The 60,948-nt window shown below is 32.0% G+C and overlaps 2 protein-coding genes and 3 long non-coding RNA genes across 5 annotated transcripts; 3 read left to right on the top strand and 2 right to left on the bottom strand.

The window, feature by feature from the left end:
• Positions 1-924: 924 nt before the first annotated feature.
• On the top strand, positions 925-29,122 carry LOC139502082 (uncharacterized). The gene is made up of 4 exons (XR_011658723.1): positions 925-1,105; positions 2,096-2,190; positions 27,770-27,864; positions 28,905-29,122. It is a non-coding gene; the product is annotated as an uncharacterized lncRNA (long non-coding RNA).
• Positions 9,346-15,231, bottom strand: LOC139502084 (uncharacterized). Its single transcript, XR_011658725.1, has 3 exons — positions 15,003-15,231; positions 11,262-11,355; positions 9,346-9,958 (listed from the first exon to the last, which is right to left on the bottom strand). It is a non-coding gene; the product is annotated as an uncharacterized lncRNA (long non-coding RNA).
• Positions 19,266-23,840, top strand: LOC139502083 (uncharacterized). Its single transcript, XR_011658724.1, has 3 exons — positions 19,266-19,368; positions 23,014-23,101; positions 23,728-23,840. It is a non-coding gene; the product is annotated as an uncharacterized lncRNA (long non-coding RNA).
• Positions 29,123-38,223: 9,101 nt separating the features above from the next.
• LOC139500175 (uncharacterized) lies at positions 38,224-60,567 on the bottom strand. Its single transcript, XM_071288914.1, has 4 exons — positions 60,512-60,567; positions 51,827-52,000; positions 50,839-50,958; positions 38,224-40,179 (listed from the first exon to the last, which is right to left on the bottom strand). The coding sequence occupies exons 1-4, from the start codon at positions 60,565-60,567 to the stop codon at positions 39,417-39,419; spliced, it is 1,113 nt and encodes a 370-aa protein (XP_071145015.1). The 3' UTR covers positions 38,224-39,416.
• LOC139501614 (integrase/recombinase xerD homolog) lies at positions 48,199-50,315 on the top strand. Its single transcript, XM_071290733.1, has one exon. The coding sequence runs from the start codon at positions 48,880-48,882 to the stop codon at positions 49,468-49,470; it is 591 nt and encodes a 196-aa protein (XP_071146834.1). The 5' UTR covers positions 48,199-48,879; the 3' UTR covers positions 49,471-50,315.
• Positions 60,568-60,948: the final 381 nt, after the last annotated feature.

Consider the following 60,948-nt stretch of genomic DNA (forward strand, 5'->3'; position numbering starts at 1 on the left):
ATAAAACAACTGAAATGAGAAAACAAATAGACTAATAATTGTACAAAACAAAATAGTTCAACCTTTAAGCAAGCTTAAAAGGAATCAAGACATATCATGCGCTTACAGTGCAGCTATTTATTAACAAACTCCATATTCAAACACTCAAACAACTAATTCACAGAGAGGGGTGGAAGTTGAAGCCCCCCCCTTTTTTTTTTATCAGTCAATGCATTTGAATGAAGACATGTACACATCAACTCAATTTGTTAATACACATTTCCAGTCTAGCTTTCAATACATTTGTAACGACCTTTAACCCCACTGACAATTTGCGTCTGTGTCCATACTTGTTTTGTTTAAATTAATTTTTTTTCAGTGAAATTTAAGTTGTTTTTTACATTTTTTATGTTGATATCGTTTTGAATGTCATACATTTTATAAATCTTCCGCATAAACTGTGATCCAGTATTGTTTGTCTCTCGAAACAGTATTCATATATTAAATTAATAAATGTTAAAATTGAAACATTCATACTTTTTTTGTGCTGTATTACAAATTAATGTCTATTATCTGAATTTGCAAATAACTTGTCTAAAATTAAAAAAAAATCAATGTTCATAACTGATTTCATCGACACAAAGTTGTCTCATGCCAATAAAATATTTTTTATATATTCCCCGGGCGCTTTTTCTTTTCCACGGGCGCTTTTTCTTCACCCGGGCGCATTTTAGTAGGACCCAAATTATCAACTTTAAAGTCCAAGCCTTGGCGAGGACTTTAAAATTTATAATTTATAACTATCGAGATAGGATAAATCCGATAATGCAAGAGTATAACTTAGTCTCGATCACCCAGACGCATTATGAATATAGCGTCTGGATTTTTGTGTCTTTGGATTTCGTTCATAGATGGCGTTTTAAAATTAGGTAATGACCTTGACTACATGTTCCCGGAAGGAAAAACTTCAGGAATATGGACGATAACATGCGGCAGTGATTGACCAGAGTTGATCAGAGTTGTGAGGTTCAGTGTAAAATGAAACGTTTAAACAGCATGGAAACTAGACAATTAACTTATCAAGGTTCATGTTTACGAATGTCTCTTTTAATAGGATAGGGAAAAGGTAGTTTTTTAACACATAACTCAGAAAAGGGGGGGGGGGGGTGCAAACTTATCCTTGGTTGTTACAACCTACTGTTTTTGTACACCTTTATGCAACCAAGGATTAGTTTGCAAAATCATAACAACCAGAGGCGGATTTAGGGGGGGGGGGGGCCCTGGCCTCCCCTTTTTGAGAAAAAAATTGGTTGCTTATATAGGGAATCATTGAAGCGTGACTGGAGCGGGCCCCCTCTTAGGTCAGTCAGTGGGCCCCCACTTTGAAAATTTCTGGATCCGCCACTGACAACTTGTATCATAAAAATAAAATATTTGACAGTTTGTATTAGGTTTGTAGTTTTAAATATTTTACCTCATGCATCGATCAATGAAATCTGAGACAACACAGTAATCTCAGCTGAAATCTCAATATAAAAAAAAACCAAAACTACCAAAACATTTGACTCTTGAGTTATACTGCAAATCACAAGGATATTTAATATGACTAATCTGCAGTAAGCACCAAGAATTGATGCTTAAAGGGAAGTCCCTTCTTGTACTTTATGCAGATGAGTCAAACCAAGGATTTGTATACACTATACAAATCCTTGGTCAAACTCCTAAATTATTTAAAATATATTTTAAAAACATATTTTTAAGATTATAGATTCTGTGTCCAACCAGCAAAGATCATCAAGGGACGGTGCAAGAGAATATGAAATTCTTCTTACAATAAGACAATTTATCCTCATGCTATATATATGGATTATGCCATTTAGAATTTAGAATGCACTTAATGAAACTAACAATTAAACAAATACAGATTTACCGTTGTAACAATTGTTAATTGCCATAACAGGCTGATTAGTATTGAGAATGAAATAAATAATATGACCAACAGAATACAGTATATTATAACTATCTATAATCTATGTACATTGTAATCTATGCATAAAGTATCTGCATTGAGTTGCATCTGAAATAGTAAAATACTGACATATAATATCTTTTCCAGGTCAGTTATCTGTATTGAATGGCTGGAGAATACAAACCTAGTACAAATGTATATAGGGGAACGAAGAGGCCTCGCATATAACTGACTGTCATTGTGTAATTTTATTATTAATAAAAAATTGAGAATGGAAATGGGGAATGTGTCAAAGAGACAACAACCTGACCAAAGAGCAGAAAACAGCCAAAGACCACCAATGGATCTACAAAACACTGAGAAAATCACGCACACAGAGGCATGCTTCAGCTGCCACCTTAACAAAAATGTGTACTACTCCTGGTAACATGGGGTCAAGGTGATAATGAATGTTATACTAGACTCCGAAATATATAAATGAACTAAAATTAAATATCATACAAGACTAACAAAGGCCAGAGGCTCCTGACTTGGGACATGCGAAAAAATGTGTAGGGGTTAAACATGTTTTGCAAGATCTCAACCTATCCAGCTAGCCATTATAGAAAAACAAAAACAATAGGCACATTAAATCTCAGTTTAAAGAAGTCATATTTAGTCCTATGTCAGAATAGGAAACAAACCAAACTAAGCAAAATGACGATGAAAAAATTTACAAAGGACTACTAGCAGTTACTGACATGTTCCTCGGATTATATGTGAACTTAACTTTAAATGTCATACACTATATGCATGATATGTTTTATCACTTTTTGACTTTTTTTTTTTTAGCATATGAAATATATCTTGAATATATTGTACCAATGGTTTTTTTAAGAATATTTTTTTGGCACCCTAATACCGGTGTCATATGGTATTTTGAACCCCATGGTAAATTGACCCCGGGGTCAAAATACCGCTATGGTAAATTGAACCCCCCCATGGTAAATTGAACCCCCCCTGTATGGAAAATTGAACCCCCATGGTAAATTGAACCCCTCTGTTTTTTTCATCCTAGATGAATATTAGAACATTTTACATTATTCTAAAGCTTATCATAGATTAAAAAATCATTCATACAAGAAGGGGAGGTACATTTTCCATGCTCAATTAAAAGAAATATCTTTGCTTGGTATAAGTGCTCTGAAGTCTTTACCAACAAAATGTCATTCAAAATACTTATTGACACATTATAACTAGACCATATGTAGCTTGAATGCTTTAATTATTTGTAATTATAACATATGTATATATATATATAAGGGTAGTTTTGATTTTCCATGGTAAAAAAAGGGGGAGGGGGTCAAAATACCATGGCAAAGTAAAATTTAAAAAATATCTTTTCCAGCAAGTTAAATACATAAAAACTACTTATTTGTGTATTCTAACTACATAAAAGAGTTCGAATTGCCAGAATTTCTGAAATTAAAGGCCTAGAGTAGGGGGTTCAATATACCGCAGGAGGGTCAAAATACCATGGCAAAGTAAAATTTTCAAAATATCTTTTCCATCAAAGTTAATACATACAAACTACTTGTGTGTGTATATTAACTACATATAAGAGCTAAAATTGCCAGATTTTTTTGAATTGTCTATAGTAAGGGGTTCAATATATCGCAGGGGGTCAAAATACAATGACAAAGTAAAATTTCAAAATATCTTTTCCAGCAAGTTTAATAAATACATCTACCTATGGGTGTATTCTAACTACATAAAAGAGTTAGAATTGATAGAATTTCTGAAATTAAAGGCCTAGAGTAGGGGGTTCAATATACCGCAGGGGGGTCAAAATACCATGGCAAAGTAAAATTTTTAAAATATCTTTTCCACCAAGTTTAATACATACAAACTACTTATTGGTGTATTCTAACTACATAAAAAAGTTCAAATTGCCAGAATTTCTGAAATTAAAGGCCTAGAGTAGGGGGTTCAATATACCGCAGGGGGGTCCAAATACCATGGCAAAGTAAAATTTCACCCTACTATAGACCTTGAATTTCAAAAATTCAAGCTATTCTAAATCCTTAACAAAGTTATATTACTCCAATAAGTAGTTTGTATGTATTTAATATACTGGAAAAGATATTTTGAAAATTGTACTTAGCCATGGTATTTTGACCCCCCTGCGGTATATTGAACCCCCTACTATAGACCTTCAATTTCAAAAATTCAAGCTATTCTAACTCCTTAACATAGTTATAATATTTTGAAAATTTTACTTAGCCATGGTTTTTTGACCCCCCTGCGGTATATTGATCCCCCTACTATAGACCTTGAATTTCAAAAATTGAAGCTATTCTAACTCCTTAACATAGTTATAATACTCCAATAAGTAGTTTGTATGTATTTAATATACTGGAAAAGATAATTGTAAAATTTTACTTAGCCATGGTATTTTGACCCCCCTGCTGTATATTGAACCCCCTACTATAGACCTTCAATTTCAAAAATTGAAGCTATTCTAACTCCTTAACATAGTTATATTACTCCAATAAGTAGTTTGTATGTATTAAATAAACTGGAAAAGATATTTTGAAAATTTTACTTAGCCATGGTATTTTGACCCCCCTGCGGTATATTGAACCCCCTACTATAGACCTTCAATTTCAAAAATTCAAGCTATTCTAACTCCTTAACATAGTTGTAATACTCCAATAAGTAGTTTGTATGTATTTAATATTCTGGAAAAGATATTTTGAAAATTTTACTTAGCCATGGTATTTTGACCCCCCTGCGGTATATTGAACCCCCTACTATAGACCTTGAATTTCAAAAATTGAAGCTATTCTAACTCCTTAACATAGTTATAATACTCCAATAAGTAGTTTGTATGTATTTAATATACTGGAAAAGATATTTGTAAAATTTTACTTAGCCATGGTATTTTGACCCCCCTGCGGTATATTGAACCCCCTACTATAGACCTTCAATTTCAAAAATTGAAGCTATTCTAAATCCTTAACATAGTTATAATACTCCAATAAGTAGTTTGTATGTATTTAATATACTGGAAAAGATATTTTGAAAATTTTACTTGGCCATGGTATTTTGACCCCCCTGCGGTATATTGAACCCCCTACTATAGACCTTCAATTTCAAAAATTCAAGCTATTCTAACTCCTTAACATAGTTATAATACTTCAATAAGTAGTTTGTATGTATTAAATAAACTGGAAAAGATATTTTGAAAATTTTACTTAGCCATGGTTTTTTGACCCCCCTGCGGTATATTGATCCCCCTACTATAGACCTTGAATTTCAAAAATTGAAGCTATTCTAACTCCTTAACATAGTTATAATACTCCAATAAGTAGTTTGTATGTATTTAATATACTGGAAAAGATAATTGTAAAATTTTACTTAGCCATGGTATTTTGACCCCCCCTGCTGTATATTGAACCCCCTACTATAGACCTTCAATTTCAAAAATTGAAGCTATTCTAACTCCTTAACATAGTTATATTACTCCAATAAGTAGTTTGTATGTATTAAATAAACTGGAAAAGATATTTTGAAAATTTTACTTAGCCATGGTATTTTGACCCCCCTGCGGTATATTGAACCCCCTACTATAGACCTTCAATTTCAAAATTCAAGCTATTCTAACTCCTTAACATAGTTGTAATACTCCAATAAGTAGTTTGTATGTATTTAATATTCTGGAAAAGATATTTTGAAAATTTTACTTAGCCATGGTATTTTGACCCCCCTGCGGTATATTGAACCCCCTACTATACAGTACGGGTAGGGACTTATTTTTATGGATGTCTTAATCCGTCTAGATGTCAGACTGGTCGGACAGTTGTCCCAGTGTAATAAACACCTGCTGTGCAATATCCAAGTGGAAGGTCGTAAATAAATCTGTACCAGCTTGATTAGAATTAAATTTTACCTGTACAGATATATTAGTATTTATGGAGGATAGATAAATGTAAAATAGTGTTTTGTATTCAAAGAGAAAGAATTAAAATTAAAATTAAATGTAAGAAATAAAATTAAAATTAAATATAAGAATTAAAATTAAAATTAAATATAAGAATTAAAATTAAATATCATTTTTTTTTATAATTTGAAAATGAAATAAAGACGATTTTTAACAATATATTGTGTTGTCAATTATTTCAATAGTTTTGTGCCAATAAACTATTTTGTATTTGTATTTGTAAACCGTAAATATTTCATCTAATTCAAAATAATAAGCCTAATAACAACCAAGACTGTTTTCAATAGAAGTTTAAATCAAATTGTTGAGACTTCAATCCCGTAAATTATACGAGTTTTCGTTGATGGTTATATTATTTCCCCCTTTTAACGTTCCTTTATATGTTATTATTAGAAAATCAATTTTAAGTATAAGGCCAACATATCGTATTTATAAAATATGTATAGGCATTGTGAATTAAGTTATTTTCCTTTTGATACAACTTTCCCCGTCGGAGCCTCTACATCTATTCACACCTGTCAATCATTTCTCGCAAGTGAAATATTTTGGTCAGACAGCTCACTCGTGCTTCTTATTTTGACATTTTTCCCTTTAATCTCTTTGAAAGTCAAACAATTGGTTTCTTTTAATACAATATTTATAACGCCGAGATCATATTTCGATTCCTATTTTTTTTTTTTTTAATTTTAAATTGTTGACACTCGAGATAATGCCTTTCTATTTTCATGTCTGAAATTTTTTATGAAAATCGCCGGTGTTATAAATATATTTTACAAATAGTTTAACCTTATATAGTTTATTGAATAAATGCACATTTATACCCCAATTGGGTTGAAGGCTAGTCGTACTAGTCGTGATCAGCTATCTTTACTTTTTCGTCGTATTTCTAGTCATTGTCATTCTAAACTCGCGCAGTCAGTATGATTTTTTAAATCGATGTTGTATTATTTCCGAAGTTTAAAGGAGGTCTCCAAATAGATTATTTAAATGGGCATCCGGGAAATGACTGATAAAAATAAAACAAAAAAAAAGAAGTCTAAATTGTGTTTTGATAATACATATATGTAAATCGATTAAATTTCTATTCTGGTAAATCGATCAAGAGCCTCAAAACTAAAGCACAATACTGTCAATCATTCCACATCAAATTTAATCATGAATGTATTTTCCCACGATTGTTCAGTAAGGTCACCTGTGTTTACTGTTACGACATTTCCCGCCATATAAAAATCTTGTGCAGTGGACAAAATCGATCTTTAATATTTTTTATTAGCATTCAGTATTATTGTGAGTGGAGTCAAGTTAAAAACACTGTGCGGGACAAATTTGCCATTCCGGTATCGGCAAATCTGACTTTGTCGGTTTACAAGATATCCAAAAAAAATTTTGTCCAGTGATAGATTATTGAAAAATTAAAAAAATGCCATATGTCCCAACTTGTCACTGTTGTCACTCTTGTCACTGCAGCTGATTAAAAGTACATTTCCCATGGGAAATTTGATAATTCCCATGGGAATATTAGAATTTCCCATGGGAACATTGAAAGTTCCCATGGGAAAAATTACTTTTCCCATGGGAAGTTTAGAGTTCCCATAGGAACTTTAAAGTTCCCATGGGAACATAAGTAAATTGTTTGTTCCCATGGGAAGTTCTAAATTTCCCAAGGGAACTTTTCTTCCCAAGGGAACTCCTTTTCTTCCCATGGGAAAATACTTTTCCCATGGGAACAATATTTTTTCCCATGGGAACAATATTTTTTCCCATGGGAACAATAATTTTTCCCATGGGAACAATAATTTTTCCCTTGGGAACAATAATTTTTCCCTTGGGAACAATATGTTTTCCCATGGGAACAATAATTGTTCACATGGGAAGTGATATAACTAAAAAGAAAACATAAAAAAAATCCTCTAATTGCATGAGTGAAGCAATTTCACAAAACGGACTAAGTTATTATGGGTACAAGTATTTCTTTGAATCTTAATTGTAGAAATATATAATTGTGTGTTCTACGATTTTTGTCTTGGCATGCTTAATTGAAAGTAAATCACTACGTGTCAAAAATTTAACTACTATAAATTCAGAAATTATTGCTGTTTTTATTATTGTGAAAATAGTGACAGGGTTATAATCACAATAATATACACTTGCATATTGAAATTTTTTATGAACTAAACAGGATTATTCTAAATTTTGCACACAAAAAAATGATGAAATTGAGAAAAATCGCACTTACAATTGCTAGCAATAATTTCTGAATTTTCAGTATATAGTTTTGCATATATAGCTTTCACACCATTGCACACAGTGTCTTATGTTTATCCATTTGAATGTTTTTGTGTTTTTTTCATGCAGACATTTAAATGTTGATAGGTCTTGCTCATTGTTGACGGCTGTTCAGTCACTGGCTGAAAATACCTTTATCTCTGGTTTTTAGTTGTCTCATTGGCAATCACATACCATATCCTTACTTAATTTCAACACTTCTTAATTTAAGTTATATACATTTGAGAATATCATTTTCAAAAAGACAAAACATTACAATTGGTATAACAAATAAGGCACTTGTGTTTTAATATTTCATCTTTCACTGAGATAACACCATCAAGTAAAATGTGTAAAACAAAACAGAAAATTAAACAAACAGCAAAAAAATAACTCAAGCAAGTGTCAATAAACCTGCACAAATAACATGAATAACATATCTAAGGTCATAAGCAAGTGACAATAAAACATACAGCAATAATATATCTAAGGTCATAAGCATAAACATGCAGCAATATAATACATTGTATATCTAAGGTCATAAGCAAAAGACAATCAACATACAGCAATAGTATATCTAAGGTCATAAGCATAAACATGCAGCAATAATATATCTAAGGTCATAAGCAAGTGACAATCAACATACAGCAATAATGTATCTAAGGTCATAAGCATTTAAAAAAAAACATGCAGCAATAATATATCTAAGGTCATAAGCAAGTGACAATCAACATACAGCAATAATGTATCTAAGGTCAAAAGTATAAACATGCAGCAATAATATATCTAATTTCATAAGCATAAACATACAGCAATAATATATCTAAGGTTCTCTGATATTTGTCCTAAAAATGTTTGGCTCTAGCACCACTGTTGAAAAAGTAATGCCCCTTTTTTCAACAATTTCCTCAGAGGAAAAAGAGTTTTCCTCAAGGGAAAAAGATTTCCCTTAGGGAATTTGCTGCATAATTATTTCCTTTGAGGAAATTCTTTTTCTTTTGAGGAAATTTGCTGCTTCAAATTTTCCTTTGAGGAAATTTCCTCTAAGGAAATCATTGTTCTTCAAATTTCCTCTAAGGAAATTTCTGAACATCAAATTTCCCTTAAGGAAATGTTTTTCCTCTATAAAAATTTCATAACAGTACAAACATTGACAAACAGTATAAATATATTTTCTCCTAGACTGAATTATTGATCATGTTGATACAAAAGATTATATAAAATAAACACTTTTCATGTCAAATTAACTTGTCTTCTGTTTCAGCTGCTGTGTATAATTATTCTACCCCCTACATAACAGTTCAGTGCATAAATAATTCCATTCACAAGACATCTTCCTTCAATTGGTTGAATAAATTTTGGCAACTTGTTCTTCAAACATCTTCTCTGTATATTTGATATGATGGAGAGCCATGTACATAATATTATGTACATAAATGGATAACGCATGTGTTTATTTCGACAACAAACATGACAAAGACACTATTTTTTTTCTTAATTTCTCCATAATCCATCAGTGAATATGTGGGTTGTTACATTTTACACCATTGTGTCCTTGTGCATCTTTGATAGTACTCCATTTTGTTTATAGCAATTTTGTAGAATTTTTTCTATTTCTTTTTCCAGAAAAACACACAATTGAGTTCATTTCACATTAATTAATCCAATTAGCACATTATGTAGAAAAGTATTAACAAATAAGTTTCCTCTTCAGTATAGACTTGCAGGACCTGACGATGATCATAAAAACCAAGATATCTGACCTATAAATACACAAAATAAAAATAAAAAGTTATAAACATGATAAATGGAGAAAAAAACAGCAATATAAATAGGCTTATTTTATCATGTTTTAATTAAAGTCATAAGAAACCTCAAATTAAAAAAAATATGTATAATAATTATGTTTTTTTACTTATTTTTAATTGCTTGCTTCCAGGAAGCAATTCGCCGATACATATTTTCCATATACATAGTGACCCGAGCGTAACCCTCCTCGTAAAAATCCGGTGACCACAATATGCAAGGATCTGTCATTGAAATAAACAAATAGCTGATTATACATGTTAAACACGTGCTCAATACCCATGCTTTTTGTGATTTGTTTACTATAAGGTGGCAATCGGTAAAACTCAGCTTCAAAACACGGCATTTAATGAGCAGCATTATTTGTTAAATCATAACAAACAGAGAGAAAAAAAAATTGACGATTTATATGATATACTTGTGAAAATAATGATAAAATCGTGCACAGAGGACTAAGTTTATGATGTATACATGCATTGGTTCAAAAGTTGGACAAACTTTATTTTTCATCACTCACTCGTTTCATATGACTTTAACATTTGAGAAACTTTCATTTGATATTCTTACTTGTCATGCTTTATATGAGTTCTCTTATTTCAGTGCTTTGTGTCCAAGATTTAATATTCGTTGTTTAGTGCCTTGCAGTGATATTTAAAGTTTAGCCACTTGCAAAAGTTGTTATAGAATGTTCATATGCTGTGTTATTTGAACCACTGTCCTATATTATGGTCAGGTAAGAGGTTGAGTGCTCACAGACATGATATTTTTTTATTAATTGTTATTGTTTTTGAACATGTTGAACTAAATTGGATTGTTTAAATCTTTTCAAGTTGGGATCTTTATTGGCTGACCTATAAAGGAAGTGTTGTCTCATTATTGAAGGCCAGCCCATCATTGGCCTTTAATTTCTTGCATCCACTTCTTTGAACTCTGGTGGATAAGTCACTCATTTACCATACCACATCTTCTTATTTTTATAAGAGTCATCATTCAAAGGCAATTACTTTTATCATGTTTATTACTGTAATTCAGAAATTATCCAGAGGTTTTTAGTAATGCGATTAATGTGACTGGGTGAGTATCGCAAAAATAAGAAATCATATTTTGATAACAGAAACATATATATATCATGTATATACATGATATATAATTGATGCAGATTTTTTTTGTAATCACAATAAGTTGTCCATTCCCTGAAAAATCACAATAATAAAGGCAAGCAATAATTTCTGAATTTACAGTATATAGAAGTGGTCTTACCATTTAGGCCTTGTTGTATTCTGTTTATCTTGTTTTGTCGCTCATTTCTATTGAAACTGTTTATATTTTTCATTATTTTTCTATATTTCTTGTCCTATAAAACATAAAAAGGGTAAAAACTATTATTAAACATCAGTATTTTCTTTATATACAATAATATTTAATAAGAATGGAATATTTGTGCTATTTCATTTCACAAACTTTTTGTCAGTCATGACTTTCAAAGACTTTCACCCTGGTCAATAGTTTAAAAAACAAACATTCCCATACTTTTTCTTGGTGTTCGTACTAATTTTTCATTGGACAACAAAAACATGATTCAACTATTCTTCTATGATTTGTTTTGCTTGACTACCTTAAACTCTGAAATATTGTTTACACTGTATAATCTGTATGTGTCTCACTCGTCAAAATTTCAAATTAATATATAAATAACCAATAAGAATGCTATGCATGGCTCAGCTTGATACAAACGTACACTTTAAACCCTGAACAGTTGGAGCAAGTATGGACACAACATTCAATTCAAACTTTTCTCCATTGGTTAGAGGTATAGGGGGAGGTTGAGATCTCACAAACATGTTTAACCCCGCCGCATTTTGCGCCTGGCCCAAGTCAGGAGCCTCTGGCCTTTGTAAGTCTTGTTTTATTTTAATTTTAGTTTCTTGTGTACACTTTGGAAATTAGTATGGCGTTCATTATCACTGAACTAGTATATATTTGTTTAGGGGCCAGCTGAAGGACGCTTCCGGGTGCGGGAATTTCTTGCTACATTGAAGACCTGTTGGTGACCTTCTGCTGTTGTTTTTTTATTTGGTCGGATTGTTGTCTCTTTGACAAATTCCCCATTTCCATTCTCAATTTTATGGATACAACTCTGAATTGTAAATTTGGATTGTGATTCAATAGTTGATGCAGCATAGGTTACTGACATTGAATGAATGTAGTCCAAGTACTTAAAAATTTTAAATTGACAATTAACCTCTAAAATGGTCCAATATTCAAAATCTTAATACATGGTTAGATGCAGCATATCAACATGATCAAAGAACCCAAATAATTCATTATTTGATGAAATCAAATAAAGTTCAATTTTGGACCCTTTAGATCTCAATGTGGACCAATTTGTTAACGGGCCAAAATATCAAAAATCTAAATGAATGGTTAGATTCAGCATATCAAAGAACCCCATATATTCAATTTTTTGGAAATCAAACAAAGTAAAATATTGGACCCCAATTTGGACCAACTTGAAATTTGGGCCCATACTAAAAATCTAAGTAAATATTCAGATTCAGCATATTAACATGATTAAAGAACACCAAGAATTTAAATATTATTAAAATCAAAATAAGTTTAATTTTGGACCCTTTGAACCTTAAGATAGACCAATTTAAACAGGACCAAAAAACTAGGAAGCTTAATACACAGTTAGATTTGGAATATATATATCAAAGAACCCCAATAATTCAATTTTCTATAAAATCAAACAAAGTTTAATATTGGCCCCTTTTGGCCCCTAATTCATGTAATTTCTAAACTCTGGACAAAAACTCTGGTCACAAACCCTGTGTTTGAGTTTCATAGATTTCTGTTAACTTATACTAAAAGTAATTATGCGAAAACCAAGTGTCTTCGGACTACGACGACTACATGATAAAATTAAGAATGGGAATGGGGAATGTGTCAAAGACCCCCCTTTTTTGGACTATCAATGCATTTGAATGGGGACATGTAATTACCCCCCCCCCCCTTTTTTGTCCTGGGTTAGGAAACCCCTTTTTAAAATGACTGGATCCGCCCCTGAAGGGTCTATCATTAAGTTTGACAACTTCAGACATACTACTTTACCAAAAAAATTGACACATTTCATCCAATTTAATTCATTCTTTACTTGCTATTTCATCCATAATATTTTAAAGAAAGAAATTTGGAAGGAGTATGATTTTAATTTGCAAGATATACACTATCCAAACTAGAGACCTAATAGAGTAGATATATACTTGACTAAGGGAGCTACCATTTGATTTTTATGGGGGGGGGGGGGGGGGGGCTAGGGTGAAAAATGTTATCCTGCATTTTTTTTTTAGCTGTAATCTCTGTCCTGCCTTTTTATTTTTCACTCTGTTCGTTCCTGCCTTTCTTTTTTTTTAGTTTATCCTGACTTTTTTTACCTAAATTGTCGTCCTGACTTTTTTGCTAGTGTCTCATCCTGCCTTTTTTTTTCTCAAACAGTCAGGGGACTTACTTAAATGAGTGATTTTCTAAATCACTGATTTAAGTAACATTATTTCCATAAAGGTTGGAAGTTAGAGTTGTCTTTCTTTAATAATCACCTATTTAAGTAGTACAAATTAATCACTAGAAGAAGTGATTTAATTTTATTGTAGCTTTAAATATAGAATACTTATGATCCAGGGACTAATTATGTTTCTAAACTTATCAGAACCAACATCTGTGTTGTCTAGGATGACCAGGTCATTTCAGGTGATGACCTTGTACTGAATCTAGGATAATGACATAAAAATCACTTGTTTAAGTATCAGACCTCAATTTCCTTCCCAAAAATCACTTCTTTAAGTATCATTCTTTTAATTATCCCTACTAATTTCAACACCCCCGAACAGTGAGATTTTTATCGCAACAGTAGAATTTTATTACATAATCTGAAAGATGAAACCTTGAACTTCACAGGAAAAATACTCCCACTGCTGGGAAAAATCTTTGAAGAAAGTATCAGTTCATTATGTAAAGCCATTATTATAGCATTTTTTCAACTAAAATAGAATTTTCAGCTAAATGATAGCATCAAAGGCAGAAACCTTTCTACTTAAAAGAAGCAAAAAGTTTTTTTTTTTTTAATTTTACTAATTAAAAGATATTATTTAAACCAGATGTGTTTAAAATTTGGAAAAAAATACAAAATTTCAATTTGTGACAAAACCACAATTTTGCTACTCGAATAAGTGATTTAAAAATCACCTATTTCAGTAAGTCCCCTGACTGTCAAAACTCCTGTTCTGCCTATTTTTTTCAAATTTCATCCTAGCCCCCCATAAAAATCAAATGGTAGCTCCCTAATTTAAATCAAACTTGGGGTGACTGGCGACAAAGATTTAAGGAAATAGATGACAGTTTACCTACAATGATCTAGCTTCATGGCAATGGCATACATTACAGACTACATCATGTACATGGTCATTCTTAATTGTGTTTAAACTTTGGGAGTTCATTTTTTTAATGTTTAAAGCTAACAATTTCAACTACATACATTTATCAAGATTTGATTCTACATTTATATATAATTAAATTGTGTATGTCACATGTATGTACATGATGTATTTTAATGTAAAGCATCTGAAAACTCATTAGCCGTTTTCATAGCCTATGCCTGAAAACAGAGATTTCTTATTAAGGAGAAAGCCCCGCCCCCCTTTTTGGTGTGAAATATTTTGTTGATTATATAGGGAATCACTGAAGCATGACTGGAGCAAGCATCCCCCTCTGCCCTCCCCCCCCAAAAAAAAATAATAAAAAAAATGGAAATTTCTGGATCTGCCCATGTCAGCCTTTCACTCAGGTCATTGGTGAAGAGTTGTCATACAAAATAAATGATATCAAATGTTCATATGTATATGTTTTAGCTCGTGTAGGTGTAAGGAGGCAACCATTTGATTTGTAGGGCGAAAAGGGTGAATAATCTTGCCTTGTAAAACTTGTGCTATAAATAAAAATTAATACATTTCCATTTAAAAATCCGTCAGCCCAATCTCATCCAGTGAAATAGATTATTATCTGTTTTCGAAATTATATGGAAGTACTTAGTAGTTCAGACGCATTGCAAGGCATTTTTTCTAAGGAGACGTGTAGACTCATTTAATTGGGGGAATGGAACCAATAAATTGATAGGATCCGATATGATCTTCCCAGTAAGGAGCACCTATTTTTTTAGGTAATTATTATTAGTGTCGGTGATCTCACAAGTAAATCAGAGAAAATATTGCATGCAAGTTAATAAGCAGAGAAGAGACAATTATCAACTTGTGTATTATTCATTTTCTCGCAGTTATTTACGGTAAATTAACTATATGTATATATATCCCATAACAGGTGTTCGGTTCTAGTAGTTCAAACTGTTTTTAAAAATCATAAACTCTAACCTAGGTAGAATCATAAATGATGTAAATAGCACATAATTTTAAACTATTGTTCTTAAAACTCACAGTTTTACCTGTATATAAGGTTTTTTAAAACTTAAGCACCACACCTCACTGTAAATATCTGTAAATATTTTAAAACCATATATCCCCAAGTGGGAGTGCTCCGATATATAACGGAGGAATCTACCTGAACAGAACAGAACAGAACTATACAATTTAGTAAAACTGCTATATTTTGGGGCCGAAAAGGGGTCTTACTGAACCTACTCCTTTATAAATCTTAAGTAGGAATGCGTGGGTTCCATTTCATGAGACCTACACGGATTTTTTATAAAATAAATTTAAAAATTATAAATACAGTTTTCAATTCTTTCCCGGCATAGATAAAAAAAAAATATGAAAATAAATAATCTTTTGAAAATAATACGATATGGTTTAATTATTTCACTTCATTATAATGATAAATCCTTTAGATCTGAAATGTTTAATTAAAACGAATTTATCATTTTGATCTACCGATAAACTTTAAATTGAAGTGACATGGTCAGTTAAGTAACCTGATTAGTTGCATGGCTGATTACCATCTTACAGGTGACCCAGTAATTTTCCATATGACACTAGCGTGTACCCTCGGGGTGTGTATAACTTATTTTTTGGGGAACATCCTGTCCACGTGTAATACTTGGGTCCGTAGTAATACCGCAAAGGACCTCCTTAGTGCACTAAGAACAAAAATGTGCACTAAGGACCTGATGGAATGATACAACTGTTACAAAGGACATGGCATATAAAAATAGACTTTGTAAAAATTCATTATTTTAAATTTTACAATTATACCTTTTTTAATTAGAAAGTTATCTAATGTGTTTTCGACACGTGCCTCAAAAAATTGATTGTCACCTTTTTAGTGTAATAGGTAGAAATTCACGTTCGCTCAACCTTGACCCGTTCATAATCTGCTAGTAAACTGTTTAAACATAAAATTGAGAAAGGAAATGGTGAATATGTCAAAGCGACAACCACCCGACCATAGAGCAAACAACAGCCGAAGGCAACCTATTGTATATATGGTATTTCAAATTGTTCTTTATTTTTTTCCCATTTGTTTGTTTCTGCCGTATTTATTCTGTCTGTTATAATTTTTACTTCTAAAGTAATAAAGTATTTTCAACTCTTTTCAGTTTGGGAATTTTTAATCCTTTTAATTTTAAAAAGACAAATAATTGTGAACACTTCACGGAAAAGTGAGGATTTATATTTGGTTGCTTAACGTCCAGTTGCCAATACTTCATTCATTTTTCTGATGTCAGGGACCATGCCTCACAGCAAGGTTTTATAAGGATAGAACATAGGCAAATGCAAATAGATTCTATTGACTATATCTTTGCTGCTTTGGTCTCTGCATGTATAATGATTCATTATGTTTTATGGGATACTTAACTCCTGTTCTACAAATTTTATATTAAAATATATTCTGATTTTTCATTTTTAATGAGATTTTAGTTTCTGTTGATTAGAGGCAGTACAAAAAACATGTTCTAATCATAATTAAGGTGACCCCCCCCCCCTGTCAACATGACACCCAACCACACCGCTTGAAAATCTTAAAATATTTTTTAATGTTATCTTTACTATATATATATATTGAATAGGGTGACACGTTGTCGCTACATAATAACCAGATAAAATGGATCTTGTTTACCAAAAAATCTTTCAAGATTGTGGTTTCTCAAACATATGGGAGTCACAAAATTTTGTTAATAAAGAATGGTTAAAAACTGTCATAAAGCAGAGATTGCTATATCAATATAATCAGAACTGGAATTCCCTCATTCAAAATTCGTCAAAAGGTATAAACTACAAAAATTAAAAAAAAAACAACTTGAAATTGAAGAATATTTTAATATTTTGGACTTCAAAGACGCTTTTGTTTTTTGTCGATTTCAAACGACTAATACTAAGTTGCCGATTGAAACAGGAAGATGGCAAAACGTAATCAGAGAAAACCGCTTTTGCAGTCTATGTAACAATCGACAAATAGGTGACGAATATCATTTTATATTTGACTGCAAATTTTTCAATTTAAAACGAAAAGAGTTTTTAACTGCATATTTTACAAAACGGCAAAATACAGTTAAATTCTCTGAAGTTATGTCAAGTACAAGAAAACCAGTTCTGAAGAAGCTTTTTTTTTTTTTATAGAAAATATAAATACTTGTGTTTGTCGGCCCGTGCTTGTACTCCTGGCTTGTAACTTTTGTAACCTCTCTCGCTTGTTTTGTACATATTGTAAATATTTATTGTTGTATTTGTTATCTCTGTACCAATGTAATGCATTTGCTTTATGAGAATAAAGATATATAAGTAACTTCTTTAAATATACACAAGTCATAATTACATTGGCCAGAGGGTAACTTGATAATTAGAGGATCAAAGGATTTAATTAAGACAATCCAAGACTGCTACCTCTATATTTTATTATACATATCTTTATTAGCCTCATTTAGGGTGATACAGCAATTGCAAAACGGGTAGATACGATCTGTAATCAAATAATTAAACTAATCAAAAGTTTATTTAGAGTAACCATATGCCGCGCGATGAACAAAAAGTTTGCCATTTATTGAAAAACATATGGTTTTATATAACAAGAAAACTTCTCTAGTATTCTAAACATTTATCACGTACCCCCTCCCCCAAACCTCCGCTTCAAGCTCTAGATTCGCGCCTGCACATTGTGAATTATATTTCTTACATCACGATGCTTATTACATTATAAAATAAAATGGTATTCATCTTCAATTGTTGAAATAAAGATGAATTGTTAAAAAAAAAGCATTGACATCAGTTTTAAAGTTATTGTTCATAGGAGACAGTTATGATTTATAGTCTCTTTTTAAAACGTAATATAATTTTACCTCTTGGAGTTTTTCTACATTACTTCTGTAATCGGATTTTGAAGAACCCCACGGACACCACATACTCTCATGCATATGTCACTCATTCAAGGTATAATGATAATATATGTAAACTCTTGTGTTGTTAACAAGGAAACGAAATCTCAAAAGCATTTTTGTCTCAATTTGTATCTCAAAATAGGGTTCTTTAATTTAAAAAAAAGCTTGCATAGCAATTTCCTTAAAAACAAAATATAACAAAGGCAAAGTTTTAAAACACAAAATTCATTTTTTTTTAATTTTTCTTTCATAAACTTGAAAATTTACCACGCTAAACCGTTAAGTTTATTCAACAACAACCATTAATTAATCAATAAGTAACGATAAAAAGACAATTGTGTATTGGATTAGGTTGATTGAACATGATGATTATTGAATTTGCAATAAGCCGTTGGTCACGTGCCGATTAAAAAGTCATTTAACTTCAAAATTACAATATCTATTGATACCTAACTTTACAGATATGAGGTATTTAATCATATCCTCCTATATATCCATATTCTCTGTGATCTTAAAACATCGTTTTAGTGTCCTTAATGCAAAAACTTTCTTCTTAGTCAGCGCCTTTAAGAATTCCTTTGCGGTATTTCTACACACCGAAATATATGGCCTTATTGGTAAAATACCCACGTGAAAATACCACAGTGTTAGTGTCACTAATAGTCAAAATATTGTGCCGTGAAAACTGGAAATGAAGTTTAGCGGGACATAGGAAATTACAAAAATATTAGAATTGTTTACTTACATAGTGTAAAGCGGGATGCGGGAATCTAAAAAAAATAAATAGTAACTATAAAGCGAGATCCGTGAACAGAACCCCCAAATGAGACCCCATTAGTTGTGGCTTATTTTTGGTCTTTTTAGCTAGTTTCCTTCCCCTACATTACTTGTAAGTTGATCGTTTTTGAAAGCAGCACTCGAGGTTTGACAGTATATTACCAAGAAATGCACAAAATATTGAAAAAGAAGGTTTAGAAAATTTAAATAATGGTATGCACACACACTCCCCTGTCAGCACAGACAATTATATTTTTGTAAACGCGCCAAACTCATTTCTTCCACAGTGAGACAAGCTTTACAATGTTGATGGTGGTGAAAATCTAGTCCAAATAATTATTACGTCTTGCAAGGCTATTTTATTTCTGGAACGCTTTCCTCTGACGAAGCCGAAATGTGAAACCAAATCAACAAGAAGTCTAACATCTATAATAGAACTGAATATAAAATCGAAATGTAAATGGGGAATGTATCAAAAGACCAAAGAGCAGATAGCAGTCAAAGGGCACCAATGGGTCTTCAATGCAACGAGAAAATCCCACAACCCGAGGAGGGGTTCCTAACCAAAGACAAATGGGGGGGGGGGGGGGTCCAACTACATGTCCCCATTCAATACAATACAATACAATATGCTTTATTTGAAAAACACTCCGTCACATTGACATGTGAAACAAGAGGTAAATTACAAAATACAATCACATACAATTAAAAAAAAAATAAAACAACTTAGAAATAAAATATATGGAAAATTACTTTATATTATAATATTTTAACATTATAATATTTTAGTTAACTTTGAAATGAATATAGACACATTTTTAAATAATAAGTTAATATTTGTCAATGACAGTTAGTCCTTTCATTTTTGCTTAATTCTGATATTTCACATAGTACTCTGGAATATGCTGATTTCTGATATTTTTTAACTAATAAAGAATTGCATTCAAATAAATAATGGAATTCATTGCCAATTGCAGTTAAACACAGATTGCATGTCCTTTCTTCTTTTGGAATGACTTATACCATCTTCCCAGCTCTACTGGGATTTTACATTGCAGCATCTTAATTTTGAAATATATTTACGTTCGAATGGTGTTAATTTTAAAATTCAAATGCATTGATCGTCCAATAAAGAACAATGTAGAAAGGGGGGTTCCAACATGTCCAACCCTCGGACCCTCCTGGATCCCTGCCTGTGAGGCATGCTTTAGCTTGCCATTATTGTATACTAGTTGAGTGATAATGGACGTCATATTAAACTCTTTGATATTAAAAAAGAAACTAAAATAAAAATCATACAAAGGTCACAAAGGCCATAATCTGGCTCCTGACGTGGGAAAAGTGCAAAATGCAGTGGGGATGAAAGCCTTTACTGTAAATTCCTGAAATTACAATTATATAAATCATCTCACATCTTTGCGCATTTCTTGAAATTGGTCATATTAATAAATGCATGCAATATTTTCAGAAAATTTCAATATATAGGCTTTTTAAAAAAAGTCAATCTTGTGCATGATTTATCAATGATTATACTTGCACAATTAACGCATGTTGTTCTCAAAACTAAGAGGTGTCTATGCTATTTATGACAATTTTCATGGTTCAGTGGTTAAAGTTAAGTTTTTGTGTTTTGGTCTGTTTTTCTCATACTTTATGCAATAGGTCTACTATATTTGTTGTATGAAATGATTGTAAGGTGAACATGTCTAGTGGGATGATGTCATCTGACCTTGGACCTCATTTTCATGGTTCAGTGGTCAAAATTAAGTTTTTGAGTTTTGGTCTTTATCTATTAAATACTATAAGCCATAGGTCAACTGTATTTGGTGTATAGAAATATTTTATGATCTATATGTCAGTGGCACAGGTTTTATTTGACCTTGATCTCATTTTCACGGTTCATTGATCAGTGTTTTTGTGATTTGGTCTATTTTTCTTAAACTATAAGTAATAGGTCAACTATAATTGTTGCATTGAAGCCTTGTTAGCTGTATATGTCTGCCTGGCATGGTTCATCTGACATTGAGGCTTAAATTAAAATATTATTTGTTTGCCCTTTACCGACCGACTCTATAAATTCGTTCCGACTGAAAATCTTTTATTTGTATTTACCAGCAATATTTTGTTTTAATTATTTTTTGTTCCTCCCGAAAATCTTATATTTGTATTTCCTGCTCAAAACTTTTTTACCGGAATCCACAGGTTTTATCTTCCCCGTATAAGGTTAAGTCCATTTGGTATCACGTCAGCGTTTGGCATGAACACTTGCATTTAGAGATTCAAAGCTTTTGATTGAAGTCGATGTTGAAAGTATAACCAACGTTGCCCTTTATACTTGAAGAGCAGGGTTCATTCAAAAAAGTTTGTCCAATACAAAATTATCAACGTGCGTACAAAATATTTTGTTAACGGATGTTGTATCCTATATAACATGTATAAGGATGACGTTTAGTGATTCGTATATCCGGATGATTATGTTATTGCTGCCTATTACCAGCTTTGACATTTTATTTATATCTGAAATGAACCGAAGTCCTGTAAATTGGAGAATAATTCACTTTTTTATTGGCAGTAAAATCGCCAAGTTTTCCTTGCAGACCATTTATAAATGCGATGTAAAATATGTGACATTTGAGTTTCAAGTCTTTTAGCTTTTTTTTTATAACACCCGGACACACTCAGTCTCTAGGGTTGTAAATAAAGTAAGATAAATGCTTAGTTTTAGCTCTTTTAACTGGTTGCATGATGACGATGGTGGGAAATGCACTGCTGGGCAGTGGCTTTATATTCTAGTCAAATATTTTTTTTTTATTTCACAGATATCATCTCTGATAATTTCAGTTCAAATTTTGATAAAATTGGTAGAATGTCGGAATGACACATACTATAGATAGGGGTTGGAGGGTCCGGATCCTGAAATCCCGGGCTTTAAAACATGAAATCCTGAGCTCCCGAATTTAAATAAATTTAAATTCTGCATCCCAAAAATTAAAAAAAAAAACAATTCCTGGAAATCCTGAAATCCTGAGCTTAAAAACACCCAATCCCGAAGTCCCGATAAAGGTCCTACCCCCTAATAGATTGCACATAGTAAAGCTGTTTCACAAACCATGCTAGGGAGATATATATGATATTAATAAATTTTTCGGTCAAGTTAAGCGTACAAGGTACATGTACGTAGTACAGAATATCAGTGCAAGTTAAAACTCTTTAAAAGTTCCAGGCATATAATTGTTCAAAATATGCTCGAGCCCTATATTTTGATATTTAAAAACAAATAGAAGTGCATATAAATTAACTTCACATTATACATGATAATTTTTTTTCATAACTTCCTGGGACTATTCAGAAACTTTAATAAAAGTAAAGATTAGTAAAATCGATCATTCTTAAAACAAGAGCAAATACAGACAAAAATGATATCATTCAGATATTGTATCTATAAAATAAAATATTATACCTACCTGCCTACCCATGACAAAAAATGTACCGAGCCAAGTTATTTTATGGGAAAGAAAAATAAAATATTTTACCTACCTACCTACCTTGTTTCAAAAAATAGGGTCGGAAAAGGGCAAACAAACAATATTTTAATTTAGGCCTGACCTCATTCTCATGGTTCATTAGTCTTTATTTATTTATCTTGGTTAATGTTAAGTTTATGTGACAGTTGTGATAAAGCTTTATACTTAGGACTATCAACATATTATCAATGATTAGTAAAAGAAGGCAAGACATTTCAGCATGTGCACTCTTCTTATTAAACACACATTAATATACATCATGTACATTAAACAGCAAAAAAAAATATTGATGCAAGATGCCATTCAATAATAACTTTTACTCTTTTATGTATAGGACAAGAACTATAGAAGATACAGAGAAATTATAAACAGCAGAAATGATAGGCAATTTAAAATTTGCAGAAGCAAACTAAACCTAAATGGTAAGGCCACTTTTATTTATTTTTTAAAGTTGTTGAACTTGAAAGATGATAATCATGATTACTATAAAAATTAAAAGACTTGGTATATTAAATATGAAAACTATCATGGCTTTAAGAAAGCAATTGTAGGCCTGTGACGACCTTCAATAATGAGAAAATCCATACCCTATAGTCAAAGTAGGCAGCTATAAAAGACCCAAAGATGAAAAATTGAAACAATCCAACATGTCCAAACTGTAAAACTAATTGCCTAGTTTATTACAAAATAAATTACAAAAAATAAATATAACCGGTATGAAACAACAACAACAACCACTAAATTTTAGTGTCAGACTAAACTTACAAAAACTACAGGCTCTGAACTTTGGACAGGCACAATAGGAATATGGCAACCTATGATGTAAATTTCCTGCAAACACAGACTGGACTAATGTAAATCAACTAATTTTTCGCGACTACTTTATTTTGCGTTTTATACTTTCTAGTCTACATCACAGCTAATTATTTTTCGCAAGGTTCAAGTTTACTTAATGAATTTTAATAAAGAAAGATACATATGAAAAACATTTATTGCTGTTTCTCTCTCCATTTATAACATTTTATTTGTTTATTTTGTGTATTTATAGGTGATCAGACATCTTGGTTTTCATGATCAATAGGTCATTACTGAAGAGGAAACTTAAAGTTGAAATTTATTTACAAAGTGCATAATTGGATTAATTTGAACTGGAATGTGTGCTTTCCTGCAAAAAAGAAACAGGAAATTTCATCATTATCACATGATTATGCCAATAAACAAAATGGAGTTCTATCATAGATACACAAAAACACTATTGCATAAAAGCAACAACATATATATTATTCGAAAGAAAGGAGAATGCAGAACAAATACTATTTTGTTGTTGAAAAAAGGAACACCAGTTTTATCCACTCATTTACATCACTCCCTCATATCAAATATACGGAAGAAGATCATTGAAGAACAATTTGCAAAAATGTTTTCTCTTAGAATTGAAGGAAAATGTTAAGTGAATGGAATAATGTATTCACTGAATTCTTACATAGTGGATTGAAAACTGTACACAAGCTGAAACAGAAGAAAATTTTAATTTAAAATAACACGAAAAGTGTATATTTTATTGTTTAATCTGCAAATATATAAACAAATTCTTTAGAACACCACAAATGGTATGACATTCAAATTGGTTGCTTATTAATGTATTGCATTGAAACAATTACAAAGAAAACAGAATCATTTGCTACAAATTTTTTTTATAAATCATAGTTAAATTTTATAAAAAGTATGAACAATACCTAGATCTAAACAGTCAGACTTAATCAATTTTCAATGTCATTAAAATGTTGAGTCAAACATTTATGAAAGTTTTGAATATCATTTGCGTCTTGTAATAATTATATTCATACTGTTTGTATACATGGTATAGCGAAGAAATGTTTAACAAGAACAAATAAGGGAAATTTGATGTTCAGAAATTTCTTTAGAGGAAATTTGAAGAACAATGATTTCATTAGAGGAAATTTGTTGTCTTGAAGGAAATCTTTTTCCCTTGAAAAACAATTTCCCTTGAGGAAAAAACAATTTCCCTTTGAGGAAAAATCTTTTTCCTTTAGGGAAATTTGATTTCCCTTGAGGAAAACAACTATTCCTCTAAGGAAATTGTTGAAAAAAGGGGCATAACTTTTTCAACAGTGGTGCTAGAGCCAAACAATTTTAGGACAAATATCAGGGAACTAATACCAACCAAGTTATCAACTTCATTTTGACTTAACTCCAAAAATTAAGGTGAACAACTTTTGCACTCAGCGGAATTGCAAACTTGTCCCGGAGACAAATCTGCTTTTCTGAGATGTTTTACAAGGTTCCAAAAATGTGTTATGCCCTACAGCTTTCCATCCAGCTAAGGCAGAAGTATATTCTCTTTTATTCTCATATATCCAGTATTTGCAACAAATTGTAATTTTCTGAAGAAAAAAATTAAAATGGAAAATAATGTTTGTATTGTAATCTAGTATGTTCCCATGGGAAGAAAAATTGTTCCTATGTGAAAAAAAATTGTTCCCATGGGAAGAAAAATTGTTCCCATGGGAAGAAGATTTGTTCCCATGGGAAGAAATATTGTTCCCATGGGAAGAAAAATTGTTCCCATGGGAAGAAAATTTGTTCCCATGGGAAGAAAATTTGTTCCCATGGGAAGAATTAATTCCCATGGGAACTTTTTGTATTCATCTTTTCCCATGGGAACTTTAAAGTTCCTATGGGAACTCTAAACTTCCCATGGGAAAAGTAATTTTTCCCATGGGAACTTCCAATGTTCCCATGGGAAATTCTAATATTCCCATGGGAATTATCAAATTTCCCATGGAAAATGTACTTTTAATCAGCTGCAGTGACAAGAGTGACAACAGTGACAAGTTGGGACATATGGCATTTTTTTAATTTTTCAATAATCTATCACTGGGCAAATTTTTTTTTTGATATCTTGTAAACCGACAAAGTCAGATTTGCCGATACCGGAATGGCAAATTTGTCCCGCACAGTGTTTAAAGTTCAACCACGTGCACACGCTGTTGATCACTGATATGTGTATCATGGAATTGTCTTTTCACGGCAATTTTTTCTTTTAGATTGCTATAAAAAATATAACATACAAGTTTAATTCCTTTTTTACATGGATTGTGCGTAAATTAATATTATGCAATTAAGTTCAGGATTTCGGGACTAACCCTTTCGGGATCTGGGAATTCTTTTTTTCGCAATGTCGGGATTTAGATTTATTTAAATTCAGGACCTTGGGACTTCGTGTTTTTAAGCCCGGGATTTCGAGATCCGGACCCCTTTTACCCCCTACCCCCAAATGCAGATCAATTATATTAATTTAGCATAATGAACAAACACGGAAATCTTAAAATAAACTTAAATAACTGTAATTATTTTGATCTCAGAACTGACCCAACACAGACTGAATATTAAATACAAATTAGAGAAATATTTTGCAGCAGCACTTGAGACAGCATTCTGCTAATCAATGGATTTACGTGGAAAATAAATCAGTAAAACAAAAATAACCGTAAGCTTCAAGAAATAGAATACATGTAAAAATATATATGTTTAAAAAATTTATGCAAACAAATAAGAAAAAGATACAAAAAAAAACCAAACGAAAAGGAACATAAAATAAAAATAATTTTTAGGAACAAAGAAAATAAATAGCAGTTGAAATATAAAAACCATAATTAACAAAAATACGCTATTTTTATTAAAACAAAGTTTTCTCCAGTACTTCACCTGTAAAAATATTTTATGTCAAATACGATGTAGAACTAATATAATCAATAAAGTGACTGAGAGGTTAAAATTACAGGTAACCTGATTCTGAAATCAGTGAACCGTAATTCTAGCAACACGGATTAAGATGAAAGGACCATTCACACCTGGATCTGTTGATTAATGACCATACTACCTACCATAAAAATGTCTGATTATTCATATCAGACTAGACGGATTAAGACATCCATAAAAATAAGTCCCTACCCGTACTGTAGACCTTGAATTTCAAAAATTGAAGCTATTCTAACTCCAGTTATAATACTCCAATAAGTAGTTTGTATGTATTTAATATACTGGAAAAGATATTTGTAAAATTTTACTTAGCCATGGTATTTTGACCCCCCTGCGGTATATTGAACCCCCTACTATAGACCTTGAATTTCAAAAATTGAAGCTATTCTAAATCCTTAACATAGTTATAATACTCCAATAAGTAGTTTGTATGTATTTAATATACTGGAAAAGATATTTGTAAAATTTTACTTAGCCATGGTATTTTGACCCCCCTGCGATATATTGAACCCCCTACTAAAGACCTTCAATTTCAAAAATTGAAGCTATTCTAAATCCTTAACATAGTTATAATACTCCAATAAGTAGTTTGTATGTATTTAATATACTGGAAAAGATATTTTGAAAATTTTACTTAGCCATGGTATTTTGACCCCCCTGCGGTATATTGAACCCCCTACTATAGACCTTCAATTTCAAAAATTCAAGCTATTCTAACTCCTTAACATAGTTATAATACTCCAATAAGTGGTTTGTATGTGTTAAAAATGCTGGAAAAGATATTTTGAAAATTTTGCTTAGCCATGGTATTTTGACCCCCCTGCGGTATATTGAACCCCCTACTTAAAACCACAAATTAAAACAAATGATAGCCAATAAATTGTAAATTAGATTATCTGCAATACTATTTATCAAAAACAGGGGGGTTCAATATACCGCAGGGGGGTTCAAAATACCATATGTGAAAAATGACCCCGGGGTCAAAATACCATGCGGTATAATGACCCCGGGGTCATTTTACCGCATGGTATTTTGACCCCGGGTTCACTTTTTAGGGGGTTCAAAATACCATATGACACCGGTACGACATGAATTACCAATAAGAAAAATAATTTCTTTGGTTTTATTCCGATACAGATACATGAAGTCAGACTAAATGTTTTTGAACCTTGCATATCTACTTGAACTTGTTTCTTAGTTTTGCAAAATTACTTTATTCAGTAAAATTTCTAAACAAATGTATAGTTTTGTAGACATTGGCCTCACACAAATTGCATTTTATTAAACTTGAGCTAATTATATTTCAGCAAAAGGCTTTGCAGCCATACAAAACAGGTATTTCATCTTGGAAGAAAAAGAACAACAGTCCTGATGATGGTGACAGGTCAAATTAATCTACCAGGTAACACATACACAACATATTGTTTTAAGGCTTTTCCATTTAAACATACATGCATGCATATTGGGACCAGGGAAGACACTTAGAGATCCAAAGTTATAATGTGGGGTGGGGTTAATTGCAATGAAAATGTTAGTGAAATTCTCAATTGGCTTCTATCAGTTGATTATTGATTAAGTATAAATTTAACTTTATTAGCTATAGTTGAAAAATCTACTTTTTTCATCTGTTATTTTTATCCTTCCATGGATGGGCACTTGTTGTTTAACTTACATACATTATTGTTATGTTAGTTTAGTAAAATATAATAATGGATTAAACCCAGATTTTAGTTAAATAAAGCCTCCTTTTGTTGTGCTTGATATCCTGAATTTTTTTATATTAAGATAAGTAAGTTAACACTTATAGATATTCTCCATCAAATATAATATTTTTTTACAACCAGTATATATTTTAAATGGAACGTCAGAAAGCGAGAGTAAAAAAAAAACAATTTACAAAAACAGAAAAATTGAAACAAATGCATGACATAGATGTGTTGAAAAACAAAAGGAATGTTTCTCTATTTAAGAGTTATTGTATGGACTACAAACACAATACAACCCTCTTAAAACCCAGGTTATATCAGGTGTTAAAAGTGAACATACACTGCTTGTATATGATTTATAGTTCATAACAGTCTCATTCTGTACCTCTGTCAAATTAGCCATACTTGGTATAGAATAAAGATTATTTGTACACAATGATTTTCAATGTAAAGTTTCACATAGGAAAATAACTTTGTATAATTTTCATATGTCTGTTTCCTGTAAACTAGTAACGATTACCAGTATGAGTTGTATAGTTCTGAGCATTTTGTCAAACATATAAACTTGTAATAATATTCCCTGAACATTTTGGTACAGGATTGTGGGTAAAACTCTTAAAATATAAATATTTCTGTAACAATTGTACATGTAATAACAATTAGCCACTTCATGATATCCATTACCAAAAATGTTGTATAGTCTGATTATAACCACAGAATTTACTTTGCTTTTCAGATACTAGTGAAGAAATAAAGAAACAAGAGTAGACACCATTTGACCAACTGTGCTTACAATACTTGTGCAATAGTTGTAATCGATGTCCATAATAATTGTAGTGTCATACATGTATGATAATACATTACAGCATCCATAGAATTATCATCTTGGTCGTCAATGCCTCTCATTTCTTAATAAATTGCATTTGTTATTTTGGTTGTATGATTTTCTAAAAAGACTTTTTTGTTATTAATGGAGTAGAATGTTGAAAAAACAAATGACAAAGATCATTGCTGAATGAAGTACAAGTATTTTTTTAAAGTTTAAATTGACAATTGGTATGGTGTTTGAGTGATTTTAAATAGATCTTTCTTATTTGTTTCCAGTACATTAATAAGCACTTTATCACACAATCAGTGGCAGATCCAGAAATTTTCATAAGTTGGGGCCCACTGACTGCCTAAGAGGGGGTCCGGCCCATTCCAGTCATGCTTCAGTGATTCCCTATATAATCAACCAAATTCCTTTCCAAAAAGGGGAAGCCAGGGCCCCCAGGCCCCCTCTAAATCCGCCTCTGACAATACCATGAAAATAAATTAGCTGTAGCTATTTGTTGTATTTCGTTTTACATTGTTTATTTCTGACATAAAACCCGCTTAAAAAAATACAATTTGAAACTAGAAACACTTATCCTAAAAATTGCATTTTAATATTAAAACCAAAGAGAATGAAGAAAGAACACTATCGAGTGTACCTTAATATGATTCTGAAAAGTAATCATTACATTGAATGCTTATAATTATAATGAGATATGGTATGATTGCCACTGAGATTTATATCCACCAGAGTTCAAATATTGTGCATTCAATTTGTAGGTCACCTTTCAACCTTCAACAATGAGCAAAATCCATAGCCTATAGTAAGCTTTAAAATGCTCTAACATGGCAAAAAACATTGTTAATCTAACTGATATTTCTAAATTACTGAATGTTCAATTGTTATGATGGAGAAAATAAGTGGCATTACAGTTTATCATGTTTATGTCATGGACACAAAGACCATCTAGGAGTTTTGCAAATGCCTACTTTGGACAGTCAAACGACAAGTAGGAATAAAAAAATCTACTTTAATGTTGAACATATTAAATTGAGAATAGATATGGGGAATGTGTCAAAGAGACAATTAAGTAGAAGAAAACAGCCAAAGGACACCAATGCTTCTTATCACAGCAAAGAAAATCCAGCTCCCTCAGGCAGGCTTTAGCTGAACTCTAAAACAAAATGTGTACTAGTTCAGTGAAAATAGATGTCATTCAAAACTTCAAAACATAAATGAACTAAGATTGAAAGTCCTACAAGGCTATTTAACATGCATAAAAATAAGAAGATGAGTATAAAAAAGATGTGATATAATTTCCAATGAAAAACTATAGGTTACTGTACAGCCTTCAACAATGAGCAAAACCCATACAACGTAATACCAATATACAGTTGTATAAAGATGAAGGAAAAACAAACGACAACCACTGAATTAGAGGCTGTTGCCTTGGGACAGGCACATATATACATACATACAGAATGTGGTTGGGTTAAACATGTTAGCGGTATCCCAACCTGCCCCCCATACCTAGGACAGTGGTGTAACAGTACAACATAAGAACGAACTATAAAAAAGTCAGTTGAAAAAGGCTAGTCATCAGATGGATACAATTAGAAATACTACATAGAGTGGACGTGGCCGGGTACTTGTATATCCCAACAACAAAGGTACATTTGAGTATGATTGCCAATGAGACAACTCAATCAAAGTTCAAATCAAGTGGATGTTATCAATTATAGGCAACTGTACAGTCTTCAACAATGAGTAAAACCCATATATAGTCTGCTGTTAAAGGCCCAGACATAAATTATATGAACAATTCAAATGAGAAACTGACGGCCTAATTTATTACAAAACAAAAAATATCGAAAATTAAAAATTACATGCATGAACCAACAACAACCACTGAACTAAAGCTTAAGGCATAACACTGTACAAGGGTTAAATAATACTATTAATTTGAAAGCATGCCTTTTATGGCTTTATTTGTAAATACCCAGCTATCTATCTAATTGCCAACTGCAGAAATTGTAATATTTCATAAAAGGCTATCAGGAACTATGATACTGAAAATATATGGTTTTTGGTAGGGTTTGTGTTGCTTTCTTTAGTTTTTGTTGTTGCGTTGTGTCCTTCTTTATGACTATAAATACTAGGAAAAAGAAATAACCTAGTAAACTGAATTAGTAAGTCTCTCAAGCCTCTAATCCTTGTTGTTAGGGTATATTAAGAAAATAAAATTGCAATGAATAACAATACAGTAGAAAGTAGGTCAACAAACACTATCTCGATGTGGCTATATATGTATGTAGATTTATGTTAAATTGAAGGGCATGTAAATAAAATAATCAGATTTTCCTGTTCTTTTAGTTAAAACCATTCACAGCCAAAAATATCTGGTGAAATTCTGTTGATTGATGTGCAACTCAGTATATTAAAAAATTATGTAAAAATATTTAATCTTATTCTACTAACAGGGAAATACCCTAAAACATGGAGAAACTCATTTTTAGTCCCATTACATAAATCTGGAGATAAAAATGACCCCAATAACTATAGAGGAGTCTCTATGATTAATTGTCTTGCAAAAATATTTAATGCAACTCTAAACAATAGGCTTACTAAAATTATAGATGAACAATTAAGTAACAGTCAATTTGGTTTTAGAGAGAACCACAGAACTGCAGATAGCATTTTTATATTAAAATCTCTAATAAATAAGTATTTACATAAAAACAAAAAGAAATTTTATGCTTGTTTTGTAGATTTAAGAAAGGCATTTGACTCTGTATGGAGAGATGCTCTTTTGTACAAACTTTATAATATGGGGGTAGGAAAGAAACTTTTTAACATTATAAAACATCAATATGATGACACTGGGTCTTCAATTAAATACAAAAACATGGTAACTGATATGTTTAATATTACAAGAGGGGTAAAACAAGGTGATTCACTGAGTCCTACTTTATTTAATATATTCATTAATGACATCACAGAGGTCTTTGAAAGTGACTTGTGTTATCCTCTAAAAATTATAGACTCAAAACTAAGTTGCCTGCTTTTTGCAGATGACTTGTTAATTTTTTCAGAAACTAAAACAGGGCTACATAATAGTCTCAACAATTTAGCTTTATACTGTGATAAATGGCAGATAGAATTGAATATTAAAAAGACAAAATCTATGATATTTAATAGGACATGCTCTAAACTAGAAAAATCATTTTTAAATTTTAAAAACAGTAACATTGATAATGTATCAGAATACTCATTTTTAGGCTTATTAATTAAATGCAATGGCAACATGTCTCATAGTACTAAAGAACTTGTCAAAAAAGCCCAAAAAGCATTATTTGGGTTGAAAGCATACACAAAGTCTTTGAATAATTTACCAGTCAAAGTTGCATGCCACCTCTTTGATTCCCTCATAAAACCAATAATGATATACAACTCTGAAGTTACATATTTAGACACATATATATCTCTTTTTAGAGCAAAAAATAGAGCTTTAAATTCTGGAAAAGAAGTAGATATTTTAAGTTTTGCAGAAAAAAGTCCAATTGAAAAATTACACTTGCATTTTTGTAAATTTTTACTAGGAACTAGAAAGAATGCATCTAATCTTGCAACTAGAGCTGAATTGGGGAGACTTCCTATAGAATTTAATATTAAAACACAAACTTTATTATATTTAAAGAGATTTGAATGCTGTAAGTTAAATCCTCTTTTGAAAGAAGCTTACACGCTTAGTAAAAACTTAGACTCAGAAGGAGTATACTCCTGGTTTACATATGTAAAAAATATTTTAAGTGAACTTAATTTAGATATAGCACAAATTCAACAAAATACTAGTTCAGACAAAAAAATAAATAATTCATTTAAAGTTTATATAAAAACAAGCTCTAAAAACTACTTTGAAAATTTGATACATGATAAGATGCAAAACATTGATGAAAAAAGTAAACTTTATTTATATAAGAATCTTAAACAAAATTTACGTTTTGAAGACTATTTAAGAACATCAAACTTTACATATAGAAAATTAATAACAAAACTAAGAATTAGTGACCATAATTTAAATATAGAAAAAGGCAGACATACTAATATTCCTAGAGAGCAGAGATTATGCCTTAAATGTAAAACATTAGAAAACGAAAAACATTTTATATTAGATTGTAAATTAAATATGGAACTAAGAAATAACTTTTTTAACAATTTGGATTTTAATTTTTCTGTTAAAGATTTATCTGATGAAGAAAAGTTGATTTTTATACTCAATCCATCAACACCATCACAAGTAAATAAATTGGGGTCCTACATCAAAAGGTCATTAGAACTGAGGACAGGGGACACTGGAATATTTACTGTAAATGAATGATTGTGTATATATATATATGCGAAATATAGTTATATTGTTTATTATTTTGTATGTCACAAACTTAATGTTTAAAGTTTACATGGCAATAAATATTTGAAAAATTTGAAATTTATATAAAGGCATACGACTACAATTCACACATATGCACAGTACATAAAATCATGAGTTACTTAATCCTGCAAAAATCCATAGAAGAATATTGACAGCAATCGATCAATGCAATACTCCTTTGCTCTACAAAATAAAACAAATTTATTATACATTAAATATTGAATCACCTGAGTAAAAAATTGTCTATAATAATAGTCTGAGGTCTTACTCAATAAAATAAGACCTTGTACAGCTGTTGCATACTTGCAGTGTTTTATTCATATTATAAACCATTACCAGGGTAACAAAGAAATACAATATTAAAGACTTCAAATCAAAGAGGACTGACAGAAGACCAAATAAGGTACACAAGCTCCATACAAATTTAAAAAAGAATGTTTAGAGAGGGAAGGCATCACAGAAAAAAACATGCCTAGTCCTATAATTTTTGCATCTACATGTAAGCAAAAATATAAAATAGTCTTTCAAAGTGTCAAAATTATTTGGACTCTTGGACATGTTTTGAACTTACGATACCAGATAGAGTAAATAGTTCTTTCAATGCCAATGGGAAACATTTCTTCAAATAATATAAATATATGCTCATTTGACATAAATTTTGTACTAAAAAGTGGCTTTTACAACAAAAACAAAATTAATCACTTCAAATGTATTACTCATATAATGGAGCTACCATTTGATTTTTATGGGGGGCTAGGATGAAATTTGAAAAAAATAGGCAGGACAGAAGTTTTGAGTAAAAAAAAAAAGGCAGGATGAGACATTTGCAAAAAAAAAAAAGTCAGGACGGCAATTTAGGTAAAAAAAAGTCAGGATAAACTAAAAAAAAAGGCAGGACCGAACAGAGTGAAAAATAAAAAGGCAGGACAGATATTACAGCTAAAAAAAATTCAGGACAAAATTTTTCATCCTAGCCCCATAAAAATCAAATGGTAGCTCCCTAAGGGATAGTCATGCAATTGAGGGGTTGTTCCTAACCTGTTGGAGGCAATGTCTTTTTAATACAATTATTAAATTAAAATTATTTTGAAACTCAGATCACAGGGGTTTGTTTCAAACGTTCAACTGTTCAATAAATTTATGTTGCGCGACTTTACTGTTTTTGCTTTTAAACCTATCAACTATAACCTACAATTCACCTACTGCCTTTTGACAACACATTAATTACACCATGACCCTTTAACACGTATATGCTAGCTGCATGTTGATGTTCTGTGGTTGAAGTCGATAAAAAAACAAGCACTCATGGAGGCTGCCATTTTGGATGTTGTGGGTCAAACTATCATTTCGGATACTATCGTTACTTTTCATAGGGTCTACGAATAATCCAAAATGTTCCGAGTCTCTGACAGAAATCTGTCATAAGAATTTTTACCATTGCGAAAACCCAGACGTTTGATTTGTAAAATTCAAGCGTCTGGGTAATCGAGACTAGAGTATAACTATGTAAGAATCTGTTTCTATAATGATGAAACAAATAAATTTTCTTAAACAAAAATCCCCTTCGAGTGCCTTCCACATTCCACAAAGTTGTCAATTTCATTAACACCTGTTAGTATACTAGTATTTTGCTTCATCCAGTGAGGATAAAGGTTGTGACCCTTAAACTCATCCAATCATCTTCTGAGATCACCGGTAACCACACGTTCACTAAATTTTTTTATACAATGGGTTCAACTGACACAGAATTAGAGAAACTTTTTTAAAAGCCGTAAAACCATTTATATAATAAATGTGTATACTAAATCGGGAATACATCAAGTAAAACTGAGAGTTGTATACAAGACAGTGACTAGGTCACAAAAGATTCACACCAAAGTCTTTATTTTTTGTGCAACGTTCATGACAGAAATTATTTCACGTTCAACGTAAAATTATGTCTTATTTCACGTTTTTCCGTGTTTTGAGTATTCACGACTAATCAGACCTTGTAATTATACAAGTTTAAGCAGTATAACACAATGTAAAATCAGAGACATATAATATGTAGGATCTACTTCGATGAATGGTTCGACATCAACGACCCAGACCTACTGCGCACACCAACACATACATCGCCAGTATAGAATCAAGAGGTAATGCAAGCTGAACGACCTGAAACTCCGTACGAGAAACAGACCCAAATCTGTAAATAGGTATACCAGTCCGCAATATCCAGACAGGATAGCGAGATGTAAAAAAACACATTGTCAGAGGTTAAGTTTCGGCCAGTCAACGTCGTTAAAAACTTCCTTCCATTTCTTGTTGAGAGATCAATAATTTTTTCAAGAAAAGTGGAAGATAGCAAACAGCTATCAATCTCGTCAAAATGACATTGCCATGGCAACAATGAATAACACAAACAAAGGGCCACAAACCACATGTTTATTAGATGTTGTATTTCAGTTTCTACATATTCTTTTTCATGCATTGTTAAAGCAGTTTGGAGGTACCAACATATATATATGATAATAAAAATAGGGTGCAAATGTGTAGGGTGCGCACAAACCTAGAGCATGCGAACATGTAAAGGGATCAATCGGACCAGTTAACCATAAAAAGGACTTAAGGATTAAGTACCCGTGTTGATTCAAAGCTAAACATATGGAAATTTTATAGAAAATCCACAGCCTTTCTCCTTGTACTCTCATATTTGGCAATTCGGTACATGATATATAGAGGATTATTGCATGCAGTGCTATCAATGATTTTATAAGTTTATAAATTTAGATATTGGTAAAAACAAATAAAAATATGGACCAAATCAAGTACACCTTCTAAGGTGCACTGGACTTGACTCAGCACTAGGTTTTTGAGAATTTAACAGTTATTCAGGACTCTTTGTAAACAATAAACGCTAGTACATCATAGAAAAACGAGTGAGTAATCTTTGTTCAAAATCTAATAACAATAACCTCTGTATTAAAGTCTGTGGATTTTCTACCAAATTCTTGAATTTATTTTCACCAAATTCCGTTTTTCTATTCAAAGCCAAAAAGATCATTAAGGTTTATGTACCCTTCTGTAGCCATTTTTGTACTAATTTTTCAAACCTCAATTGTATCAAAACTAAAGATATAATAAATAATAGAGATAGGTCATTTAGTACATGTTCCAAGGGGAAACTTGATGCAAAGCATTATTTCTTACTGTTTCATTGCATTTGATAGAAAAAGAGGACTTTGTGGCAAATAAATCAAGATTTTTATAGAAAATCCACAGCCTTTAATACAGAGATTTTTGTTATAAAATTTGAAACATAAATTACTCACTTGATTTTCTATGATGTGCTAGTGTTTATTTTTTACAAAAAGTTCTAAGTAACCTGTAAATTCCAAAACACCTCGTGCTGAGTCACTAAAGTCGAGCGCACCCTAAAAGGTGTACTTGATTTTGGCCATATTTATACTTGTCTTAACCAATAACTACATTTATAAACTTGTTTTAAGGAAATCAATGCTAGCACTGCATGCAATAATCCTATATCTATCAGTCATCAAATTGCCAAATATGAGAGTACAAGGATAAAGGCTGTGGATTTTCTATAAAAATCTTAATTTATTTGCCACAAAGTCCTCTTTTTCTATTAAATGCAATGGAACAGTAAAAAATAATGCTTTGCGTCAAGTTTCCCCTTGGAATATGTACAAAATGGCCTATCTCTATTATTCATAATATGTGTAGTTTTGATACAATTGAAGTTTGAAAAGTTCGTACAAAAATGGCTACAGAAGGGTACATAAACCTTAAAAAGGCAACAATTCAATATTTTTAGGTTCGTTTGAATATCTAAGTACCATATTTGTTTAAACTCTGATCTTTGGAGAGATGTCCTAAATGTGTTATTTAACCAAGTTTTCATTAATAGTAATAATACAAGACTTGTCTAGTTTTTCAAGATTCAAGATTTATTAATAACGTTCAGACACATGAATGTGTAACATGAGGTCAAAGTATAATACATAAACAACTGAATGACTAAATGAGCATGCAGTACTATTCAAACACATAGAAATACATTTGTAAATATTTTAGAATAAAGAAGCAATTTTCTTAATAAAAAAATACATTCGTTTGTAGACTTTCATAACATATTGACAATAAATCTTCCATTTTAATGTATTGCAGATTATAGTATAATATCTAGGTAAGTATTGGTTTCTACAATTAACAATAGAATCATGTTTACATACAAATAAAACATGAAATTCATCACCAACAAATTTATGACAGAACATATTCTCTCTGGTCTAGGTATATCAGGGGCGTAGCTAGGAAGAAACGATCTGCAAGCAAGTAAAAATTTCGGGACCCTTTTATGCAGAATTTTTTTTTTTTTTTTTCGGTTTTCGGTCATTGGACGGTTAAAAAATGAGCTACATGTTGTGATGTACATAGAACTTATAAACAATTCATGAATGCAAAACTATTTAGAATCTTGATGAGGAAAAGCCTTGGTAGTTAAACCTTAACCGAAACACCTTAAAAAACAACAAATATTTATGATAAAATATTGAATTGAACAAAATAGATTATGAAATAAAGTCAAATACTAAGAATATGTATTGGTATATATAGGATTGGTTCTGGACTCGTTATATCTCATTCAAATTTGTAAGCTGTACAGTCTGCTTGGCATAGTTCATCTAACTGTAACCAGAGAAATTTTCATGGTTCACTGGTCAATGTTTAATTTTCTTGGTGAAGGTGGCTCGTTGGTACAAAAATTTCAGCCAAAAATTAAACCTTTATTTTTTTATTACAAATTTTGTTTATTACACTATTAGTTATTATCGCTATTTTGTGCAATTTTCCTTTGATCCTTTTTTGTGATAATTTTCATATCATGCTTCTCGCTTGAGATGGAAAAATTATCACTAGAAACTAAGGAGGTCACGTGGCGTTGCTAACGAAATTGACATTGTCTTCATAGGTTAAAAAAAACAAACAAATAAAGTTAAGAAATGAATTAATTACATTCTCTTTAAAAATATATAAACATATAAACAGAAGTGATCACTTAATTTATGACAGTGGGAAGCAGTCTATACCTATTAAGAAAAGTAAGTCCAGAAAACTGATATTTTGGCAAAATTACCTATTTTCAAAGACAATTACTTTCAAATAAATCATTCCATCAGTAGGCATGGTAGGACATTAAAAAAAAAAATTTGGTTGTAGCATTTCATAAACACAAATCTTGATAATGGTGTCATACTACCAATTACTCCCTCAAATTTAGAACGTATGTGAAAGTAGGCCTACTCGGACAAAAAAATAGTGCAGTTGATGTCATTTTTCACCTAAACTAACTAACAAACTTGCAGAAATGAAACTTTTGTTGAAAGAGAAATATATTAAGACCATTTTGAGCCAAATTTTACCTGTCTAGGAGTTTGCATTTAAAATTGAGGATTAATGCGCTCCATGGTATACTAATTTAAGATTTCCAGAAAACCAGGGGTTATTTTTAGTGGTACATTTTGTACCTCCTTTCGGGAGCTCTCTTCTTTCTTATATGATTTTGAATGTATTGTTGAAATTTGGCATGCAGAAAGGTGAGAGCTGTACAATTCAGGATATACCTAGTTTCTATGAAGTTGAACTTAAGGTAAAATATTTAGAAAGCTGTGAAAATTGCAAAATTTGGTTAAACAGATAGGGACTTTTAATTGGTGGTATGACACCTAATGAATATCACAATTACAGAACCTTAGTTTAGTGAGCGTTGTAACATACCCAACACCACCACATTGTCACTAGACAAATAAAATAACTAAAAAAAATAATTAAATCATTACTTATTGTTAAAATGCACATCCACATAGTATGTCCTAATTATTATCTACAAGTTATTCAAAAGAGTTGCAATGTCAATGACAAACTGTCAGTTCAGAAGTATATTATCTATACCTAGCTGTATAAATAATATTGAAAACTGATTATTTTCATCACATCACATCTAGTTATGTCTGTTGATAATTATGGTCCAAATAGTCTAATGTTACAAGGTATTCAGAAATTCCAAAATCATTTCTATTTTCTAGAAGGGGAAAAACACGTGTTCTTAGTTCTTGTAACCTTGTGTTCAACAGATGAAACTGTGTTTCTGGAATTGTAACTTCAATGTTCTCATCTTCAGTATCAGGTACTGGACCTCCCCAGTCAATGCCAAAGTCATCATCAATCTCATTGAAAAGGTCTTTGATGGCACTTGACTCACTATGATACTGCTGAAGGACCCCTTTCAAAAACAATTGGTTTGGAGTTTTTCCATTTTCGGAGCTAAGCTTATGATTATTCCACTGATTCAGAAATATTTGTAGCGAGGCCTGGATCTTTGGAATAAAAACAAAATGAAGGGCAAATATGTGCTTCTCATTTTCTATGTTCAAAATATGTTCAGCTTCCAGAAATGTAAATAGGTCATAAAACACATTTGTACAACCTTTATACAAATCTAGCCACAATCTCTCTATCCTCTGGTTATGGACACTCCTTCCTTGTATTATACTGCCTCTCCCAGGTCCTCTTTGTAAGATCATGAAATTGGCAACATCAACATTTTCACCTCCATGATCAGTTCTCACTCGAGATGGTAGTCCACAAGTTGTTGTGGCATTTAGAAATAAATCAAATACTGTGGAGGACTTGTTGTTTGTGGCCACTCCCATAAACACAATCAGACGGCTGAATCCATCAATTCCGCCATGAATCACAAATCGCCACCTGAATTATATTTAGATAAGAAAGATTAAGGTTAAAGACACAAGTAAATTCTGTCATATTTAAATCTGACTGGTATGATTTTTTCTTGTTTTTTTTTTACAAATCATGGGTCATTATATCCCAGAGATGCTTGAAGAGTAAAGAGCTTAAAGTCAATGAATGTTGTACTGATGATTCATGCATATACACAATATTTGACTGACTTGCATCCTGGTTCTCAAGATTTTTTATCCACCCAGAGTTTTTTTTTTGGAAAATCCTACTTGTTGATTTATTCAATTTAGAGAAAAGAAAATATAAGCACTTCAAAGTCATTACGAGACTTCTGGCGCAAACAGTGTTAAGTTAAGGTTTTAGGTCCCTTCTGTTTCAAATTGGCACGTGTTGTATCTTGTTTAATTCAACTTTATTTGCAGTCAACCAAAATCAGTAACATAATTCAAGGTTTACTCATATCTAATTTAAATAAAGTAAATAGGCACATTTGACAAAGTTTCTTTTTTTTGTATCATAGAAGCAGATAAACCCCTCTAATTTCTTCAATCTTATTGCTGTTGAAAGTATTAATAATTTTAGTGATATGTTCATAATACATGTAATAATACAGAGAGAGTGTTCTTTATAGGTTTACTGCTCTGTTATTTTGAAATTTTTCTTATAAACTTAATAAAAAATAATTGAAATAATTGAAAAATTCATGAGTTTCTAATTTTAAAAATATAATTGAAAAATTCATGAGTTCCCAATTTATATAAAGAGTAAAACCAGTCTATTACACTAAAAACAGAACCCCTACATGCCATATAAGACTTAAGATTTCTGTCGTTGTATGCTGGTGTACACAGAAATAATCTATATTGAGTGCTTTTTTAAAATGTTTGGTTTAACGAGGTTCAAGCTTATTCAGTGTCTATAGAGATTTCACCATTTTTTCACTGTAGGAGAATTATAAGGTTATCCAAACTAGAGGCTGCAGTTACTGTGACCCTGTATTTTGTTTTGTTTCAAGCAATTAACAGTGGAGGATCTACTAGAGTAGAATTGTAATTTCATTCGTTTAAACGGGCAGTGCATTAGAGTGAAATTAATTTCTCCTGGGTGTTTTCATCAATGTAACATAGGGGGCGTTTAGGTTTCCCGCTTCAAAATTATTTTCGCGGTATTTTATTGCCCGTGTAATCATTCAGCACGACACCGTCAATCTGAACAGTTCGCTTTTTTCTTGGTAAATTTTCATCTTGAACTTAGCCATGGATCCAGAGAATCCAACACCACTTGAAGAATCTCCTGATGTTTCATTACAGGACATTTTCAGAGCTGTTAAACAACAAGGTGACATTAACTCTAAACTCCGTCAGGAGTTCATTGATTTAAAAAATGAGGTTCAGGGGTCCACTTTAGCTGTCGCGTCGCAGGTTAAAAAACTCAAAGTTGATAATGAATATCACTGGAAATATGAGGGTAATAAAGTGCAGCATACACTTAATTCTGAATTTGTTGAAGACCTTAATCAAGTAATTTGGGCTATTGAACATTGTAAATCAGACTACGCACGTGAAACTGTTGTTGATGTTATTGACAAGCTTAAAAAACGTAACAAATTAATTAAGATTGCTGATAGCAGTGAGGGTGGTTGGGATACTGTTAGGCAGTATGAGACAAATCCGGTTGCAAGTGATACCGAGGATGAAAACAAAATCACCAAAGCAGAAAATAGAGCTATTAAAAAGCGCAAATTCAAGGCGTCAAAAAAGGTTAAATCTTCTACTAATTATGTTAATAATTCTGCTCAGAATGTACCTAATATTCCAGCAAAATTCCAACAGCAGCCCTTTCGGGAACCTCAGTCCGGTTGGTATTCCGGATTCCCGTTATATTCAAACATGCCCAGCACGAGCGGAAGTCAGCCTAGAGTTCAACAAGGAGCCTGCTATGGTTGTGGATCTAACCAACACTGGAGGAATAGATGCCCATTCAATCCTAAAGCAGTCGGCAAGCCAAAAACGGAATGATTTCATAAAAGATGAGTATTTAAATATTTCTAGTGATAGTCAATCGAGTGCACACTATCTTACACATGATTATTTTGAATATGAACAAGGTCAGGCTAAAATTATCGTCAAAGGTAGATTAAAGAGACATATTGATTTTTGGTATAGCATTGGTTGTTATGATTTCATTATTGATACTATTTTACACGGGTATAAAATACCTTTTTATACTACACCGCCTTCCGTTTGTTTACAAAACAATCGTTCTGCTATAACACACAGTGATTTTGTTTCAGAAGCTATTGATGATCTTTTGATAAGAGGACTTATTATTGAATGTACTAATGATAAACCATTAGTCGTAAATCCATTAACTGTTTCTGTTCAAAACAATGGCAAAAAACGTTTAATTTTAGATCTACGTCACGTAAATTTACATCTGTGGAAGACATCTGTGAAATTTGAAGATATCCGTGTAGCTATGCAATTTATCAAACAAGATTTTTATTGTTTTAAGTTTGATATACATTCAGCTTATCACCATTTAGACATATACGAGCCGCATACTGATTACCTTGGGTTTTCTTGGACATATGGTGAAAGTACAAAATATTTTAAATTTCTCGTCCTACCTTTTGGATTGAGTTCTGCCTGTTATATATTTACTAAAGTCACCAGGCCGCTAATTAAAAAATGGAGAGGCGAGGGTAAACAAATTCTTATGTATTTAGATGATGGATTTGGCACCCATTCTGATATTAACTCGTGTACAGATATTGCCGCACAAGTTAAACAAGATCTTATTGATAGTGGGTTTGTACCCAAGGTTGAGAAATCCATGTGGTCTCCCAGTAAAACATTGATATATTTAGGCTATTTTATTGATACAGACAAAGCTATTCTGAGCATACCAGTTGATAGACTGTCAAAATTGTTTGATACCATAATACAAGTTGAACAATCTTTAAGAAATTTAGGTAAAGTTTATGTGAGAACTGTAGCTTCTGTTATTGGCCAGATTATATCCATGTCGTATGTCATAGGAAATGTGGCTTATATTATGACTAAATATCTTAGTATTGATGTAATGTCAGCTTGTTCTTAGAAATCTTATATTGAACTTTCGGTTCAAAGTAAAGAGCAGCTTATATTCTGGAAGAAAAATATTAAATGTATTAATTTTAAACATTTTGTATCCGATTTTTCGTGTCGCACTATTGTTTATAGTGATGCTAGTGGCACTGGATATGGTGGATTTACAGTAGAAAATCCTAAGAATATTGCCCATGGTATGTGGCATGAAAACGATGTACATCATAGTTCTACTTGGAAAGAACTTACGGCTGTAAAATGTGTATTTCATTCTTTGATAGATTTTATGAGAGATAAACGCATTAAATGGTTTACGGATAACCAAAACGTTGTTTCAATTGTTCATAAAGGCAGTATGAAGCCTTATTTGCAAGATATTGCATATGACATTTTTGTGACTTGTTTAAAGTTCAACGTGTCCCTAGTGGTTGAATGGATACCCAGGGCTGAGAATGAAATTGCAGACTATATTAGTCGTATCATAGACACTGATGACTGGGGTGTTGCAGTACACGTTTTTGAATATTTGGATTCCCTGTGGGGACCTCATGAAATTGATTGGTTTGCCAGTGATCATAACCATCGATTACCTGTATTTTACTCCAGGTATTGGAATGTACATTCAATGGGTATTGATGCGTTCACTGTCAATTGGCAAGGTATAAATGGGTGGTATGTTCCCCCAGTTTGCCTATTATTGAAAGTCCTTATGTACATGCAGCAGTGCAATGCATATGGTACTGTTATTTTACCTTTGTGGAGATCGGCGAATTACTGGCCGTTTTTGTGTCCCAAAGGTGATAGATTTATTGATCAGGTGTTGGGTTTCTATTACCACTGTGTATCATCGCCACCGGAAATTGGGTACTAACGAAGCGGAGAGAAATAGAAAAAAAAGTAAACAAGTTAAGAATTCATCCAATTTAAAGCATTTCTACTCATTTGATGAGGATGCCGCTTAAGAATTGATTTTCTGATATATAATTCTTTAAATTATTAAGCCGATAAGTACAAAATTAATACAAGATTTTGTGTAATACTCCAAAACTTGCCACTTAGTACCGGAAAATTTCGAGGTCGATCGTCCTCTGTCGCCCCATTCTGAAGATATTGAACTGTTTTTCATTATTTTTCCAAACACGTTTTTAGATTATTATAGTGTGGCATCATATTTACTGAAATTTGTTGTCAAAAAGATGTATTTTAAAGAATATAGACCATAAGAAATAAAGTCTAGTGTACGGCAACTTGCTCGTGTTGACAAATTTACTGTATGGCAACTTGTTTTCAACTGTATGGCAACTTGCTAATTATAGAATAGTTATTTACCGTCCTTTCAAAGAAAATGAAGTATTAAGTTCAAATATTTAAGTGGGGTGGGGTACCCTTTTATGTTCAACTGTTTTTGTCCTTTTCAAGGTTTTAATTTGTTTTAAATTGTTATTTCACTGAAAAATTTTAAAAACTGTTAACTGTTTTTAACCCACTGTTTGTAATCTGTTTTGTTAAAATTTGCAATGTTGTTAACTGTTTATTTGTTAACTGTTATTTACAAGAATCACATTAAAATTTGCTGTCCATCTCTGTTGCGTTCACAAAGGAGTGACAAACAGCATATATGTAACTGTACATATCTTTAAAAAATATTTTTGAGTATAGTAAATCCTTGATAAAATTGAGAATGGAAATGAGGAAAATGTCAGATAAACAGAAGCCCGACCAAATATATAGAAGAAACAACCCAACGCAACGAGAAAATTATGCACTAGGGTGTGGTGTTAATTCACAGATAGGACAAAAAACTTAGAATTAACACCCATAATTTTTAAACACCCTCTTTCCCTTCCTTCCTAATAAATAAGGCTTACTATTTGAGTTATGCATGTGTATATTTATGGAAAGAGAATCGTCCATAAATTTGATTTCCAATAGTAATAATGGTGAAATATAATCTTTTTTTTTGTGTAACCATGGCAACAACCAGCATTTATTTGATACCAAATATTGCAAAATAGGGGGTTGAACATGTCACAAAGATCTCAAAAATTTGGTCCGAAGGAAAATTTCAATCAATAAGAGTGATACCTTTCCTGAAACCATAGACATATATCTATCAAAAGGTAAAAAAAAAAATCATATGCATTTCTGCTGTTTTTTCCATAAAATTGAATTGAAAAGATCGAGCGTCAAATCTTTGTTGAAAAACAATACAAAATTTCTTAAATCTATGGCGGTACGGATAGGAACGTATGGACGTTCAAACTGAAAAATGGCTTATAAAACATGCTAAAAACAATCTAAATGTTCTTATAAACCCACTAGGAAGGATATACTATTATCCAAATATCCAAAATCAATTCAATTGTACAAAAACTTTCATATTTAGAAAATTCACCATGGCTATAATGCGAAACTAAACTTGTACTTGTGTATTGATATACCTGAAGCTGTCTCCTAAGTGAGCAATCATTTAACTACAAAAAGGGGGTAGAAGTTCAATGTTTGTTCTTGAAACATATAAATGAACCAAAATTTAAAAAATGAAATAAATACAAGACTATATACAAATGTAGCAAAGGTTACGGACATGCAGGTGCAACAAATGCGGCAGTGTTAAACATGTTTAGGGATTTCTCATGCCCCTCTTTATACGTCTAACCAATGTAGTTATATCTGGCTTCTATTTGTAATGTATCCAAAACGTTAAAAGGAAAGGCCACTTCTTATCCAGCTGAAACCCTGGTCAGTCCTATGATGAAAATAATTGAGATGTATATGAAATGTTTGATAAGTTATATTGACCCAGAGTACCTGGACGGAATTGTGAAAAATAAAGTACCTTTTCAATTTGCAATTCGTAAAATAACTGAACAGTGTGGCCTGGTAGAAGAGGCCGAAAAATGAGGACTTGGTTCTCAAATTGATGTCAAATTGCTAGTCTAAGACTTCAGAAATGTAAAGATGGAGATTTTTATTTCAGCTCACAGTTCTTAATTAGGACTTGGAGATGTAATTCCTTTTAATAAAATCATGTAAGCAATGAGTCGTATGAAAAACCCTGACTGAGATGTAACCATAATTTATAAGAGCCCCGCCCTATAGTATTCACTCATTCTGTGTGTTTTACTTTCCTACGTCATGACGATAACCCAAGTTGCTACGACTGATTGACATAAAACATTTACTCAACAATATACATAACCAGAAGAAGCCTCCCTTTTGCTTTTTGAAGCATTTTCGATTATTCATGACATAGTCCTTTTTCTTGGAGTCAATCACTCCGTCTGTTTTTCCATCCGTTCAATTGTCTGTCCATGTGTCAATAAAAAAATATGGTACTTGCGTGTGTCTTCTGAAAATTAGTCAGCTTTATATAAGATTCCTTATGGAGCTTGGCATTTCTGCGACTTTGTACAGTGGTTTTAAAACTTTTGTATACATTGAAAATATATGCACTTTCCCTTTTCATTGCTTTTGAGTTCGTTTGGAAAAAGTAAATTAAAGTTGCTGTTAACTCTTATCAGCATTTAAAATTTGTTGTTAACAGTTTTTGCCAAAATCGAGGTGTTGTTAACATGTTAACGGACCCCCCCCCCCCCCTCCCCCATCTAATTATGCATTAGATAAAATGCATTAGATAGAAATACCATTTGCTTCACAGCATTTAAGATGTATACAAATTATATATTTTAAAAAAGAAACAGACAAGAAAATTAATTCGAAATGTAATTCACGATTTTTTTTCTCCTTACTTTCGATGAAAACAAAGTATTTTCTTAATTTTGTCTGTCCGAATTTTCGATCCTGTGGTTCGGTGATTTTCGTTGCTTCATCTCTATCTTATTTGTTGTTTTCATAAATTGTTTCAGTGTTACACTGTATATAAGTAATGCCGTTAGTTTTCTTGTTGAGTCCTTCCACATTTTTCTGTCAGTGCTTTTTATAGCCGACTACAAGCTGAGACTACAATCTGAGACTACTATAACTGTTATAGTAGTCTCAGCTATATAAGGTACGAGTTTTCGTAGGAGTTTTCGTTGTTGAAGGCCGTACGATAGCATATACTTTATTTTATCCTGATGGATAGTTATCTTATTTGCTATCATACCACATCTCCACTGTTTTTTTAAAGCTAGCACCAACAAACGATGAATGGACGGTTTATTTTATTGAATTTACACTAAAACAAAAAGACAACAGTCGCTAGTAGTATAACGATATATAAATGTATTTAGGATAATATGGTTGAAAAAACCTTTTTGTACAAAATCGAAAAGCGGTACGCAACAGAGGCCTTCTGAACTGAATTAACGGCATGTATTTAATAATATTTGATAAGTTAGACATTTTGTATATTTATAAGCCTGTAAAGCTTTGATATCAACAAAATATCGTCACTTGATTTTATCTAAACAGTGATTAATTTCCTCTTAAAAATATGATATATTGCAAGACGCCGTACACACAAAAGTTGTTATTTTGCAATTCGCCGTACAACGTCCTGCAATTCGCCGTACAACAAACAAACAATGTTTTTGTCCATATTCTTTAAAAAACATGTTTTTGACAACAAATTTCAGTAAATATAATGCCACACTATAATAATCTAAAAATGTGTCTAGAAAAATAATGAAAAACAGTTCAATATCTTGAGAATGGAGCGACAGAGGACGATCGACCTCGAAATTTTCCGGTACTAAGTGGCAAGTTTTGGTGTATTACACAAAATCTTAAATTAATTTTGTTCTTATCGGCCTAATAATTTAAAGAATTATATATCAGAAAATCATTTCTTAAGCGGCACCCTCATCAAATGAGTGGAAATGCTTTAAATTGGATGAATTCTTAACTTGTTTACTTTTTTTTCTATTTCTCTCCGCTTCGTTAGTACCCAATTTCCGGTGGCGATGATACGCAGTGATTACCTACCTACTAACAAAGCTAACTTTTTACCTGGTAGAGGGAATAAATCAGTTTTTGGTAATATTGATTTACCATTTAAGGTGTTGGCTCTTAGAATGGATTTCAGGGAGACATTAATTAACAATTAGTATTAACTTGGTGGTAGTTATTTATGTAATGGTTGACAGTTTTATTGCATATATTTTATTTTATTGGTGTACTGTATTATGTATTATATTGATGAACTATATCAAAAATTTGAAGGAACCACATATTTATTTAAAATTATGTTATTAAATATGTTTTTCCAGGTATTCAGAAACGATATTACAGAGTTACCAAATGATCTTGACAGTTATTTAGCAATTATTCCCGATTTGTTAGCTCAAAGTAAATCGGACAACACAGTAAAGAAATACTACTATGGTTTTTTGAGATGGAAAAAGTGGGCGGAAATCAACCACATTTCTGATGTTGATATTTTACCGACAAAACCGTTATATTTGGCTTTATATTTAGCTTCTTTAGTGCAATTTTCTGCCACGTCTAGCCCCGTATGTGATGCATTTATAGTATAAAGTGGGCGCATTCGATTATTGGTGCAGATTCTCCTACAGATTCTCAATTAGTTAAATGTGTTTTTGAAGGCGCTAAAAGGAAATTAGGCTCACAAATTAAGAAGAAAGAGCCGATAACTCCTGAGTTATTGCAGGCTATGTATGATAAGTTATTTTGTGTAGAAAATCTTTTTTCACAACGTACCATTTGTGCATGTATATTGGGATATGCAGGATTTATGCGTGTATCAGAATTGCTAAATTTGCGTTATTTTGATATTAATTTCAAATCATCACACATTTCAATTTTCATTGAAAAAAGCAAGACGGATATTTACAGAGATGGAAACTGGCTGATTATTGCGAAGACCGGGACAACGTTGTGTCCAGTTCGTAATTTGGAATTATATATGCAATGGAGTGGCATTCAATCCGATTCAAATCTGTATTTATTCAGAAATTTGTCGCAAGTGAAAGGAAAATTTGTTTTTCGTTCAACGAATAAGCCTTTAAGCTATACAAGGATGAGGGAAATTTTCATTGATGCTTTTTCACCATTTGTTCCCGATATAAAATCATACGGATTACATAGTTTACGATCTGGGGGTGCTACAGCCGCAGCGAGATTTGGAGTTTCAGACAGACTTTTTAAACGTCATGGACGTTGGAAGTCGGACACTTCAAAGGATGGCTATGTTAAAGATGATTTATCAGAACGTATGATCGTTTCCCAGAATTTGGGAATTTAATAAATTTCTTTGTTTTATTAATTGCATTTTGGACTATAAACAATTTTAATACTATAATAGTTATATATATAACTTCCCGTTCTTTGGGTTCAGCATCGGCGTTGTCGTGCGACTATCCACTTTACAAAGTCTTTGGTATTTATTATAGCCTTTTTATGGCGTGTATATTCAGAGTGTTTATATATATTTGGATATTTGGTACAAATATTGATTATATTTGGATATTTGGTACAAGTATTAATTATAATACTTGGATATTTGGTACAGTATTGGTGTTATGTCTACATTGATGGGTTGTTTATACCAGGAGAATTGTAATTTCATTCGTTTAAACGGGCAGTGCATTAGAGTGAAATTAATTTCTCCTGGGTGTTTTCATCAATGTAACATAGGGGGCGTTTAGGTTTCCCGCTTCAAAATTATTTTCGCGGTATTTTATTGCCCGTGTAATCATTCAGCACGACACCGTCAATCTGAACAGTTCGCTTTTTTCTTGGTAAATTTTACTTCTGGTTAAAATTTTATTCAGCTATTTGAGAGTTTTTTGTTTGAAACTGATGTTTGAATTATATATTATATGTGTATATATATATGTATGAATATGAATTATGTTTATTTCTTATTAAATATAGAGCATCGGCGTTGTCGTGCGACTATCCACTTTACAAAGTCTTTGGTATTTATTATAGCCTTTTTATGGCGTGTATATTCAGAGTGTTTATATATATTTGGATATTTGGTACAAATATTGATTATATTTGGATATTTGGTACAAGTATTAATTATAATACTTGGATATTTGGTACAGTATTGGTGTTATGTCTACATTGATGGGTTGTTTATACCAGGAGAACTTTTCATAAGTGTGCTGCTCCCGTCATGCCTCAGTGATTCCCTATATTATCAACCAAATTTTTTTTTCATAAGGGGAGGCCCGGGCCACCTACCCCCCCCTCCTAAATCTATATCAGGGATATTAATGTGCCTATAAAAGTGATGAGAATTCCAAAATTGAACCTATTTTCACAGCTTTGCAGCTAAGCTCTTTGAAGGACAAGAAAAAATTTTAATTCTGTAGATGTATTCCTTATTATAACTTTAAACTTCCAAAAATATAAATTTGAAAATCCACACTGCATTATTCAAGTTACCAAGCCATTGAAGTTACTTTTACCTAAAGTACCTTCTTATTGAACTAAAGTTATGGTTTTGTTTCCAATTAACTGCTTGCTTAGAGCAGAAATTACCAGTATTTTTAATGTACCGGTAACCTCATCTATTGAAACTCATTCTAATTCAGCAGGTCAGGTTACTATAAATAACAATTTTCTAGTAACATAAATGTATGCTGTTCTCATATTAACAAACCTGATTAGCTTATGATTTCCATCAATATGCCAAAGGGAATTTGGCCCAGCTACACAGTATTTTCTCCTATGTATTGTGTCAGACCATCTCAATGCTGCAGCTGTAACGATCACATCTAATTAGAGCTTCACGTACTTTGCCCTCTTGGAATACATGACCAAAACTTCTTAAACGAGCCTTGACAGATCGATATCCCGGATATGGGTTTTCAACAACCATTGGCTTGATTAACAAATCCAACTCATCATCCGAAAGAACAGTGAAGGTGTCAGATATTGATAACATAAAGAACCTTAAAAAAAATATTCAGTTAAATTTCTGACCGGCTTATATTTCGATTTGTATATACTTACATTTTTTAGACTTCATGATAAATAATTCAATTGATTTACAAGTTAATATGGGGACAAAGTCCCCAATTACGGTAGAAAAATCAATTAAAAAAAAATCAAAAATTTCATGAAAATTTCCCAAATTTCTCATTCTACTAATGAACTCAAAATCATTAACTTTTGTTTTCAGATCTACTACCGTTTCCATGAGAGTTTGAATAAAAGGTATATTTATCAACATATATATAGGAAGGAATTCAACACCCAATCATTTTTAATAATTGTTTGATATGAGAAAAAAAAAACGTTACCTGATAACAGCGTTTCTTTGTTTACATTGAATATGAAGTCATTACTTAAAAACGTCACAACTAAATCCCTAACAACAGAACCAATATCGTTAATGTTACGGTATTCCCGTTTCTTTTATCAACATGTTTGAATTAAAAAAAAAATAATACAGACTTTGTCCCCATTCATATGGATTCATATCAGAGACCAACTTGAGTTTTTTTTGGAATTGGGTTTCAAGGGAACTGATATGGCAAAGATCCTCATATTATAATATATTGAACAATGTGTGAAACATAAGCCTAAGCTATTTTTGCAGGCCATAAATCTGCAAGAACATAAACAAATTGTGATCAGATACCAACCTCAATCTTCTCATTAAAGTAGATCTTGATACTTGGAGCATCTTTGCCATATCAGTTCCCTTGAAACCCAATTCCAAAAAAAACTCAAGTTGGTCTCTAGTTATGTCATAAGATGGCGGGCCAGCTGAGCCTTGAATCGTTCTAGTAGCCTTATATGCTGTACCTGAGGATGCACTAAAAAATAAAATATAATTTGATCACATAGACCTACATGTATATCTAGGGCATGCATATATTTAAAACTTTTCAAGATGCACTCAAAGTAAATTTTGAGGTGACCGGTAACAGGATAGACAAAAAGGTAACAGGATACTAGACTTTTATATAGTGATATATCAGAAACGTACGTTCCTGTTACCAACGAAATAAAGAGAAAAGTAAAATACCTTATGAGGGATTTACTTGATGTTGGGTTTATTTGAAAGGGTGAAAAAAGGCCGAACAATATAAATTGCTATCTTAGACTTGCATTACTGGTGGTAATTTTTACAACCTTTGAAAACCAATTTTTAGAGCCATTTTTCAGTGCAACCTAGAAAATTGGCAAATAATCTATTATTTTACAGAATGAATATATATAGAAGTTTATTCTCTTGAAAACCATCTAATTGGTAACGTAAAACAAGCTTAACATTTTATCTAAACCTTTTCTTAATAACCCAAAATTTCTTTTGAAAATGGTAACAGGATAGACAAAATATTGTACCACCAATCAAAAAATGTTTCAAGATATTCTTGTATGACATCACTAAGATTGCATCTTTTAATATGTTGTTCTTAAGGGTGTAGACCTTGGTACAGGGAGATAACTCTTTAAATCATTTATGCGTTTGTAAAATTTAAGTTTCGTCAATGAATTTTAAGCATTTACCTGAAACAGATTGGAAATAATCTATGTATCCAAGAAGCTTAGAACATATTTATGAAAATGGCTGACACAAACGTACTGATGATTTTAAGAGTTGTTTCCCTTAACCTAGGTCTACCTCCTTAAAGTACTTTTTGTTTTGATTTGCTTATGTAGAGGGTTGTTTGAATAAGTAACTTTTAATAAATTTTTCAATTTCAAAATTCGACATTTTTTTAAAATGACCCATATATTCATAATCCCCGTTCACTCTGGACAATAGTTAGGGTTTTTCCGATCTTTAATTTATCGGCCTTGATATGTTTGACGTGGATGAACTTTACGTTAATTTCTTGTATTAAGTACATATAGGTAATTACTGTAGTATGTATGAGCGTTGAAAGTCTATTCAATTTTAAGTATTAAAAGACCGGTTTTCACAAATCGCCAAGCTTTTTGTATATTGTGAATGTATTTAATCGACATTTAAATATGATATTTGATATTTGTATAATGAATAAGGTCAACTTTCGCTGAGGGATTTGAAAGCAAAATTTCATAATAATTTCTTATTTTAAACTTTTCAGTGGAATTTTTTAGATAAAAATCTGTTATAAAACATGTTGAGTACCGAAGCACTTAGTACACTAATGTACATAGCTGGCGATACCCTCGGGAACAAACAATACACCAGCCGGGATATCAACCAAGAGCTATTAAATTATAACTAGAACACACCCGCGAAATCGCGAGCACATACAGCTTGTGAACTGTTGTAGAAATATTTTTTAAAAAGATATTATGTATGAAGAATTTCATAAAAGGTATCAAAAGCCCTCTCCCTTTTTCCAAAGTCCGATATTTGTTTCCTTTCTGTTAAATTCAATTGTTTTCGTGTTTCTGGCATCAGACCACAATTTTTCGTCTCTTTTGCTACAATGCTTCTTTTGGTAAAAGTCAAATCAAATTAAAAATTTGCACCGTTTCAAACATCAAATAAATGTAACTGCTTATATATAGTCCATTATAAGTCTAATAAAATATGCTTCAAGGACAATCCATCAGTGCTTTTTCTTTTGAGAGTCTTACTAACAGGCCAATGGTAGGATATGAATCTTGTATAAATGACTAAGACCGACTAAGGCTAATTTGAGGGGTGGTCGGAGGGGTCCTGATCCCGAAATCCCGAGATGCAGAATTTAAAGAAATTCATATCCCGAAATCCCGAAATCGAAAAATATATTCCCGGATCCGTAAGGATCAATCCCCAAATCCCGAGTTTCAAAACACCCGATCCCGACGCCCCGAAAAAGGCCCTGCCTCCTCTAATCTCTACGGCTTACTTTCATTTTTGCCAAATCACTATTTTCACTTTCAACAATAAATTGTCATGCCCCATCTAGTCTGTGCATCCGTGCGTTCGTTTGGTCGGTCGTCCGTCAGTCCCGCTTCAGGTTAAAGTTTTTGGTCGAGGTAGTTTAAGATGAAGTTAAGCATGTTTCACTTATTTTAATATATATGCAAGTGGTATGACCCCTTAAATAGTAAACATTTCAAAGAAAAAGTAGACAGAATCAGGGACTTTCTATACTAACATAGAAAGTCCATGACAGAATACAGAGAGTCTCTATATATTAAAGTAGTATAATCGTAGTTTACATGTAGATAAACGCGAACAATAGTTGTCCTCTTTAAGGAGGTATAATAGTTGTGGTTCTTGCGATCTTTACACCATGAAATGAAACGCGAAAAATAATTGTCCTCTCTAAGGAGGTATAATAGTTTTTATTTTTGCTATCTAAACACCATGATATGGAGAACGCTCTGAATGGCTTATTTATTTTTCATTTTTGTTATCTATCATACGATTGGTTTTTTTAAAATGTGTCACATGTTTTACTTATTTTAATATATATGCAACTGGTATGACCCCTTAAATAGTAAACAATTGAAAGAAAAACAGTAGACAGAATACAGAGAGTCTCTATATATTAAACTAGTATAATCGTAGTTTACATGTAGATAAACGCGAAAAGTAATTGTCCTCTATACATGCTGGTACAGGATTGGGGAAATGTTCGGTAACGTTCGGTAACGTTCGCCGAGTTCGGTAACATATCTGAAAACTACTGAATTCAGTCTGTTCGCCGAGTTCGGTAACATGTACAAACACTTAATAATTGCATAATTTAGTATTATAATATTTTATCTGAACACTACTTTGTTCGCCGAGTTCGGTAACTTCGGTAACCTATCCGAACACTAATGAATTCAGACTTTTCGGTAACTTCGGTAACCTATCTGAACAATACTTTGTTCGCCGAGTTAGCTAACTTCGGTAACCTATTCAAACATATATTAGTATGCTTTATATTGTATAATAGTATTTCATCCGAACACTACCTTGTTCGCCGAGTTCGGTAACTTCGGTAACATATCCAAATACTTATGAGATTGCTTAATTTGGTATAATAGTATTTCATCCGAACACTACCTTGTTCGCCGAGTTCGGTAACTTCGGTAACCTATCCAAACACTTCTCAGTTTGCTTTATTTGGTATAATAGTATTTCATCCGAACACTACCTTGTTCGCCGAGTTCGGTACCTTCGGTAACCTATCCAAACACTTCTGAGTTTGTTTAATTTGGTGTAAAAGTAATTCATCTGAACACTACCTTGTTCGCCGAGTTCGGTAACTTCGGTAACCTATCCAAACACTTCTGAGATTGCTTAATTTGGTATAATAGTATTTCATTTGAACACTACCTTGTTCGCCGAGTTCTGTAATTTTGGTAAACTATGTAAACATTTTTGGTATTACTTAATTTGGTATTTTATATGAACACTACTTTGTTCGCCGAGTTTAGTACATTTTAACTTGATTAAATATGTAAACACAGACTAGTTTACTGAATTTGGTATTTTTAGTATTTTATGTTAACAATTTTAGGTCTCCAAGTATAAATTTGTATTGTAAATTAAATAAAAATGAAGACAACACCTAATAAATTTTATATTTGTACATTTGATAAAGTGTATAAGCACCTAAAGTTGCTAAACATTAATTGCTGAATTAAAGTGTTTTTGATATGGAATCTTTCCTCAGTTATTTTTTAAAATTTAAATTAATTTTTGAAGTAAACAAAGATTATTAATTTTATGAAAAGAATTTTATAGTAATTATAAATGCATTAAAATAAGACTTACCAAATAAATTCCAGTGATTACGTTAAATATTTACCTCTTTTATTACTGCCATGCTGTTATATATCTGAATCCTTTTTTAAATATACACTAGTGCTATTTATTTATGACTTATTTGCACTTCGTGCATATTCAAAAAAATATCAGAAAGTTAGATTTAAATTTAGAAATTTAACACTACCATGTAACATGTTGTTTGTTGTTGATTTTTTTTATTATGGCTCATCTTCCGGTTACAAATTTGGACATTTCGCCCCTATTTAAATTGTTATTATAACTCTCCTCCTGATTATATTTAAAAATGGTTTTTTTTTCTATTTATGTCCAACAATTCTTTGCTCATTCTTAATTTTTTTTTTATTCCGTTAGGAACAATTACTGTAATATTTGTTCCAGTGGAAATAATAATCCATGATATTTCTTCCAATTGGAACTTGATATTAAGGGACCGTTCAATATTTATCAGATGGATGGGCCGGTGCAAAATGGGGCGGGGCAAGCACATTTTTTGTGGAAATATTTGGATGGGCAAGAACTTTTTTTTTAAATATTTAGTGGATGGGCCAGAACATATTTTATAGGAAAAATTTTGCTATCAATTTTATTGGTGTGTAGGATATTTCTTATGTGGGCACTCAAAACATGTCTCAACAAACTGGTAGCTTGGCTCATTTCTGTCAATTTTAAGTATTTAATTAAGGAATAAAAAGCTAGAATTTTCTGTTCAGACTATCTTTTAGATTATTTTGACCTTATAGAATGCCAAATTGTTTAATAGTTTGGTGTATTGCTGTAAAATTTATGGATTTAATAAAAAGGTTAAACAAAGCTCAAATTTTCAGTTTAAGCTAAATCCAGATAGTCATCTTTAAATTATTTTATAACTTTTTTAAATCAACATGGATTTTCATAAAACTCTACTGCTATATCATTTGTATATTGATCTTACAGAATGCCAGGTTGATTGGTTGTTTGGTGTGATGCTGTCATTCTTATGGATTTAATAAAAAGGTTTAAGAAAAAGCTTAAATTTTCAGTTTTTTGTTATTTCAAGATAGTCATCTTTAATTTTTTTCATAACTTTTTCAAATCAACTTGCATTTTCGTAAAACTCTACTGCTATATCATTTGTATATTGATCTTACTGAATGCCAGGCTGTTTAGTACTTTGGTTTTTTGCTGTCATTTAAAGGATTTAGTTAATAGGTTGAAAAAAAGCTACACTTTTAAGTTTCGACTAAGTTCAGATGGTCACCTTTCATTTTTTTTATAACTTTTTCAAATCAACTTAGATTTTCATATAACTGTACAGCTATCTCATTTATATATTGATCTTAAAGAATGCCAGGTTGTTTTATAGTTTGGTGTTAAGCTGTCAAATTTAGGGAATTAATTAATAGGCGAAAAAGGCTGCATCAAAGTCAAAAACATGTCTGCCTATATTTGCTTAAAAAGACCATAATAAATTTCTTTTTTGAAAAGTAGAATAGATAAAGGGACATTGATATTTGAACTATAAACATGTTCTGTCATTAGCACAATAATTAGTAATTCAGTATATGATAATATGTTTACTAGTCCAAGAGTTCTTGTCCCTTAATTTGAATTATTATCGACTCCTAGGAGTCGATATTAAGAATTGAACGATGGACACTTAGGGCGTGAATTTTTCTTGCTACCTGATTGGAAGATATTACGAGACGTGAATAATCAAAATTTATTGATTAGTTAGGACAATCCAAACCTAGTAAATATCCTTCAATCCCGTAGAGTATCGGATTTGTCGTCTCTATTTTAGCAATTAGATTTTACACAGGTAACTTTTATCTATAAATAGACGAACCTTCTGGAGTAAACAACAACGTTAAACGATACTACAAGTTCATAACGTGTGACCTCACGTGTGTGATAAAATTTGTTGATTGATGCACGTGGCTATTCTAGTAAATGAATTAATCTACAAAGCGAGAGCTCTTTCCATTTCCATCAGCTAAAAGTCGAATATAGCACTTTTTGAAAGGCTATCGCTTGTTTCCTTTATTTTAAATCAATATTGTATTTGAGGCTGCACATATAAAATCAAATCTGTACATGTATATTCATACTGGTTTTGAAAATCAATAAAATGTATGGTTCTGATACACACATAGATATATACATATATAATTAACTATCACATTTCAAATTTTGTATAAAGTCTATTCTTTGATTTCAAGACATAAACATTTAAAAAAAATTAAAATAGAAAAAGAACCTAAATCATTTTTGATTGTCTTAGAGTTTTAGAGGGGCAAGGACTTTTTTTATAGATTTTTTTAGATGGGCAAGGACTTTTTTTCACAATTTAAAAGGATGGGCAATAACTTTTTTAATAAAACAATATTAAGAATGCACTGGCCCATCCATCTGATGAATATTGAACGGTCCCTAAATGGGCCTTATAAGTAAATGGGCCGAAATATGTAGTTTAAGATAAACTTTACATTTGTTGAAAAATATCTTAACCTAAAGCAGTTTTGAAACCTAACCCTAAACTAAAACAACCCAGTTTTAAACCAAAACCGAAAACTTAAACCAGTTTTTATGTAACAAATACGCCTTATAAGTGACGAATGTTTATGGGGCGATACTGAACACGAGATTCAGCTGTTTTATGGACGCTGATTAATGTCAATCTGGAGAAACTGGTTGAAAATGATGAATTAATGAAGTTTTCTTTGACTTGGTAGCTAGAAAATTTAATGAAGAGTTTACATGCAAATAGGTACGGTATAATATTTTTAAAAAAATTGCCAGATTAAAAAAATAAACAAATTTCATAATATGTAAACAAACTATTATAAGTTTACATTTTATAAATAACCATAGTGGCTTGTTTACTGAACTTATTTATTGGTTTACATGGTTAGTTTACCCGGAAAACAGTAACAGGTCCCTGAGTAATAACCCCAAACATAAATTTTTAATTATGTTCTAAAAAACAACCCTGTACGACAAACCCTGTATAATTATTTCACTTATTTTTTAACATGTTTAAGATTTTTGTTTTCCTTTTTGAAAACTATTTATGGGCTATTGAGTGTTTTATACTATAGCACTATTTAGTTTTTGAATAGGTTGCATTTTATCAACTTGATATTTTTCAATGAAGAAGGTAAAATATTTATTGATGTGATTGTTTTAATATTGTTTTATTTGTTTTATTAATAAAACATCAGTTAAGTTTGCAAAACCAGAAATCAGAAATGTTTGCATAACAAGAGTACTGATATGAAATGTTACCGAAGTTACCGAACCTACCGAACTGGGGTATAGATCAGGATCAGCAATGTTATCAAACATGCAAAACAATAGAACTGATTTGAAATGTTACCGAAGTTACCGAACCTGCCGAACTGGGGTATAGTTCAGATATCAGAAATATATGTAAAACAAGAGTACTGATATAAAATGTTACCGAAGTTACCGAACCTGCCGAACTGGGGTATAGATCAGGATCAGCAATGTTATCAAAAATGCAAATCAAGGGTACTGATAAGAAATGTTACCGAAGTTACCGAACCTGCCGAACTTGGGTAGAGTTCAGAAATCAGAAATGTTTGCATAACAAGAGTAATATGAAATGTTACCGAAGTTACCGAACCTGCCGAACAGGGGTATAGTTCAGAAATCAGAAATGTTTGCATAACAAGAGTACTGATATGAAATGTTACCGAAGTTACCGAACCTGCCGAACTGGGGTAGTGATCAGAAATCAGAAATGTAATGAAACATGCAGACAGGAGTACTGATAAGAAATGTTACCGAAGTTACCGAACCTGCCGAACTGGGGTATAGTTCAGAAATCAGAAATGTTTGCATAACAAGAGTACTGATATGAAATGTTACCGAAGTTACCGAACCTGCCGAACTGGGGTAGTGATCAGAAATCAGAAATGTAATGAAACATGCAGACAGGAGTACTGATAAGAAATGTTACCGAAGTTACCGAACCTGCCGAACAGGGGTAGGGATCAGAAATGTTACCGAACCTGCCGAACAGGGGTTGGGATCAGAAATGTTACCGAAGTTACCGAACCTGCCGAACAGGGGTTGGGATCAGTAATGTTACCGAAGTTACCGAACCTGCCGAACAGGGGTAGGGATCAGAAATGTTACCGAAGTTACCGAACCTGCCGAACAGGGGTAGGGATCAGAAATGTTACCGAAGTTACCGAACCTGCCGAACAGGGGTAGGGATCAGAAATGTTACCGAAGTCACCGAACCTGCCGAACAGGGGTAGGGATCAGAAATGATACCGAAGTCACCGAACCTGCCGAACAGGGGTAGGGATCAGAAATGTTACCGAAGTTACCGAACCTGCCGAACAGGGGTAGGGATCAGAAATGTTACCGAAGTTACCGAACCTGCCGAACAGGGGTAGGGATCAGAAATGTTACCGAAGTTACCGAACCTGCCGAACAGGGGTTGGGATCAGAAATGTTACCGAAGTTACCGAACCTGCCGAACAGGGGTAGGGATCAGAAATGTTACCGAAGTTACCGAACCTGCCGAACAGGGGTAGGGATCAGAAATGTTACCGAACTCGGCGAACTTAGGCGAACGTTACCGAACTTTTCCCCAATCCTGTACCTGCCTGCCTCTATAAGGAGGTATAATAGTTGTGGTTCTTGCGATCTAAACGCCATGACATGGAGAACGATTTGATAGGCTTATTTATTTTTCATTTTTTGTTATCTATCATAAGATTGGTTGTGTTTGTGCATGTTTCAAACCGGAAGTCTTATCTATGACTAAAAGTCAGTCTGATGACGGAATCATATCCGGACTCCTTTTTTGTCGATTTTCTCCCAAAATAACTCAATCTGAATAATCATAAGAATGGTTGACAAATGCGACTATGCATGTTACCTATAGGACACAGAGGCATGATGATTGATTTATTGTGGAAGGAAGAGAAGCGACACCCAAAATGAGGTCTTCTCGTTTTATAGTATAGAAGATATAATCGTAGTTTACATGTAGATAAACGCGAAAAATAATTGTCCTCTATAAGGAGGTAAAATAGT

This window comes from Mytilus edulis, chromosome 13, assembly GCF_963676685.1.
Source record: "Mytilus edulis chromosome 13, xbMytEdul2.2, whole genome shotgun sequence".
NCBI lineage: Eukaryota > Metazoa > Mollusca > Bivalvia > Mytilida > Mytilidae > Mytilus > Mytilus edulis.

Excerpts from the sequence above, each read along its gene's own strand:
- LOC139501614 (XM_071290733.1), top strand. The coding sequence starts at position 48,880 with ATGTATGATAAGTTATTTTGTGTAGAAAATCTTTTTTCACAACGTACC.
- LOC139500175 (XM_071288914.1), bottom strand. The coding sequence starts at position 60,567 with ATGGCGTTTAGATCGCAAGAACCACAACTATTATACCTCCTTATAGAG. Across the intron at positions 52,001-60,511 it reads CTCCTTATAGAGGCAGGCAG|TGCATCCTCAGGTACAGCAT; the intron begins GTACAGGATTGG and ends TTTATTTTTTAG. Across the intron at positions 40,180-50,838 it reads GGAAATCATAAGCTAATCAG|GTGGCGATTTGTGATTCATG; the intron begins GTTTGTTAATAT and ends AATATAATTCAG.